The sequence below is a fragment of the Salvia miltiorrhiza genome, chromosome 5, assembly GCF_028751815.1.
Source record: "Salvia miltiorrhiza cultivar Shanhuang (shh) chromosome 5, IMPLAD_Smil_shh, whole genome shotgun sequence".
NCBI lineage: Eukaryota > Viridiplantae > Streptophyta > Magnoliopsida > Lamiales > Lamiaceae > Salvia > Salvia miltiorrhiza.
In genome coordinates, this window is record NC_080391.1 from 24980968 (window position 1) to 25050893 (window position 69926).

The 69926-nt window shown below is 36.6% G+C and overlaps 9 protein-coding genes across 12 annotated transcripts; 4 read left to right on the plus strand and 5 right to left on the minus strand.

Moving 5' to 3' along the window:
- Positions 1–4098: 4098 nt before the first annotated feature.
- Positions 4099–10005, minus strand: LOC131024220 (pentatricopeptide repeat-containing protein At1g06140, mitochondrial-like). 4 transcript variants are annotated; one of them, XM_057953728.1, is made up of 4 exons: positions 7930–10005; positions 7732–7845; positions 7316–7377; positions 4099–5852 (listed from the first exon to the last, which is right to left on the minus strand). In XM_057953728.1, the coding sequence occupies exon 1, from the start codon at positions 9905–9907 to the stop codon at positions 7985–7987; it is 1923 nt and encodes a 640-aa protein (XP_057809711.1). In that variant the 5' UTR covers positions 9908–10005; the 3' UTR covers positions 4099–5852; positions 7316–7377; positions 7732–7845; positions 7930–7984. The 4 variants fall into 4 exon arrangements, with proteins under 4 accessions (XP_057809711.1, XP_057809712.1, XP_057809713.1 ...); XM_057953729.1 differs by having other exon boundaries at positions 7316–7396; XM_057953730.1 differs by lacking the exon at positions 7316–7377 and having other exon boundaries at positions 4099–5848.
- Positions 4220–5887, plus strand: LOC131025703 (DELLA protein RGL1-like). Its single transcript, XM_057955494.1, has one exon. It carries the CDS (start codon positions 4220–4222, stop codon positions 5885–5887), a length of 1668 nt encoding a protein of 555 aa, XP_057811477.1.
- Positions 10006–10849: 844 nt separating the features above from the next.
- LOC131025704 (DELLA protein RGL2-like) lies at positions 10850–12307 on the minus strand. Its single transcript, XM_057955495.1, has one exon. The coding sequence runs from the start codon at positions 12305–12307 to the stop codon at positions 10850–10852; it is 1458 nt and encodes a 485-aa protein (XP_057811478.1).
- A 1240-nt stretch (positions 12308–13547) lies between these two features.
- Positions 13548–15656, minus strand: LOC131024222 (GRAS family protein RAM1-like). The gene has a single exon (XM_057953731.1). The coding sequence runs from the start codon at positions 15277–15279 to the stop codon at positions 13693–13695; it is 1587 nt and encodes a 528-aa protein (XP_057809714.1). The 5' UTR covers positions 15280–15656; the 3' UTR covers positions 13548–13692.
- Positions 15657–17495: 1839 nt separating this feature from the next.
- LOC131025705 (DELLA protein RGL1-like) lies at positions 17496–19202 on the minus strand. The gene has a single exon (XM_057955497.1). The coding sequence runs from the start codon at positions 19200–19202 to the stop codon at positions 17496–17498; it is 1707 nt and encodes a 568-aa protein (XP_057811480.1).
- A 7338-nt stretch (positions 19203–26540) lies between these two features.
- Positions 26541–28127, plus strand: LOC131024223 (UPF0481 protein At3g47200-like). The gene has a single exon (XM_057953732.1). The coding sequence runs from the start codon at positions 26700–26702 to the stop codon at positions 28011–28013; it is 1314 nt and encodes a 437-aa protein (XP_057809715.1). The 5' UTR covers positions 26541–26699; the 3' UTR covers positions 28014–28127.
- Positions 28128–41559: 13432 nt separating this feature from the next.
- LOC131024224 (universal stress protein PHOS32-like) lies at positions 41560–42988 on the plus strand. The gene is made up of 4 exons (XM_057953734.1): positions 41560–41867; positions 42009–42118; positions 42202–42320; positions 42735–42988. The coding sequence occupies exons 1-4, from the start codon at positions 41690–41692 to the stop codon at positions 42811–42813; spliced, it is 486 nt and encodes a 161-aa protein (XP_057809717.1). The 5' UTR covers positions 41560–41689; the 3' UTR covers positions 42814–42988.
- A 9567-nt stretch (positions 42989–52555) lies between these two features.
- Positions 52556–55642, plus strand: LOC131024226 (pectinesterase 3). Its single transcript, XM_057953736.1, has one exon. It carries the CDS (start codon positions 52779–52781, stop codon positions 53505–53507), a length of 729 nt encoding a protein of 242 aa, XP_057809719.1. The 5' UTR covers positions 52556–52778; the 3' UTR covers positions 53508–55642.
- LOC131024225 (F-box protein CPR1-like) lies at positions 54256–55647 on the minus strand. The gene is made up of 2 exons (XM_057953735.1): positions 55300–55647; positions 54256–54998 (listed from the first exon to the last, which is right to left on the minus strand). The coding sequence occupies exons 1-2, from the start codon at positions 55401–55403 to the stop codon at positions 54416–54418; spliced, it is 687 nt and encodes a 228-aa protein (XP_057809718.1). The 5' UTR covers positions 55404–55647; the 3' UTR covers positions 54256–54415.
- Positions 55648–69926: the final 14279 nt, after the last annotated feature.

Here is a 69926-nt window from a genome sequence, read left to right on the forward strand (position 1 = left end):
AACCGATCTTCAATATTCCTCTTTGATGTGCCTCGCTAATTAAGTGTTAAAATCTCAAAGGAAATTTTGTAATTATCTTCATCATGAATTCATGATATGTGTTAAATCCCTCGTACAATATTGAAATTAGTGTGGAGATAAAAGTATGATGTAATTTTTTAATTAATTGTCAAGTTAGCTTCCAGCGAGACACGCCACCTTCAGGTGGTCGGAATTTTGAATCGGGCTATAAACTGATCAAAGGAGATAAGTTTAGGCATATTTGCAATATTTGTAAATTCGGTTTAAAATGTTACAATGAGCTTAAAGTTCTTGATCTCTCTCTCTCTATTGCATGATCTTGTTTTTAGTCAGTAGTTTGGGATATGATTTAATTGCATGAGCTTGTGTTTATAATTATACCTTTGTAGTCATCTCGTACGTATTCATTTGTTTTCTTCTTTTTTGTCAGCATAGTTCCATTTTTTTCTTGTCTGAAAACAATGTTATTTTTGTTCTTGTAGGCTAACAGACATCAAGACAGTTGTAGGTAATTCAAAAGATATTATTGTCAGGGTTTCAATACTTTGTAGGAATCATCAGTTTAGGCTACGAACCTATTTATGACCTTTCTATGATGGCTAAAACTAGTAAACTACCATCATCATCTTCACTATCAGAACACCATTGCAGCAGCTTCTTGATTAAACTTTACCAATTCTCAATTCAAATATGCTAATCCACAGTTAGCATATAATCATGATTTGAATTTAATAGAACGAATGCACTTAAATGTATCTATTAATTAGCCCTCGTGACTATTAATTTGCACTGTTTTTTTGCATGATCTTGTGTTTACAGGTCAATATAATACATTTGTAATAATGCCAAAATTAATTTGTTTTCTTCTTTTGGTCAGCATAGTTTTCAATTACTTTCTTGTATGAAAACAAGGTGAGTTTTTGTTTTGTCGGATGAATGTCTCCAATATTTCATAACACCAGCCTTTTCTTGCTTGTTTATTTCCACCTATCATCAAATAGGTGATTCCATCAACTTTATAATACTCCCTCCGTCCACGAAATGAGTATCCATATTTCCTTTTTCGTCCGTCCACGAAATGAGTACTCATTTCCCTTTTTGGCAAGTGTACCCCACACATCTCTTTACTTAATACACTCAAAAAGTGGGACCCTTAAACTATTCACACTATACTCCATACATTTCTTAAAACCCGTGCCGTCCACAAATGAGTACTCATTTCGTGGACGGAGGGAGTATATATTTATTATAAAATCGTCTTATTTTATTTTGATACGTCCGTATATTTAATTTAAGAATAATAGTGTAATATGATATACTGTTATTATTATTATAGAACTATCCACTCTCACAAATTTTATCATTTTTTTTTTTTTTTTGATCGGTCAAAGTCATGTTAGATGTTAGTAGTTAGTTCCCCATCCACTCCAAGAACCACCTTATCTCTCCATTCACCAAACTCCACCTTATATCTCCAATCACCAATTCGTTCCCAAGAGGGATCGAACTCGAGTCACTTCACTTAAGTGAGGACCCGGTGGCCAGTGGGCTAAGCCCCCTGGTTCTCACAAATTTTATCATACCTATAAATAATATCCTTATTTTAATTTTTAATATATATATATATATATATATATATAGGGAGAGGTTCAAGAAAGAACCATAAATAAAAGAAGATCGGAGAACCATTTTCAGCCATTCGATCATCAAGATCTACGGTGGATGCATCATCTTGTTGGATGAATGCAGATTCTGGGTTCGAATCCTGAAGGGAGCATTTTTTTTAAAAAAATTTAGTGCATTAATTTTAACAACAAATGCATTAATTTTTACAGTAGATGCATTAGATTTGATGGTTCTCCCGTTCTCACAAATAATGTAGTTCTCTCTAGAACCACACCCTATATATATATATATATTTGATACTATAAAATAAGAATCATTTTCTATCTAAAATTCTTAAAAAATGTGCTAAGGTGTGTATTGTTTTTGGTGTGTGTGTGTTTTTTTTTAAATTACACAAGTAAATAAGAAAATATAATGACAGCAAGGTGGACTCAAATCCAAGACTTCAGGCCTTGGGCATTAATCACCTTCTGCTAGGCCAACACATGCACACATAGTTTCATTTGTTTAATTACTAGTAGGATGGTACGTGTGATCCACGTAAAAAAATATTACTACTAGTTTAAATAATAAATATATATGTAAAAATTGGTCAATTATAAATTTAGAGATAAAAAACTCTTATATTATATCAAGATTTATAATAAATAAATATATATATATATATATAAATAAAAAATTTGAATATTAAAAACTTTTATTTTATTTTTTAATTTTTTTTTCATTCGGTGGTCGCCTTCATTATACATATAATGCATATAATTAAATACAAATATATATAATATTGCAAACAAAAATATGCATTGCACTAAGTGATCCATCATGTACCTCTCGCCGCTGCTCACTGCTTGTTGTCTTAATTATGCATATAATTGACACAAATATGCATAAAGTTGCACACAAAAATGTATATAGTTAAACACAGATGTACATTGCACTAGATGATGTGGCAACATCATGCATATTTGGTTGCAAAGTTATGCATATTTGTGTTTATATATAAGCGTTTTTATTCTTATTTTACCTCTGTGTGTATTTTGACTTGGAGGCATCTGCCATGTATCGCGTTTTTAGTGCGTCACATAAATAATCCTAGAGAAATCGTATGTAAATGTATGAATTGCGAAAATTAAAATTTTTGCTACTTATGAGATTCAAACTTAGGACCATAAATTCATTAAACAGAGTGATGAATCAACCGTAGATCTTGATGATCTAAGGATTGAAAATAGTTCTTATTTTATATTGTAAAATGTATTTTTATTTTAACCTTCCTCTACGTGTATATATGAAATTAAAAAGATATCCTTCAAAAAATTAGAATGAGTAAGGATATTAAAAGTATAATCAATATATATATATATATATATAGGGGTGGGCTACCGTGAGAGCACATCTTAAAATAAGAAATAAGATCAATTTTTAATGTATGAATTTTATGTAGAACACGTATGAATTCGTTGTATAAATGTATGCATTGTGAAAAATAAATTTTTGCTATCTTTGAGATTCGAACTCAGGACCATAAATCCATCCAACAGGATTACGAATCAACCGTAGATCTTGATGATCTAAGGGCTGAAAATGATTCTTATTTTATATCTTAAGAAATGCTCTTATTTTAGCCATTCCCTATATATATATATATATATATATATATATATATACACTTTAATAATATTAATATTATAGATAAATAGATACGTATGATAAGGATATACTAATAGATAAATTAATGGTTCTTTTATAATAGATATAGATTTAAATCTAAAAAAAGTAATGTGCGTGATACGTACTAGGGATGGCAATGGGTTGAATTTGGATCAAATCTTATAAATATCATATCCAAATCCGTTTTATTTTCAGAGATTCGGATTCGCCCCAGATTCAACGGGTCTAAAAATTGAGATCCAAATCCATATCCTTTAGATCCGCGGGTCTACGGATCTACTGTTGTATTGATTTTTAATATTTATTTATGTTTTTTATATTTATATCTAATATTTATGTTCGATATTTATATTGTGTAAAGTGTTAGTATTGTGTATTGATTTTTAAAGTATGAGTATTGTGTATTGATTTTTAAAGTATTAGTATTGTGTATTGATTTTTAATATATATATTTATCTTTTATATTATTAAATAAGTAAATAAATAATATATATTAAAAATCGGGTCCACGGGTCGGATCTAGGGCGGATCCAGATCTAAAAATTCAAGATCCAGATCTAGATTCGTTTTATAAATTGAGATCCAGATCCGACGTAGATCTGTTGGGTCAAAATTTTTGAGATCCAGACCATAAAAAACGGTTCCGGATCCATAGATCTGGGCCGGATCCAATATCCATTGCCATACGCATACATACCATCCTGCTGGTGTGATGTCTCAAGTTGGATAAAATGACTATTCTTTTAGTTTGCAAACAGCAAACATAACACAGCTGTAGGGTAATTGGAGCATATTGTTGTCTTTAAATTGAAAGAGAAGTCTGTAAACTTACTTATAAAAAGAGATGTGTGTATTTTCAAAAACAATTCAAATATCTCAAACAGTTGTTCAAGTCACAAAAATGTCTAGTTCTAGCAAGGCTTTTGAGAGAGAAAATTATATGCAAGATTCAGTGGAAGACGTTCCTTACCAGTGTGAACTCGACTACTTTCAAGAAGACAAGAGCTTCTGTGAGTCTGATCTGCTCTTTTACGAAGAGCTACAAATCCTGGCTCATTTTGGAGCTCTTGATGATCTGTATCTTGACAAAGCTTCTCCACCATTTCAAGCTTGTAGGGATGGCTTTTTCGCGACGCCTTCCAGCAACAAGGCTCAAGATTGGCAGCCAAACGAAGAGAAGAGGCCGTATGCATTTCCTTCCGCGGCCATGGAGATTCTGAGACACTACAGAAGCAGAGCTGGTGCAGCAGATGGCGGATTAGAGAGAGATGAGGGAAAGAGACAAAGCCAACGGGCATCCCCTCCAACGTTGCTGTCGGTTAGTCAGCTGATCGAGCTGGCCGTGAGGAGCTTCATCCATTCCAATTCTGAAAATGGAAATGATTTCCATCTCTCTGCTGTCATCCATCAGGATAAAACCCCCTTTTCAAGCCTCTCCAGAGGCGAGTCTGAAGATATTCGGCTCGTGCAGGATCTCCTGTCGTGTGCTCGGGCAGTGTGCAATCACCGCTATGCTTGTGCAAGTGAACTCCTCAAGGAGTTCAGCAAGCTGAGCTCTGGCTCGACGAATGTGATGCAACGTCTGGTGTACTGCTTTGCTGAATCTCTTCGTGACAAGATCGAGATTGAGACACGAGGATCAGTGAATACTAGGCCACTACAACTCATACCTCCAATCTCAGCCACAGCTTCCTTCATCGAAAAATTACATTTCAACCAGGTTATGCAGTTTGCCGGTGTTCAAGCGGTACTAGATCACTTATCATCGCGTAGAAAAGTACATGTTGTCGATTTTGGACTCTACGGTGGTCTAAGACACTCCATCTTAATGCAAGCTCTAGCTACTAGCTCTGAACGTCCCCTTCAGCATCTCAAGATTACTGCTGTAGCAACTCAGTCGAATCTTCTGACCGAGGAGGAAGCAGGTGCTCGACTAGAAAACTTGGCCAAGTCCTTGAATCTGAGCTTCTCTTTCCACGTGATCAGCTTCGAGGATATCCTGAGTCTTCAGCAGAGTGTGCTTCGCCTAGATCCTGAAGAAACAGTCGTCGTTCAAGCAGCACACGCCTTGAGGTTTATGATTCCAAAGCTTGAAAACTTGATGACAGTCATCAGAAGCATCGACCCTCACGTGATGATCATCACTGAAGTCGAAGCTAATGTTGATTCTCCAGTTTTTGTCAACCGCTTCGTTGAAGCTCTCTTTTACTTCGGCGCTGGTTTTGACTACTTGCAGTATTGTCTGAAGGATGATCTCGCAGCGAGAGCGTACGTCGAATCCAAACTCTATAGCCCTTCGATAAGACACATTGTTGCAGCTGAGGAAGAGGAGAGGAAGTTCAGATTTGTAGGCATCAATTTCTGGAGGGAGACTTTTGCAAGGTTTGGCATGGAGGAGACAGAGCTGAGCAAACTAGCCCTCAATCATGCGAATTCTGTGCTTAACAAGTTCGACTGTCGCGATTCTTGCAAACTTGGCCTTAATGGGAACACCCTCATTGTTGGCTGGAAGGATACACCAATATTTTCACTATCTGCATGGAAGTTTCAGAAGATAAGAACAATATGAAAGATCAGCATATTGGTTTCTGTTTCTATCATCTTTTCTCACTTTTTTTTTACCGTTAATTTGCATGCTTCGAAGGGGCATATTACATATCATTTTGATCTGATGATTGTTTGATTTGAGCTGTTTTCATGAACCAAAACATGAGAATTTAAAGCTTAGAGATTCACTGTGAAGAACTTGCTCTAAGGATTACTAGAACTTCATTCAATGACTGTTGATCCTCTCTCTCTCTCCAATCTTACAAAAGAATTTCACTCATGAACAGACAAATCGGTATACGATTACAAGATATGAAAGTTCCAAAACATATGATCAATGTGAAAGTTCAGAAATTGGCTTCTATCCCCATGATCTTTTCTTTTCTTTTCTTTTCTTTTCTTTTTTAGTCGGTAAGTAAGACGCTTCATCTCCAACCAATAGGTCGGGATTCGAGTCACCTAGAGGGTATATGTGCGAGAGTGTGCGAGTCATTTTGTATTTATTCAAAAACATATTAGTAGTATTATTTTTTTGGGATAATTGCGTGAAAATACACAAACTTTGCCAAAAATTCATATTTAACGCGAAGTTAGGATTTTACATTTTAATACACCAACTTTCGTTGTTGTCCAAATTTAACACGACTTAATTCTTAAAAATTCAAAAAATAACCCCTTTTAGTAAATAATTATACAAAGACTCACTTATGTTATTATTTGAGACATTTAAACCAAAACAAGATATTTCCTTATGATGTTTTCTTTTAATCTTTGATCCGCGCCTAAAATGGTTTAAAAGAAAAAACATCATAAGGAAATATCTTGTTTTGGTTTAAATGTCCCAAATTATAACATAAGTGGGTCTTTGTATAATTATTTACAAAAATGGGTTGTTTTTTGAATTTTTAAGAATTAAGTCGTGTCAAATTTGGACAACAACGAAAGTTGGTGTATTAAAATGTAAAATCCTAACTTCGCGTCAAATATGAATTTTTGGCAAAGTTTGTGTATTTAGGTGCAATTTTCCCTATTTTTTTTCAATTTAGTGTAGCTTTGGAATTACTGTTTTTCTGAACGTCTTTTTACAGTCAGAATAACTAGCATGCTTCACAACGACATGATGATGAAATTGAGATTTATTTAAAAAGAAAAAGGAAAAAACATCCCTTGAAAGCACAAAAACACATACTAAGGGCACGGAACTCGAAAAGAGATCGTTAAACAAAAGGAACCAATCCTAGGAAACGCCTAAGACATCAAACACAACTACAAATAAACAGCATAGTCGTCCATTTCATCAAATAAACAGGATGCTTCACAACGACATGTTACATATTATTTTGATCTAAGTACTATTTCATGCTGCTGTTTTTAAGAGCCGAAACTTGAGAATTTTACAGCTTATAGAGATTCACACTGAATAACTTGCTCAGGGATTACTAAGTTTTACCTCATTCTGTTGTTGTTGATCCTCTCTCTCCTAGAAAAAAGTCCACTTATGTGCAGACAAATCTGTTTACAATAACTACATCTGTTGATATATAGAAAAAGAAAGCTGTTGATAGAAGTTTCTCTTGTTTTTGTAACTACTCTTTGTCCATTTCCATATATATAGCAAAATGGATTCTAGGAAATGTAAATGGTTACACAACTAACATCCTAAATCATCACAAATCAAATCTAATCTTCCAAAATAAGCAAACTAATCTACTGGCTAGCTATTTTTAGATTTTTCAGCATTTTAGAAATTTGAATACACCCAAAACAGCATAACAAGCTAAGAAATATAATTTTCAGCTTTTATATTTTTATAGTGTCTCACCATATTAGAGGGACAGAAGCAGTAATTACTTATATGGTACTCACCCTGTAAATCTCATGGTAAAGATGCGATTGCTTCAAGACTCTGATGCGTACAAGCGACAATATCGTTCGTGTATCCATATTTCTGTATATTTCTTTGATCATTGTAACATCTTCCTGTTCCAGAGCTCATCAATTTCAGATGCAACTATTTTAAAAACTAATAGTCGAAGTTTCGAAGATAAGAAAGAAATATGGAACCTGAAAATTTTCCGATGCATATCAGCTTTTCGCATAAGAGTCAGCATCATCCAAGCTATATCTCCATCAAATGCACAAAATCAAAATTATAATAAGTTAGCTTCATTGTTGAAACTAGTTCATCTAGCATCGCATAAATTGAGATCGAGCAAGGATGTGACTTGTCAGCAACGACGAAACTATGAGCTGCACCGTTCATGCTGATCCAGCTACATCCAGGAACTTTTCTCAACCCTCTTCTTCTCATGACCTGCCTAACTTCAGCCACGACGTCCCACCTCTTTGAAGATGCGTATAAATTAGAAAGTGAGACATAATTCGAGGAGTTGTCCGGTTCCATCATGATGAGGGACTTGTAGGCCAGTTCCTGCATTTCAGAGTTTCCATGGAGTGCAGAAGCACTTAAAAGAGCACCCCAAATGCTAGGACTCGGTTCAACAAGCATGTTCTTGATGAAATCCAGTGCTTTATCAAGTTGCCCTGATTTACCAAACATATCAACCATACAAGCACAGATCTCGACTGTAGGCTTGATCTTGTAATCGGTAACAACAGAATCGTATATTCTTAGCCCATCGCGTATCAATCCTGACTTTGAGCACGCAGAAAGAACTCCAACAACTACTGTTGTGTCGGGTTTGATTCCATCTTGAAGCATCTTATCAAACAAAATGACCGCGTTCTGACCTTGGCCGTGTAATCCGCACCCACAGATGATTGAACTCCAGGAAATTGCATCCTTTTGAGTGCATTCATGTTCGAACACTTGAGCTGCATAACTCAAACTCCCACATTTGGAATACATATCGATCAAAGCGTTGCAGAGAGAGAGGTCGCGATTCAACTCCCTCCTAACTGCAAAGCCATGAATCTGCTTACCTCCCATCAAACCAGCAATGGAACTACAAGCGGGCAAAATAGCAACAAGAGACACCTTGTTTGGCCCGTCATCATCTCTACACTGCATTTTGCGGAAAAGAAACAATGCATCATCAAATCTCCCACAATGTGCATAGCCATTGATTATTGCAGTCCAAGCATACACATTCATCCACTTCATTCTATCAAAAACTCTTCTTCCCACATCAACTTTACCATTCTTTGAGTACATATCAATCAAACAGCATCCAAGATGAACGTCGCCACCCGGCGCAGAACTCGAATCCAACTCGTTTCTAACGATGTAACAATGCAGCTCCCTTCCGTGATCACCGTTGCCACCACATGATGAAAGGAGCGTGGAGACGGTAAATGCGTCGAATTTCAAGCCTTCCATCTGCATTTCTCTCACGATGTCCCATAGTCCCAATCTACAGACAGAGCTATTCCAACTTCCCTTCGCATAACCAGATATCAACGCATTCCAAGAAGACACATTCTTCAGAGGCATTTCGTCGAACACTTTCAAGGAATCATCAAAACATCCACATTTCTCGTACATAGACATCAATGAATTCCCCGCCACAGTATCCAACACCAACCCACTCTTCAAGCTCATCCCATGAACCATTTTCCCAAGCAAAATCTCCCCAAATTCCCCAACAATCTTGAACATCACAGAGAAGGTGAAGTCATCCACCACGCCAAAATCAGAATTGTCGCACATTTTCCTGAAAACATCCAAACTTTCTCGAAACATCTTGTTTTTCCCATAACCACTAAGCAGAGTGTTGCAGACATGCGTGTTCTTGAACAAGAGCGAGTCGAAAACCGATTGCCCATCAAATGGGCGTCTGAATTGACAATACGAGAAGATGAGCTTCTGCGCGATGAGGGAATGCTGCGTGAGGCCCAGGCGCTGAGTTCTGGCGTGGGATTGAGAGGTGAGTTTCAGCGATTGGGTTTCGATTGAGAGTTCAAGCAGTTTGAGGAGAGAGATTGAGGGATCAATTTCTGTGGCGGTAGCATGAAAGAGTGAACTGGTCTGGGTCGATCTGAAGCAACCCCTCAGCGCTGGGATCATAGGGATATTGATCATATGAATTGGTGCTCAATTGTTGCCTGAGATAAGCAGAGAAGAGACGTATTTTCTTCGTTGCTGCTGCTTATCATCTATTGGCGGGAACGATTGATTCAGTTCTATTTTGTATTTTCATGAATTACAAGCATATATATACGCTTCTTTCTCTCTCCTCCAACAAAATAATCTCTCAGATCACAATCACAAAATATTTATCGTATTATGAAATACATGAATTTTAATAAAATATGAATGAAGTTATTAATAGAGTAATTGTGCGGACCGTACTACTATAAATAAAAATGACAAATTTTTTATGGACGGATTAAAAAAATGTGATAAACTTTTAGTAGAGTTTAGATTATTGCAATTGAAAGTTCGTTCAAACATTCAAGGAGATATTACTCCAATCTCTATCTCTCACTACCTATTTAGATCTTTATTAGATTAAAGCTTGTTTGAGCTGGTTTGTAAAGCTTGTTAGTTAAACGAACCAAGTTTTGGCTAGTTGATGAACAAATTCTTTAAGTGATTTAGTTTAAAAATATAAAATAATTATTAGTATAATTTATATATCTATATTAAAATTAGTAATAATTGTATTAAATTTCTAATTTAATTATATAATTGTAGATAAAATAATCTAATTTTGAAAGAAAATTATTATTATTTTAAATATATATCTAAACTTAAAAAGCTCGTTCAAACTTAAATGAATAAGCTCACGAGTAGCCGATGGTATTCGACTCGTTTTGGTTACACCCTTCAAAATCCAAGCATATATTAGTTCCCCAATACCAAGCGAGAATATCATGTTTTTACTTTCTAGCCTCTAATTCTCGAGGCAACATATGCAGATTACAAGCTATCAGCATTTTAGCATTCTTCCACACAAATGAAGAAACAAGAAATAATGCAGATAGTCATTCAAATACAACAGAAAACAAAGCATGCATCATCTCAAAATGTCCATGCAGAGACAGAACTGAGAGGAGTCCCCTTCCAACCAATAGTCAAGCACTTACCATCCCTATACAAGGTGCAGAACCTCCCACACGCCAAGCTCTGCAGCCCGATACACGCCTGATCCACAGACGACGAGCTCAGCTCCACCTCCTCCAATCCATAGCGCGCGAAAAACGCCCTCCACACCTTAATGCTCACATGCCTAAACTTCCTCTCTTCTCCATCGGCCGCCAGGATGTTCTTGATGGATGATCCGAACCAGCACGACTCCACCTCCACTCTTCTGGCCTCGTCGTGCTTGAAACAGCACTCCAACGAGTCGAAGAACACCCCGAAGAAGAAGAGGCTCTCCACAAAGCGCTCTACAAAAGTGGGAGAATTGCAGTTGGCCTCAAGTTCAGTAAGGATCATTACACATGGATTGAGAGTCCTCATCACTGTCATCAGATGATCCAGCTGCTCCACCCTCCCAACGTGATTCGCAAGAACATAGGGCGCGTACACAACAACAGGTTCATCAGCATGAGCATGAAACAGGGCGTGGTTGAGGTCCGAGAAATCAGCCACCATCAGTGTCTCGAATGTGAATTCCAAGTTGAGAGAACGAGCAAAGCCCGCGAGCTGCCTGCCCGTCTCTTGGATGATCGACCTCCATTTGGTCCCCACAGCTGTGATCCTGAGGCTCTGAACAGGGTGCTCTGTTCGGGATGCAAGATCCTGCATCAGGATGATCCACTGCACTCCACTTCTGATCTCGAGGTCGATTATTTGTATCGTTCCATTCCTTTCCACGTGATCCAAAATGGCTTGAACTCCCACCAGTTTGGTCACCTGAGCAAGAGGGTGCTCTTTCTGAAACGAAAGAAACAGATTGATGTTCGGAAACATCACAGATTCCACAGGATTTGGAAGATTAATGTCCTCAACATTTTTCACTATGATTCTCCCGGTTTCATTAGCAATCTTCTCAAAGAGTGCTCTTGAGAAGTAGAAAGCCAACCTCTGTATAGGAGTGCCGGTGGAGAAACTCTCTACGTCACACTCCTTCAAGAACTTGAGTGCGCGTTCATACTGGTTATCGGCCACTTTCTCTGCACATGAGAGCAGACTCTGGATTAGGCGAACCCCTTGAGAGTTTTGGCCACAATGGGCTAAGGAGTGGCTAGGATACGGATGCTTGATGGAGTGGATGAACCTCTCTGCAGCCACTCTAATAGTTTCTTCAGTTGATGAGGTCTGATCATCAGCAGATTCCATCTCGTACCCATGTTTCATGGGGACCTCAAAATATTCTGTTGAGAACGCGTAGTTTTGTCGGCTCTTGGGCTCAATATCAGTCACCCCTCTCGTCTCATCATCGTGCAGTTCACAAGGGAGGGAGACAATATCCTCGTACACACATTGTTGGTGGTTCTGAGATATGGCAAAATCAGATTTCTCAGCATCAAACATTGTGTTCAGAGCCTCAAAACTGTGGAAACTTTAGATGTAATACAATAACTTTTGTTACAATTGTTTTCGAATGCTGCCGTCTTTTGTTCTATGATTATAACAATGCACAATGATCTAATACATGGATAGATTATGAGAGAGAGCGAGATCCTTAAAAAGTTTCTGAATGCGGCAGGCAAAACACCAAAATGAAGACAAAAGTTGATGAAAATAATGCAGTCAGATATTAAAGAGTGAGTGATGAAACCAAAGTGGCCCTCAATATTCCTAAGATGCAATTTCACCATTGTAGTAAGTATGCCAATTTTTTTACAAATGTAATCTATTGTTAACTCTTGTTTAGCAAGAATCTGTTTTATTGCTTCCGAACTGTTCTCTTGTAGCAGCATATGCTAAATCTTTGTCCTTTTAGGCTACGATTACTCTAATTTATCATGGAAAAGAATGGATAACAAAAATTTATGCCTTTAAATGTCCTATTTCTTTTCCAACATTTGACACAAAAGCATTTTTTTTTTTTGAAGCGACACAAAATAAGGATGAATAATATATTCATCATTGAAGTAAAAATAAGGAAGGAAAAATGCTTTTGTGTCAAATGTTGGGAAAGAAATAAGATATTTAAAGACATAAATTTTTGTTATCCATCATTTTCCATGGATAAATTAAAGTAAACGCAGCCTTAATTGTTAATGATCTAGCTGTTATATACAAACACATTTGACTGTTAGAGTTTGACAATATCTTGATATATGGAAATCCATTTTCTAGTGTACCAGTTGTTTATATATGATTTACCCACAGCATGAACATGTACTGCTCTTTTTTGAAATGGAGAAAATACTCTAAAAGATGAAGATTGTTCAATGATATCCAAAATAATCTATTGTAACAACAGTACATCAAAATAAAAAGGGTTAATAGTGTTTTATGTTCCGAACTTTCAGCGTTTTCCACAAAATATCCCGAATTTTCATTTTTCCCTAAAAAATCCCGAATTTTCAATTTTTTTCATAAAATATCTCGCTTAATGAAATGTTTTGGGGACCGTCATTGTTGAAAAACCATATTAGCAACCAACATTTTTGAAAAACGCTGAAAGTTCGGGTTTTTTGTCATCAATCCGTCATTGAATTTTGTATAGCGGGATATTTCATGGAATAAACTGAAAACTCAGAATTTTTTAAGAGAAAATGAAAGTTCGGGACATTTTATGAAAAACGCTGAAAGTTTGGGACATAAAACAGTATTAACCCAAAGAAAAGTAACCATATCTTTTCACAATTAGAAACAGAGGGAGGAAAATAAAATAAAAACTCCATCTGAATAGAGGAAGACAAAAAATAAACAAAGTTGTAACAGCAACACAACAGGGGTCTGAAAGGTCAGTGTTTGGGAAGCTTCCAAGCAGATAGTGAAGTAAGCGGCGTCCCCTTCCAACCAACGGTTAGGCATCCACCGTTCCTGCACAATGTGATGGAGCTCCCATACGAGAAATCTCGGAGCAGCAAATTCGCTTGCTCCAGAGACGAGAAGCTCAGTTCCGTCTCCAGCACTCCAAAACCATCAAAAGAAGCCCTCCAAACATGTATAGGAACATGCCTCAGCATCATCTCATCTCCTTCAGCTGCCAACACATTGTTTATGGATGACCTAAACAACGTGGACTCGATATCCATTCTACTCGTCTCTTCACCCTTCAAACACTCTGCCAGAGAATCGAACAATGCACCAAACATAAACAAGCTCTCAACAAAACGCTCTGTGAAGCTCGGAGAGTTACAGTTGGCCTCCATTTCCGTGACCACCATGATACAAGGCCTCAGGCTTTTGATGACCTCCATCACATGATTAAGACGGTCAGCCCTTCCAACCATCGTCACCAGACTGTAGGCTGCATAAACAACGACAGCTTCATCAGCATCGAGCTCAAACAGGTCTTGATTCAGCTCTAAAACATCCTCCACCACCACTACCCCAAAAGTGAACTTCAAGCTCACAGACTCAGCAAAGCTTGCCAGTTGCCTACCCGTCTCCTCCAGAATCGACTTTTTTGAGCTGGTCCCAACAGCAGTGATCTTGAGATGCTGGATAGGATGCTCACTTGGCGCAGAAGCATCCTGCATAAACTGCACCCACTGCACTCCACTCCTGATCTCAAGATCAACGATGTGGATCCTTCTCGCCTTATCCAGATAATGTAGAATGGTGTGGCTTCCGACTAGATTGGTAATCTGAGTGACAGGAAACTGCTTGAAATAAATAGGAATCGAATTCACACACTTTGTTGGCTCTAAATGCCTGACCACCAGTTTCTTCTTCTCGTGTTGCTTCTTTTCTCTATCTTCATTAGCAATCTTCAAACTGAGTGCTTCAGAGAGATAGAAAGCTAATCTCTGAATAGGAGTGCCAGTAGCAGAACTCATCTCCCCACACGCATTCAAGAATCTGATTGCACGTTCGTGCTGCTTCTTTGCTACATTCTCAGCACAAGACAGAAGATTTTGGACGAGTTGAACTTCTTTAGAGGATTCCTCATTATAGAGCTCATTGCTTCCTTCAGAAACGGCGCAGATGAGCTTTCCTGCAGCCAGTTTGATGGTTTTTTCAATGGAAAACGAGGCACGAGCCATATCTGATATTTTGTCACTATCATCTCTCAGGTGCCTCCTCCTACTGTATTTCCTCAGAACTTGGAAGGATTCAGAAGGGGACGCGCCTGCTCGACTCTTCTTAGGCTCAATCACCTCTGTGTCCTTGCACTTGATTCCAATGAGCCTCATCATCTCGTCCTCGCATGATTGGAAGGGAGGAGACAAGACATCCAGGTACAGATCATCCAACTCCTGCAGATGCTGTTGTCGTTCGTAGATTTGATGTTTAACCATCTCATCATCCGCAAGATCAAAGCTGTTCATCCAGGCTTCAACTCCATCAGTTTCACTTTTTTCTGATGATTTCTTGTGTTCCATTTCTGATCAGTTAGATACTGTGGTTACAGTCAAATTTCTCAGCATGAAACATTCTGATTTGCTAAACTGACTTCTCGTATGAAAAATCTATTATATATGTAGAATCCAACAAGTTTACCATATTTATATTCAACATAGTAAAATGAAAACAGGGATCTGTAATAACTCAAGCAAATTCCTTGTTGAAAGCAAAATATGTGAAGGGGTTTAATATTTTCTAATAGTGAAGGGCAATGATCAAAACTGATACATCCAACTGTACTTTTCAGCAAAACATAGGATGTTATTCTGTCACATTATATGCAAGTTAAACATAAGAAAAACAGGCAGATCAACAACGACAAAAACAATGCAGGCGAAATGAATCATTGATATAACCAAAGTGATTCTGAATTTCCTAAGATATGTCTGGGACAGCTCTGATCAATTCCTTTACAAGATTCACAAGGCCAAAACCTCTGGCAATTGGCTCCAAGACATCATCTTTTCCAGGAGCAAACTCTAGCAGCAGCTTCATCCATTCTCCTGTCCAGGACCTGTCTACTCCTAAAGTAACAACTCATGATCATTGATTCCCAATATGGCAAAGTCACTATATACTTTATGGAAGGGGCAGCAAATGCAATACCACATTGTTCAACACCAACTGAATGGTTAGGAACTGTAGGAAACCAAGGGAGAAAGAATTGCTGCTTTGTTGTGGGATTCGTCATGCAAGACCATTACAGCTAGTCAATAATCTTCTTCCTCGGTTTGGCCTTGTGTTTCAGTCATGAGAACTGAATGATAACGGGAGAGAACAAGTCCATGAAAGCATCAGAATGGATTATTTAGTGCCACCTGCGGCACACGAGCCTTGCTCTGTTGAAAATAGAATCATCTGGCACATGTACGAGGATCTCTCATAGCAGCTCGTCTCTATGTGAGTTCTCGAGTTCAGATCTAAGCATTTATCGCCAACCATCTGCATATCAAAAGAAGCTTTGTACCCAAAATGTACTCTGCTTTCAAAGAAATATTATGTAGTATTATGGTGATCACTGATATGTAGAAATTTCCACCATTTGAATAAGCATAGCTTAGATATCTTACAAAATCATCTCTCCTAGTCATTATAGGTTGATTGGTTTAGCAAATTAATAATTTCTATATGAATGTAGGAATACAATGGAAAGATTTAACTTAGATGTCTTACACCATCAACATGTAGACTGTAAGCTTACTTTCAGAACCAAATCTTGTGTATTAGTATAACAAAATTAATGTCTAGTACATAAATGTAGGAATAAATGTGATTGACAAGACCTGTATCTGCAGCACTTGTACATCTACAAGTAGCCCAAACTTAAATTAGAAATATCTATGTATTGATTTGTGTGTGTGCAAATGCTCTCTCTCTCTCCCTCATTTGGAAAAAAAGAACATGTTGTAACACAAGCAATGAAACAACACACATAATTCAATTTGCAGATATAAAGAAGGCTGCTCACTGATGCATTTGAGTTTCCTTCTTCTTTACTAAGCGTGTTTGAAACGCTTCCATCAAATAAAATAACACTGATTACACGTACAATGTATGCTCTTTGCAAGTCTATATAAAACCAGTCTTCGTATAAACTCTTTCTGTCACTCTCCTTCGAGGTCGGGTTCATACTGGTTATCGGCTACTTTCTCTTCACAAAACAGAAGATTCTGGACTAGAGCTCGGATATGGATGGTCGAGCTCATTGCAAAACTGGATCAACATCTCTGCAGCCACTCTGAGTTGATCAGATTGCATCTCGTGGGTCCTTTAAGGCTTCATCACATGATTGAAAAGGATACAAGATGGATTTATTCTATGGTACCGAATGATTAGAACAATGTATGGCGACTAAGACATGGATAGATTATGCCAGAAAGATATAGCAGATCATACAACATTAAAAGTTTCAAATTAAGACAAAGACTGACAAAGCAATGCAGTCAGATAACGAGTGAGTGATAAAACCAAAGTGGCCTCAAATTTCCTAAGATGAAAGCACATGAAAATTTCTATAGGTTCAAACGTAAGAAAAGACATAATTGATTAAACTTCACCAAGAATACACAACAATATGCATAGATTCTACTTCATTTGACTAAATCATTCAACAAATAAATGTACACTAAAATCAAGAACAATTGGCATATACAAGCTGCTGCCAAAGTTCTTCTCACAAACTGACTAACAGAAACTACATAGGATTATCATAGTTATCGGGCACACTAAACCTCCATGCAGAGATAGAACTCATTGGTGTCCCTTTCCACCCAATGATCAAGCTCTTCCCATCGATACCGAAAGTGAAGAAGCTTCCAGAAGCAAAGTTCTTCACCACGAGGTTCGCCTGATACACCGAGGACATACTCAACTCCGTCTCCTCAAACCCAAAACGCGAAAAAAAGGACCTCCAAACACTCATCCTCACATGCCGGATCTTCCTCTCCCTCCCCTCAGTCGCAACCACATTCCTTATCGATGAACCAAAGCATGTGGCTTCAGCAATGCATCTCTGCTCCACATTCCTCACACAATCCGCCATGGACTCAAAGTAAGCGCCGTAGAAGAAGAGAGCTTCCACAAATCTGTCCACAAAAATTGGAGAGTTGCAATTCGTCTCCACTTCAGCAACCACCATCACACGAAAGCTAAGGCTTCTCATCACCTTCATCACGTGTTCCAGCCTATCTGGCCGTCCGATCATGTGGGTCAGAGTGTACTCCGCGTAGACTGAAACAACTTCCTCTCTGTCTATCTGAAAACATTTTTCATTGAGCTCTAACAAATCCTCCACCATGACTACATCAAAAGAGAACGACAAGCCCAACGACTGAGCAGAACTGACCAGTCGCCTGCCTGTTGCCTCAACACTCGCCCTCATCTCCCCCCCAACACATACAGCGCTAATCCTGAGACACTCTATTGGAACCCCACATCTATCCACAAGAGCTTGCATCAAAATAATGCAATGTATACCTTTCCTAATCTCAAAATCAATGAAATGTACCTTCCTTGCTTCACCTACATTATCCACCACAGCTTGAATCCCTGCAAATTTGGTGATCTGAGAGATAGGCAGCTCTTTGTGAAACGCCATCGTGGTCTCATCCGGGCTCCTCACGGCAATCAGAGGATCCTCGACCTTCTTCCCCAAACCTTTTGGCGTGATTTGCCCCGTTTCCCTATCAATCTTCTCATACAAACCTTCAGCGAAATAGAACACCAATCTTTGGATCACACTGCCTGTAGCAGAGCTCATTCTATCACACTCGAGCAGAAGCTCGCACGCCTCCTCGTACTGCTTCTTGTCCACTTTCTCCGCGCATGATAGCAGGGTCTCCACGAGGCGAACTCCTTCACAATCCTCTCCAGAGTGGCACAGAATCGAGCTCGGATATGGGTGGCAGAGCACAGAGAGTTCATCACTCACTTTGGAGGATGATTTGATGAACTTCTCAGCACCTAACTGAATCAAAGTCTCAACAGATGGGCTGAAAATCATTTGACTTTCTCTTTCATAACTTGCGAAAGTCATATTCTCACCATTTAATCTTCTGCACCTGCTTGCATACTTCTTAAGAATCTGAAATGGTTTTTGGGGGGATTTGACAGAAACAACTCTTTTCAACTCATCACCACATGAACAAAATTGTGGTGTATTATCATGATACAAGTTATCTAAACTCGTATATTCGACCTCGCTCCCATATGCAACATAGTCTGCATGAGCAGTATCATCAGCAGAAGAACTCTTCCCGCGGCCATAAGAATCGATATCCATATCCATAGCTACCTCTACCGCCTCTTCATCTCCATATTGCTTCACTAAATTCTCCAAGCTGTGATCATCTACAGTCCCATAGCTATAGAATCTCTCGTTTTGGAAAATACTACTCAACATTTTCAATATCTACAACGAAATTTAGAATTCAAACTATACTTAATTGAACAATATATGTTACCATGAAATTTCTCTAATCTTCTTGTTGACAGTGAACTTTTTAACATTAATATCAAGAGTTTTGACACATTCTATAATGCAATATTAAACTACATTTTCAGCACAGCCAGCAATTTGTGGTTGTGTATTTAACTCCGCCAACTATTTCTTGACATCATTAATTAAACATTAACCACTGTGTAACAGGAAAAATCCGAAGAAATCACGACAAAAAACATAATATTTGTAAAGATAAGTTTCTCAGCAGGCTAAGACACAAGAAATGATTAAAAATAAAACTGCTAATTGCATCAATCACGCATAATTTTTAGGTATTAGATATACTCTAAATTCTCAAATGGGAAAATTTGCATCCCCTTTTGTCCTTTTGATCTCATACTATTTCATTTGGATCCAAACAAGAAAGATGAACACGTAGCAATTATAAAAATATTAAGCTAAACAAACATTAACAAGCACGTTACGAATAGCCAAAAATCAATAGAAGAACAAATGAATCTATACAAAATTAAGGCTGTTTTCCAACTATACGATGAGAAATAAACAGTTTGGCAGTGATCTCACCAAGAAAATAAAAACTTAGAAGACCTTGAGCCAATTCAAAATTGAGAAATAAACAGTTGCCATAATTCGATTTTAGAAAATACTACTAATAGCTTGACTAGAGGGTGTTTGGCTAAGCTTATTTCTAATACTACTATCTTATAAGCTCCAATAATTTATATACTTTATTCCTATTGTAAAAGAGTATCACATCTAGAATGTCACGAATTTAAAAAAAAAAAAAATTGGTACATCACGTGTTAAACAAAAACTAGTTTGTTGCCCGGTTGAAATTCGACGGAAATTAATTATTATATATAAATTTGTTAATAATTGTAAATATAAATTTGATAATTATACAATCTCCAGATTAAGAACTTCGTTTATATAGTTGTATTCATTTTAAACTCAATTAAAAATAATTTTACTATTCATTTTCATTCTAAATTCATAATAGTAATATCTGCTAATTATCTAAATATACTTAAATTTATTAAATATCTAAATAATCAAACATAATAAATTGTTACAATAATTGATTGTTCATCTCAATAAAATTTTGACATTTCAAAGTAAATATTAATAAATCTATATGTATATATATATATATATATATATATATTAAAGCAAAATAAATCTTATCCTACGTGGCATCCTATAATTACTCCATTCTAATTTTCCTCAATTCTCATTCATTCTTATTTTTTTCTAAATTTTAATCAATGTCTATATTTAAGAATCATTAAAAATCTAAAAATTATGATATATTTAAAAACTAAATATCTAAAAAATCATTATATAAATATTCAAATAAATTATATCCTACGTGGCATCCTATAATCACTCCATTTTAATTTTCCTCAATTCTCATTCATTCTTATTTTTTTCTAAATTTTAATCAATTTCTATATTTAAGAATCATTAAAAATCTAAAAATCATGATATATTTAAAAACTAAATATCTAAAAAATCATTATATAAATATTCATCACTTCATTCTAATTTTCCTCAATTCTCATTCATTCTTATTTTTTTTTTCTAAATTCTAGTAATCAATTTCTATATTTACGAATCATTAAAAATCTAAAAACCATGATATATTTAAAACTAAATATCTAAAAAATTATTATATAAATATTCCAACAAAATAAATTGTATCCTATGTAGCGTCGTACAATCACTCTATTCTAATTTTCTTCAATCTCTCTCTATATATATATATATATATATATATATATATATAAATATATTAAAGCAAAATAATGTCTATCCTACGTGGCATCCTATAATCACTCTATTCTAATTTTCCTCAATTCTCATCCATTCTTTTTTTTTTTTTCTAAATTTTAATCAAATTCTATATCTAAAAATCATTAAAAATCTAAAAATCATGATATATTTAAAAACTAAATATCTAAAAAAACCATTATATAAATATTCCAACAAAATAAATTCTATCCCACGTGGCGTCGTACAATCACTCCATTCTAATTTTCCTCAATTCTCATTCATTTTTATCTTTTATTTTTTATTTTTTATTTTTTAATTAATTTCCATGTCCAAAAACCATTAAATATCTAAAAATTATTATATATCCGAAAACTATTAAATATCTAAAAATCTTTATATTAGTATTCCACTGATCAATAAAATTTTTATTTATATCCATACACGGAAAATAGAAAATACATATATTTGTAATTTTGAGGTTGTAATGATTATTGTAACATTATACATATCCAACTCTCCAATTTCAATTTAAAAACGTACTTAATTTACTTTAATATATATGACTTCGATGTTATTAATTCAACTTATATTCCCTAAAAAATTATCTTCGACCTCATGGGCAGACCAATTCAGGTTCCAACGTATATAATACTTTAATTGGGTTAAAATAAAAACCACCCTTAAGATAAGAATGTAGAACTAATCTATGCCCTTAATCAATAATACTTTAATGGGCACGATTTAAAATTTATTATATTTTAATTTGCCTCTAATACCTACTGTATATTAGGGGGGGGGGGAAAACTACAATCACTCCATTTTAATTTCCTCAATTCTCATTCATTTTTATTTTTTATTTTGTAATCAATTTTTATATCCAAAAATCATTAAATATCTAAAAACTATTAAATATCTAAAAAACTTTATATTAGAATTCAACTGATCAATAAAATTTAATTTATATCCATACACAAAAAATAGAAAATACATAAATCATTATATTAGCAAAATAAATCCTATCCTAAATCGGAAAATAGAAAATACATCATTATATTAATATTTTACAAATCAAGAATAGGGCATTTTGATACAAAAATGTTTAAGAATAGAGCTATCTTAGCATCTAATGAGATGGTTGATACGATAAATGATTACGTCATGTCTCTAATGTCTACCAAAGAAAAAGTTTACCTAAGTTCAGACAATATTTGCAAAGAAGATGGACAAATTGACATCGATGAACATGTATTCTCAGCTGAATATCTCGACACGATCAGGTGTTCAGAATTATCGAGTCATGAGATTAAATTGAAAGAGAAATTTATAATCACGCTTCTCAAAAATATGATCAATCTAATGAGCTTTGCAATGGGACCAGGCTGATATTAACTCAACTTGGGGAACGCGTAAGTGAAGGCAAACTCATTTCAGGAAAAAAATGTGTGCAAGAAGTTTTCTATAGTTAGAATGATTACAATTTTATAGCAACTCACTAAATTTCCACTTCGGCTCCAGAGAAGACAATTATCTATGAGTGTTTGTTTTGATATGTCGACAATAAAAAAAAGTCATTGATAATCTCTTTCAAATGTAGGATTACACCTGTTGAAACGTATTTTTAGTTATGGACAACTCTACGCGACAATCTCAAAAGTCACTAGAAAAAAGGTCATACGCAAGACGCAACAACTAACATGGTGTATGATGAAATTTTCGATAGATTATGAGGTAATTGCAAATTTAATAATTTATTCAAACTTTTAAAAAGTTTAAGTCATTAGTGATATTATATAATTTATTATTTTCTTATTTTTTTTATTACTGGTTCCAACTATAATATAGTTACGTTTCAAATAATTGTTTCAATTTCTCTTTTTATATTTTTTTGAATCGAAACTCTGCTTACATATAAATTTTATAAGATATTTAAATTAGGTCGGTCAATTTCAAATAAATATTATAATTTTTTACTTTAAAATAATTTCATTAAATTCTTTATTTTAGTGAAAAAAAATTATGAAACAAAAAATACATTAATAATTTTTATAAATTTATATTTTAATAGATCCCGTCGAATTTCAACGGGTCACTTACTAGTTGTTTAAATAATACAAAAAATTAAAATGGATAAAATACGCTCTTTGTCATCTTCTAGGAAACCATTGTGTAGCATGCTTCCTTATACTTCATTCGTCCTATTACAAATGTCTCATTCTTTTTTTGGCAACATATTCTGTCTCTATACCTAATATTTAAATATTTAAATATTTTTCACCAACCCACTTTATCTATAAATTATACATTTCTTAATCTTTGTGCCCAAAAGTAATGAGATATTTGTAATGGGAAGGAGGGAGTAACTGTCTTTCAAGTCGTCGTTCACCTTTCTAATTAATTGGTCAAATTTAATTATTGGTGAATATATATAAGAAGATGTACATGATTAACCAAATATCCCATAGGTGTAGAATACTAACATAATGATTTTTAGACATTTAATGGTTTTTAGATATGGAAATTGATTAAAAATTTAGAAAAGAATAAGAATGAATGAGAATTGAGGAAAATTTGAATGGAGTGATTGTACGAAGCCATGTAGGATAGGCTACTCAACACACTATCAATTAAACATTTCTTAAAATTCGTATCATCCAATTTCCTAAATTTGGAAATTATGCAATTTACGAAGCATGTTTAGATGTCCATGTTAATAGGTTTGTTGAATTATCCGAGTTTAAACTTAATATAGATATATATATATATATAGGGGTGGGCTACCGTGAGAGCACATCTTAAAATAAAAAATAAGAGCAATTTTTAATGTATGAATTTTATGTAGAACACATATGAATTCGCTGTATAAAGGTATGAATTGTGAAAAATATTTTTTTGCTACCTTTGGGATTCGAACTGATCAGGACCATAAATCCATCCAACATGATTACGAATCAACCGTAGATCTTGATGATCTAAGGGCTGAAAATGATTCTTATTTTATATCTTGAGAAATGCTCTTTTTTTAGCTCTTCCCTATATATATATATATGTATGTGTGTGTGTGTGCGCGCGCGCGTTGAAACTTGATGTTAATCAAGAGGAGCTGTGCTTCAAATATAGATTAAAATCAAGAGAAAGAGAACATCATGATAGGTTCAAATAATTAAGTTATACCATGTTAATGTTAATAGGTTGATGTTAATTATTTATTTTAATAGGTTAGTGTCCATGTTAATAGGTTCGTTGAATTATCCTCATTTGTTTAGAGTTAATTTAAAATAAAAAGGAGTTGTGTTTAATATATATGTACGTTGAAACCTGGAGTTGTAATGTTAGTCAAGAGGAGTTGTGCATTAAAAATATATGATTAAAATCAAAAGAAAGAGGACATCGTAATAGATTCGAATAAGTTATACCATGTTAATAGGTTGATAGATATTTAATGGGTTTTAGATATCGAAATTGATTAAAAATTTAGAAAAAAATAAGAATGAATGAGAATTAAGGAAAATTAAAATATAGTGATTATATAACGCCACGTAGGATATGATTTATTTTGCTATTATATATATATATATATATATATATATATATATATATATATATATATATACAGATAGATAGATAAGTGGTTATGGTTGAATTGATTGTGGAGTTATGTATAAATAATTAGTGGTTGTGGTTAAAAAGAGAAAATGAGGTTATACCTTAAAACGAAAGTGATTTTTTTATGGAATGGACCAAAATGAAAAATATGATACTTTCTTATGAGACGAAGAGAGTACGATGTTTCAAAAGCTTGTTAGAAAGAGAAAATTAAAGAGACGAAGTTAAAATAGTACTCCCTCTATCCATAAAAATAGGTTATAATTTGTCATTCGCGTCCGTCCACGAAAACATATCATAATCTTTTTTTATGATCCATGGATCCACCACTTTTTAATTTGTGGGGCCCTTTCTTTGATTAACTCACTCTATTTTTTTGTTATCGAGTTTTTTCTCCACTCACTGAATAAATAATTAACTTTTCTTAAAGCTCGTGTTACTATTCCTTAATGCCTATTTTCGTTGGCGGAGGGAGTATATCATAAAAATAACAAATAATGGTTAAATAATATTTATAAAATAATTGTTGTATACTCCATGAATAATATTATAAGCTCTAGGAGCTCGATTATAAGATTATAAAAAAAATGGGATAGAAGAACTTATTTTTTGGAGAGCTTATAGTTATAGGAGCTTATTTTTACATCTTATAAACTGTTTATGAACTTATTTTATCAAACACTCTTAAGAAGCTTATAAGCTTCTACACAATTTATTAGTTTTTTTTTTTTTTTTAAGTTTATAAGCTCCAAACAACCTCTTAGTCTAGTGATTGTGAATGAATTTTCACCTTATTACTTTTATTCTATGAGTGTGTTTCTTTTGATAGAATAAGATGAAAAATAGTCCATCAGTCTTACAAAAACATGAACATTTGTAAGTAACACGAGTTTTAAAAAATATTAGATAAAATATATTGTGAATGGAAAAAAGGTTCCACTTTATGAAAAGTAGGAATAAAAAGTAAAAGGATTATGATGGGGTAGTGTACCAAAATAGAAATATTCATATTTTTTATGAGACGGCCCAAAATGACAAAGTGTTCATGTTTTTGTGATACGGATGGAGTATATATTTTTACCATTTCTTTTAATCTTTTCATATGTTTTTTAGAGCGAATTATTTGTTTTTAGCAGCATGAAAAAAATAAATAAAAATCGAGTAGCCCTTTCTCCTTATTTTTACTCCATTAACTCATAATAATATTATCACGAGGTATTAGTTTGATAATTTTTTTCATATATTCCATTCTACATAACATGAGATTAAAAAAAATAATGATATGATAGCGATAATTTTTTTTTCTTCATATTTCCTTCTTCCTTAGTTTTTATATTATATTTAAAATAAAATAGAATGCACCCACCCTATAGGGTTTAGTTATGTCTTACCTTTTTTTTATGTTGAAGAATAGGACACCAAATGAGTAAATTCGCTATAGGGTTTATCTATGTCTTAATATATGGTAACCTTTTTTTAGTTGAAGAATGGGGCACTAAATGAGTAAATTCGCATTTGGGTTTCTCAGAGATTCGATTTCAAGTAAACTCTCAAACCCACAAATTAGGACCAATTTCCATGTCTAATATTAACCTTTTTTTTCAGAGCAAATGTCTAAAATTAACTTATTAACTCCTTTTGCACTAAGTTTAGAGGCTCATGTTAGACATTTATCACAAACTCTCTTTAGTGAAGCTAAATTTGGCTAATGAATATATACCCCTCTCTTAGTATACATTAAAGCTCTCATGTTAAATAAACTATTGCCAGTAATTCCTTAATTGCCATTGAAGCAAATCCTTTATTAACTTTGTTGTTCTCCTCTACGTCAAGCAATCTTTGATTCTCAAACACACCTTCTCCCTTTAAAACTTGCCAAACACCACAAGATCCAATGCATACACACCTCTTTCTACTTCTACATTATGACAGTTTTTCCGGTTATGCGAATTTGCATTAATTTCTTTTCTTGATCTCATTATTCTACTCTGTTTTGATAAGAGTCATTCAAGCTTCTTAGTCAGTTTCAAGAATCTTTATCAGGCCTCTCTCTCTCTCAAAATGGAGATAGAGGGAGAAAGTCCAAAACATGTAACACTTGACATCATGCATGAGGATGCTCTCCTAACCTCAATCAAAGAAAAAATGGAACACATTTCTCTTTCAAAATGTGTATGCAGAGTTCCAGAAGAGCTCTACAAAACCAATGAAGAGAAATACTTTCCAACCTCACTCTCAATAGGCCCCCTCCACCACAGCAACCACAGTCTCAAGCCCATGGAGGATCAAAAATGGCGTTACCTCAACGCGCTCATCACTCGAAAACCCAATGCAGAGGCCACACTGGACACCTGCATCAATTCCCTTAGGCAGGTGGAGCAAAAGGCAAGAAAATTCTATGGCCAACCAATCCCAATGGAGAGCGACCGCCTCGTTGAGCTGCTCCTGCTAGACGGCTGCTTCATAATCGAGCTCTTTCTAGAGTACGCCTTCAAGAATCTGAGGCGAAGAGACGACCTCTGCTTCAGCTCAAGCGACAGCCTCTCCCACTTGAGGTGTGACCTAATCTTGTATGAAAATCAGATCCCATTTTTCATTCTTGATCAGATTTTCCACTTAGTGCCTGTCCCAAAACACTGCCATCTCTCCCTCATTGATCTTGCATTGTTCTTTTTCAAGAAACTGATCCCAGACTGTGGAAACCATCATCAGAAGACGAGAGAAATCTTCACACCTCAAACACATCACTTGCTAGACCTAATTAGGCAGCATTATCTCCCAACACATTCAACACAAGTAGTCACACTGCCTAATGTAGGCCACACCTACATACCTCAGGTTTCACGCCTCGTCTCTCTAGGCATAAGCGTGGAGAGGGCTACAACAGAGAGCACAACTAACATACAGTTCTTCAATGGGAAACTGAATATCCCTTCTCTAGAAATCCATAGCTACACAGAAGTCTTGCTAAGAAACCTCATTGCAATGGAGCACTGCAGCCATGGATGCAGCAAGCATGTTACATCCTACGTTGTACTAATGGAAGGCCTGATCCGGTCTGAAAGGGACGTGAGGGTGCTGCAGGAGAGAGAGATTCTGATTGATGGTCATGGGAGAGAGAAGGAGATTGTGTTCCTACTGCAGAGGCTGCATGTGGATGTAAAGAGAGATGATTTTTACTATAGAGGTTTGTGTGAAGAAATTAGTAAGCATCAAACAAGGAGAAGAGATGTTTGTTGGGTGGGAATGGGTAATGTTTATCATAGAACTCAGTTTGGGATTGCTGGTTTTAGTTTGGCAGTTGTGTTGTTGGTTTTCCTTTTCACCGGAGCTTTTTTCTCCACGGTTTATTTTCTGTTGCACCATTTTCAGTAGGCCTCGCTTTCGTCGTTTTTAACACGATTGTGTAATAGGGGATCAAGAGCGAGTGTTGTGGTGTGGTTTGAATGTTCCAAGTATGGGCATATATATTGATGTCTTTTATTCTAATCAAGACTGTAATTTTTAATGGCATTATGATTATGATTCGATTTTTTAAATACACGAGAAAAGTTGCAAATAGCCCCCGATAATTGCCTAACATATTTACCTCCTCATTTTTTGATTCTGAACGATTAGCACTTCAACATCTCCTAAGGAATGCAAAATCTCCTCTATTTTTAGAGTTAATATATAAATATGGCCACTTTCATATAGTAAAATTAAAATTTGGCCTATGAAATAAAAACATTAAAAATTGGCCAGTTTTTATGTAAAAGTACAAAATTACCCCTTACTTTAAAATATAAAAAATTAGCCACCCATAATCTTCTCACCCCTAAACTTCTCTCCATCAGAAACGCTCCCCTCTCTCTCTCGATCGAGAGTAGCTACGCGGCGGTGGCGGCGCCGGAGCTGACAGCGGCTCGCGGTCCCAGGCTTCGGCGGGAGATGGCGTCGTCGGCGACGCTGACCTTGGCGGTGGCTGCTGCTGCAATTTCCCGTGCTTCAGATCCGAGAATTGGGAGCGGATTCCGCCGTCGGCCGGAGAGGGCGAGGCGATTGGCTGGGAGGAAGCGGCGGCGGAGATGGCGATGGTGTGGCATCTACGGCAAGGAGACGAGATAGAGAGATCTAGGGGAAGGCAGGTTGGGCGCTGATCGTCGTCGCGTCACCCCTCCGCCGCAGGATGGATGATGCCGGCAGTGAGATGCCGTGCAGATCTGCAGATCTCGTCGACAATGATCGACAGATCTGGACATTTTGGAGCTCGATTTTGCGTCAGACGATCGGCAAATGGTCTTGGCAGGCTCCGCGCCAAGTTCCGAATCCTCTCTCTCTCTTTGTTGCGCCGCCTCCTCCAACTTCGAATCGCCGTAGCGCCACCTTCTCCGACGATAGATCTGCTCGAACTCTCTCTCCCTCTACGCTGCAACAGTCGCCGCCAGCTTCCTTCGATTTCAGCCAACACCGTTGTGGCTTCAGCCTCCGCCCGCGGCGAGGTCACCGACGGAGCTGTTGCTGCTCCGCACCAACCGCAAACAAAACTTGTAAATATTGAACTATTTAAAACCACATATTGCTTCACAATGTTTGATTTTAAGGTTTAACCTTTTGAATTAGAAACCAGCACCGTGTGGTTTGGAGGTGTGCTTCACAATGTTTGATTTTGAGGATTAAAATTTTGAATTAAAAATCAGTAACGTCTGGTTCAGAGATTTGCTGTATAATGTTTGATTTTGAGTTTAGAATTTTGAATTAGAAACCAGCAACATCTGGTATGGAGGTTTTAAATTTTGAATCATTTAAAATCACAGTGAAGTTCGAGCTTGTAAAATTTGCATTTAATCAAGTTTGTATATTTAATGATTTTGTAAATTTCTGTATTTCTATTTTTCTCGTTTGTAAATTTTTGGCATGGAAATATCAAATTATGAAGCTATGAATATGGAGGTGAGTTTGAGTAGTTGTTAATGTTCTTCAATTCACAACTAATTTGATGAATTCACAATTTAATGTTTTTGAATTCACGACCACATCTATAAATTCACAATTTAATATTCTTGAATTCACAACCAGATTTATGAATTCCCAACTAAAACTCGAATTCACAACCAAAATAAATTCTAGTTTTAGTTGTGAATTCAAACTTTAAAAACTCAAATTCACAACCAAAATAAATTGTGGTTGTGAATTAAATTTTGGTTGTGAATTCGTTTGTTGTGAATTCACAAACAAAAAATTCTAGTCGTGAATTAAATTTTGGTTGTGAATTAAATTTTGGCTGTGAATTCACAAACAAAAAATTCTGGCAGTGTGAATTCACAACCAAAAATTTTTGGTTGTGAATTCACACTGGTTGTGAATTGCGGGATTTTTTAAAGGGGTGATGTAAAGTGGACATTTTTTTAATTTTTAATGTGGAAGGGTATTTTGGTAACAGTGGCCATTTTTTAATATTTTTATCTTAGTGGACAATTTTTAATTTTACAATATGAAAGTGGCCATTTTAAAAATTCACTCCTATTTTTACGGACTCTTAACTTCGTCCAATATTTTTTATTTTTTTTATTTTTCATTTTTCAAGCGGGTCTTACTCTATTTATCAATGTATTAGGAAGATTGAACTTCCTTTATTTAATATTTTTAATGAATTTTCGTTTTGTTTGATATAATCCTAAAAATATTGTCTCAAACTTTGTAGAAGCAGACAAGTTTTGTGTCTTCGTTTTTTATTGCTTCATTTAATTTTTTTTTCCATCGGATTTCACTTAATGTTGCTATGTTAAAGAAAAAAAAAATTAATTTTTTTTTACTTTAATTTATTTCTACGTGCATTTGATTAATATATGAATGTTAATAATTTGAGCAGTTAATATCTCCAAGATTCATGTGTGTTATTTCGTAAATTCAATCCTGGGTTATAAAATATTTTGCTTATATAATGGCTATTAGTAAGAATATAATCTCTCAATTGAAATTTTAAGAAGAGGTAATTGCCCATAAATACATTACATTTCCCCATTTTCTGGAATTGCACATGACCTTTAAAATTCATCTCATAATACATAACCTTTCTTTTTCTTCTGGAATTGCACATGGTCAACCAATCACCAACCGAAAAAATGACGTGGATGCCGGAAACGTCACATATACACGCCGAAAAAAAATTAATTGATGTGGCAGCCATGTAGGAAATTATAATTTTTTTTGCTATTAAATTTGAATTTTCAGAATATAGAATTAAGGTATTAATTTCCCAAATCTCCAATTTTCCCCTAAATTCCCTAATTTTACAATTTCCCCCATTTTACAATTGCCCTAGCGTTCAGACTTGAATTTCGATCTGCTCCACAATTGCCCTAGCATCCAGCGATCTGCTCCACATTGCTCTAGCTCCAGCGATTACGCCAACACCAAGAGAGGCTCCAGCTCCGGCGATTACACCAACACGAACTGGCGGCGAAGGCTCCGGCGCAAGCGACGAACCGGCGACCAAGACTCTGGCTCACGGGACGAACCAGGCAGGGAGACGAACGTGTCGCTGTTGATTTAACCTAGATTGTGATCTTTCCCCTAACATCAGCTGCTAATTTGGATAGATTTCACGAACTCAATTAAAGCGAACAAGCCGGCAATTTGAATTATTCATTGTGCATTTGGCATGGGTTGCTTTCTTTATCCAGGGCCTACTGTGCTGAAAACTTAGTTGATATAATCATTTTTTGGCTGGTTTAAATGCATTTATCGTTGTCGTGTTGTTGATTATGGTAGAACTGCAGGACTGATGGGAAATTGTTGTTTTCGTGGGATCTAGTGATGGAAGGTTGCGATCAGCGATGTCAGGAGGCCAACCATCGGGTTCGGCGCAAGCCGATAAAGATCTGTCCGTTCGACAATTTGTTGCAAATGGGGAAATTGTAAAACTAGGGGATTTAGGGAAAAATTGGGAATTTGAGAAATTAATGCCTTAATTCTATATTCTTGAAATTCGAATTTAATAGCAAAAAAAAAATTATAATTTCCTACATAGCTGCCACATCAATTATTCTTATTTTTTCTGGCATGTATATGTGGCGTTTCCGGCATCCACGTCATTTTTTCGGTTGGTGATTGGCTGACCATGTGCAATTCCAGAAAGAAAAAAAAAAGATTATGTATTATGAGGCGGATTTTAAAGGTAATGTGCAATTTCAGAAAATGGGGAAATGTAATGTATTTAGGGGCAATTACCCCTTTTAAGAACTATGGATCTTAAGCATATGTTACTCTTCTTATCCCTCAATTGGCAGTTTATACCCATAGAGTGGGATCCGCTAGAGAAATACTCCCTTCGTCCCATCACAAATGTCCCAATTTCCCTAATGAGATGTCTCATTACAAATGTCTCATTCTTTTTTTGGTAAATAATTAATAGACTAATTACTAATGGGCTCACCACTTACTCTCTTTTTATACCTACTTTTACAAATTCCAATATATTTTTCTCTCTCTACCAATTCCCTTTTATCTACTAATTACACATTCCTTAGTGTTCGTGCCCAAAAGCAATGAGACATTTGTAATGGGACGGAGGTAATAGAAAATTAAAATAAAAATAAAAATATTGGACGAAGTTAAGTGTCTGTAAAGAATGGGGGGGGGTTGCTTTTCCTAGGAGATGTTGAGGGGCTGACAGCCCAAAATCAGAAGATGAAAAGGTAAATGTGTTAGGGGGTTATATGATAGGGGGCTATTTCTCGCTAAATATATTTCTTGTAACATTGAAAGGGCATAAATTAAATAATACTCCCTCCCTCTCTCGAACATCTTCTTAAGGAAAGATGACACAAATTTTAATAAAAATTAATGAAAATCGAATGAATTCCACAAAAAGTGAAGATTGTTAGAGTAATAGTTAGTGAAATTTATGATATGAGAAGTTAGATAACTAGTCTCATTTACAATTTCTTTAAACAATGAAATTTCGATCAAATTTTCTCAAATGAAAATTAAAAGATTAACGGAAAAAAATAGTCTATTATTTGCCCTTTTAATAGATGTTGGCCCATTTTGATATTATAAACCCAATAATATGGTCTTAGAGAAGTAGCATTGTGGCTCGTTGGAGGGCCTCGAGCTGTGCTCATAGAGCATCCACAATGGGGGCTCAATAGCCAGTGCGAGCCCCCATTTATTGCACCCGCTCCCGTTGCCGCACCGACGGTGCAAAGGGCCGAAGCGCCCCAGCGCTCCGGGTGCAAGCCGCCGCACGTGTTGCCACCTCCCTCTTTTATCCCTATTTTAGTGTTTTACATAAAAAAAAATAATAATAAATTAGAGAGTCAAGGGTGGGCTCTCTCACTGTGGAAAGTGGGTGCAATAGTAGTGGGGACCATCATTTGCACCCACTTGGGGCTCACCATTGTGGATGCTCTAACGAGCTCAGCTCATTCACAAAAAACATTGGCGTGTGTTTGCCACACAAAAAAAAAAAGAGAAAAAAAAATTGAATTTAAAATGGACCCATAATCTACTATCTAAAATGGGAAATGAAATGGGGATTTGTGTTTATTTAATTTAATTTTTTCAAATTTTATTTATATTTTTTAATTTCAAGTTTTTGAATTGTTTTATTTTAGAATTCTAAATTTTTTCAATTCTTTTAATTTTTTTAACCTATTATTTAATTTCTAATATAATTTTTTATTTTAATTATTGTAATTCTCAAATTTAAATTAATGAAATGTTAGATGTTAAAATTCAATATTTATTTAATTTTAACATGCTTTTAAATATAAAATGAGAAATGAAATTTTTAGAACCTTTTTATAGACCCCACAAAACAGAGATAACAAGAAGCAAGGAAAATGGTTCCTACTTTCTGACCACATTGAACATTTTCTCAATATTCTGATGGCAGTGATCGTCAGGGAGATTGTCAAAGGGAAATTGTCAACTATCACAGTTCGTAGTTGCAAACGCAAATTGCACGTTACAATATCCATGACGATGATGTATAATTAAATATGTATACCTAGAGCGGTATTACCATGAATGAAACTGAAATTCAAGTAGGACAATATAAGTCACAATGTCTGGAATGATGCCTTTATCTTTCATGGTATGCAACACTGAAAATGCATCAACAATACGATGAGTTCCGCACAAACCATCCAGCAAGACAATGTAAGTCTTTATATTCGGAGACACTTGTAGAGCTTCCATCTCATTAAAAAGCTTCAAGTTGTTTTCACATTTGCCTTCACGAAATAAGGCCTCTAGCATTATGGTATAAGAAACTACATCGCACTTTAACCTTTTGTAGGAAATTATGGTAAAAAGACGTGAAACTTCATCGACTTATCCCTTTTTATGATACCCGTGCATCAAGCTAGTGTAGCTAATGATATTAATTGGGTTTGATTCCAAAATTTACTGCCAATTGAAAAATGCGTTCGGCTTCGTCCATTTTCCCTTGCAAACAATATTCATTCATCAATAAATCATCAATAATTATTTTAGAAATTCGTGGAGGGTTGTTATAATATTATTCTAAAAATTCTTACAATTTCTTCAATCTTCAAGTGTATGTGTGTGTGAGAGAGAGAGGCAAGTTGAGACTTTTCTTGAGGAAAGTGGAAAATGGAAAAAGGGACACCAGTCCAACCCAAGTCTGCGAGCTAAAAAGAAACGAATAAATCATATTTTTACAGAAGCTAAAAGAAACGCGAATAAGAAAAAGATAAGATTTTTACTGCGAATTCGGTGAGAGAGTAAAGGAAGGAAGATATATATTTTCCAAGGAAGTACTCCTTCTGTCACCCCCCCCCCCCATTACTAATAGCTTCATTTACATTTTTTTTTTTAATTTTCATGTTCAAAATAGAGTCATACTTAGTTCGACAGAAAAAATAATAAATATTATTCAAAAAAAAATCAGCCTGCACCCGAATCTATTGCTACATGAATAAAAAGACTTGTACATTTGTGTGCATGTGTTGATCTAACGATAGATTGTTAATGCTCAAGACTTGAGGTCTTGAATTCAAGTTCACCGTGCGATTTTAAATTTCGTAATTTATATTAAAATAAAAACTTGTATATTTTGGACGTTAAGATGCGTAATTTACTTTCTTTGTTTCCTGGAGTCCAAATTTTTAAACCACTCCTAGAGTCAAAATTGGTATAGCAACAAAAAGGGTGGGGATAATCGTAAATGAAAAGTACTTAAATACTCCCATTCCATCCTTCACAAAAATTATAGAGTAATTTGGGGAATGAAGTTTAATAAATAATTCAAAAATATGTATAAATTGAAAATTAGATTTTTAAAATTGAATGGAGAAATAAATCATCAATAATTAATGATTTGTTGAACTTTAATTTATAATGCGTGAATCTAACATAATTAGTTCAACAAGAAATTTGCAACATTATTTATCATTATGCATGCCAGAAATAGTTTTGAGTTAGATTATAAAATCAATGTATCAATTAATAATTTGATCCACAAAATATTGTCATTAGACGAATACATTTAAAAATTTCTAGAGCCCATATAGACGTTCAAATGGTGATAAAAGACTTAGTATATATAAGAAATCATCTTCAAGAAATATTTTAATCACGCATTAATTGTAATGTAGACGACTCAAATACTCAAATTTTAAATAATTTTGAAATTCATCATAACATGATTATTGAATAAAATAATAAATCATGTATTATTATTCGATACACATGGGGAGAATAATGAAGCTCTTATGCGGCCCACACAAAAATATTTACCCCTATTCCCAATAATTCAAAAATAATTGAATTGAGAAGAACAATTTCTCTATAATATTTTAAATTGTCGTATTTTTTTCATCAAGAATAAACATATATCAAGTAAAATATTAATTGCTCTTCAAGAACATGTGATATTCTTCAAGAATATATATATATATTTTTTAATTTGTTACAAAGAAAGGAAAAAACTCACTCACACTCTAGCTCCTAGGGTGATTCGAACCCCCGACCTATTGGTTGGAGGGGAAGAGTCTTACCAACAGACTGTGCTACTTCGGGAGTAACAATATAAATCAAATATTCACTTTTATAACTATTCAATAAGAAATGTGAATTTATTAATTATAACTGAATTAAAAAAATATTTGTGATTTTGCTTCATTTTTTCTATTAATAACTTATTAATATATTATGAAATTTAACACAAATTATAATAATTTATGATTATAAAATTCATGGATTGTCTGCAATATAATGCACACTCTCTGTTAGAATAAAATAATAACATGCACAATCGTTGTTTAGTAAATATAAAAGGAGAGGTAGATTGTTGGTGGCAGACAAAAGTTTCTGCTTTTACTTTTTGCTTTTCCTTTGTTGACTTCTTTTCCGTAGTGAAAGTTGTAAGGAGAGAGAGAGAGCATTATTCTGTAGCTTCTTCATTTTCGATAGAAGAGAGCAGAGAGAGCTGTGAGAGAAAAACTCTTGCAGAAGAATTGGGGTGTGATATACACGAGTGATTGTGAGGTATTTGAAGAGGGTTTTTCCAGCGTGGGTTTGAGAGTGTACGAGAGTGAGAGGTTGATCTCATCTTGGGTGTAATTCTCGATTCATTGTGTGACGAGTTCGCGGGTTGTGCGAATCGTCGGAGTTCTTCAATATTACGATTGGTGTTGCTCCCGTGGACGTAGGCATTTGCCGAACCACGTAAATCTCTTGTCTCATTTATCGTCTTGCATATGATCTTGATTACTTATGGAGATTTTCTTGTTTGCTAAAGATTGGGGACGTTTCTCGGTTGTATGTGCGTTATAAATTGTTTCCGCTGCATTGGTATTATTGTATGATACCAACAATTGGTATCAGAGCTTGATATCAAATTTGGGTGGTTGAGCTCACATTTGAGGGGTATTGAGCTGGTCCTTGCAGAGGCGCATACCAGGTGTTCGACGAAATTCCTGAGAGAAACGAAAATCTGAAACAAGCTGAAAAATGACGTCTACGAGTGGTGCGGTCAAGATAAGAAAGTATGAGATAGCAAGGTTCAATGGGAAGAATGATTTTTCCTATTGGAGGATGCAAATGAAGAATTTGCTAATTTCACAAAAGCTACACAAAGCTTTGGCGGGTAAAGAAAAGAAGCACGAAGACATGTCTAATGAGGATTGGGAAGAGTTAGATCTTGAAGCACGAGCGTCGATCATTCTCTGCCTAGAGAGGAATGTTGCTTTCTTGGTGGACAATGAGGTAACCGCCGCGGGAGTATGGTTGAAGTTAGAGGCGAACTTCATGACGAAGACTCTAACGAATCGGATCTACTTGAAATCCAAATTGTACACTTGCAAGATGGAGGAAGGTACACCTATCCAGGAACATTTAAACAAGTTTGATAGGTGCATATCGGACTTGAAGGATATTGATGTGAAGGTGGAAGATGAGGATCAAGCTCTCATGCTATTACTCTCATTGCCAAAATCGTATGAAAATCTTGTACAAACCTTGATTCTCATGGGCGACACTCTGACGATGGATGAAACTAGGACTTCACTCCTGGCGGATGATCTTCGAAAGATTGCAACTAGTGGCATGGCTACTAGTGGGAGCAAAGAGCAGGCACAGGGATTGTATACGAGGGGCAAGACAAGTGATCGAGAGAAAGGCAAGGGAGTAAAGGCTAGATCTAGTTCAAAACCTCTTGCAGAGAGACCATGTTTTAAGTGCGGGGAACTTGGGCATTTCAAAGCAAATTGCCCCAGCAAGAAGACAACTTGGAAGAAGAACAAGAACAAGTACAACAACAGCGAGAAGGTACAAGGGACACAAGAAGCTGGTTTTGCTTCGCAGGAAGGGGATATCGGTGAGTGTTTCAATGCCACGGGTAACGAGGAAAGCTCCGGTAAGTGGATACTTGATTCGGGATGCTCTTATCATATGTCTCCGAATAGGAAGTGGTTTACTACCTATGAGGAAATAGATGGTGGAACTGTTTTGATGGGAAACAACCATTCCTGCAAAACAGTGGGGGTCGGTTCGATCAGAATTAGGATGCATGATGGGGTTATCAGAACCTTAAAGGATGTGAGACATATCCCGGAACTATGTAAGAACCTTATTTCTGCTGGCGTTTTGGACTCCGGTGGATGCAAAATTATCACTTGGAATGGAGTCATGGAGGTTGTTCGGGGTTCTTTAGTTGTGATGAAGGGTATCCGTCAAAGAAATTTGTATACGCTTTTGGGCACAACAGTGACGGGAAGTGCGGCAGTTGGAGCAGTTGGAACTAGTAGAAATCCAGGGGACTACACCCGGTTATGGCACAGGAGACTCGGACACATGTCAGAGAAGGGCCTGCATCTACTTTGTCAAGAAGGTTTGCTGAAGAACTTGAAGAAGCCTTGCATGGAATTTTGCGAGCATTGCGTGTACGGGAAAACACACCGAGTTTAGTTCAGGGCCAGCAAACACAGGAGCAAAGGCATCTTAGATTATGTGCACACTGATGTCTGGGGGCCAGCTACAGTTACCACCAAGGAAGGCTCCAGGTACTATGTCACGTTTATTGATGATTATTCTAGATATGCTTGGATTTATTTCTTGAAGCATAAGAATGAGGTGTTTGACACATTCAAGAAGTGGAAAGCAATGGTTGAAAACAGGACAGGAAAGAAATTGAAGACATTGAGATCTGATAACGGTACAGAGTATACAGATGGTGACTTCAAGAAGTTCTGTGACCAGGAGGGAATTGCTAGGCACTGGACTGTCAGGAATACACCGCAGCAGAATGGGGTCGCGGAGAGACTGAATCGCACGCTGCGAGAGCGAGCAATGTCCATGCGGTCTCATGCAGGGTTAGGCAGAGAATGGTGGGCAGAATCGATGTTTACAGCACTTCATGTCATAAATCGATCTCCACATTCGAGCTTAGGTGGAGATACTCCATACAGGCTATGGTCTGGGGAACATGCAGATTATGAGAGACTCAGAACTTTTGGATGCACAGCATACTATCACGTCAGCGAGGGAAAGCTTGAGGCGAGGGCCAAGAAGGTAATATTCTTGGGGTATGCAACTGGAGTGAAGGGTTATCGCTTGTGGTGTTTAGAAAATTCAAAGTTCATAATCAGCAGGGATGTTATCTTTGATGAGTATTCCATGGCAGCTAAGTTTAAAGCTACAATGCCCGGTGAAGATGAAAATGAGACGGTCAAGTCTCAGGTGATCGAGATAGAACCTAAGGATCAACCAGGTTCTAGTCGTGTTCAAGAAGTAGGTCATGGAGACACTCGAGAACAGAGTGATGAGGAGTCTGAGCTCGAGGCTCTTGATCAAGAGAATGTAGATGTTTTACACCAACAGCGGCTCGCGGATGATTTGGCTTCCACTAGGCCAAAGCGAGCATACAAGAGAGTTCAAAAGCTGGGGTCAGATCAGCCTTTGAAGCATTATGGGCAGGCAAACTTGGTCAGGTGCGCACTACCAGAGGATGATGCGGTACCAGCATCATACCAGGAAGCTATTCGGGATAAGAATAGCGCAAGCTGGTTGGCTGCGAATGAAGAAGAGATGGAGTCTTTTCGGAAGAATCAAGTTTTGGAAGGGGTTCTACCTTTGCCCAAAGGAAAGAAGGCTATTGGTTGTAAGTGGATCTACAAGAAGAAAGAGGATAATTCTGAGCTCGGTGGGATCAGGTACAAGGCGAGGTTAGCAAAGGGATATGCACAGAAGGAGGGAGTGGACTACAATGAGATTTTCTCTCCAGTAGTGAAGCACACTTCTATTCGGGTGTTGTTGAGTGTTGTGGCTCATAGTGATCTTGAGCTGGAACAACTCGATGTCAAAACCGCTTTCCTGCACGGAGACTTGGAGGAGGAGATTTATATGCGTCAACCTGAGGGCTACAAGGTTGAGGGTAAAGAGGATCATGTTTATCGCTTGAGGAAATCCATGTATGGATTGAAGCAATCTCCTCGACAGTGGTACAAGCGGTTTGATTCTTTCATGCTGAAGCATGGTTATTCCAGAAGTGATTATGACTGTTGTGTCTATATTCGGAGACTTCCTGGAGGTGAGTATATCTATCTTTTGTTGTATGTGGATGACATGCTTATTGCCTCGAAGAGCAAGGTGGAGATAGATAGACTGAAATCTCAACTTGGTAAAGAGTTTGAGATGAAGGATTTGGGCACTGCTAAGAAAATACTGGGTATGGAGATTAGAAGAGAGAGGACAAACTGTGTTTTGTTCCTGAGCCAGAAAAGCTACATTGAGCGGGTTGTGCAGAGATTTGGGATGCAGGATGCAAAATCGGTGGCAACTCCGTTGGCTCCTCATTTCAGGCTCTCTAGAAAGCTATCTCCCACTTCACCTAAAGAGAAAAAATTGATGGAGAAAGTGCCTTACACTAGTGCAGTTGGCAGTTTGATGTATGCTATGGTGTGTACACGTCCGGACATTTCACAAGCAGTTAGTGTTGTGAGCAGGTTTATGGCTAATCTTGGAAAGACACACTGGGAAGCTGTGAAGTGGATCCTTAGGTACTTGAAGGGTACCAGCGACACAGGATTGTGTTTTAGTGGAAATACATGTCAGGTTAATGAGTTTGTGGACTCGGATTATGCGGGTGATCTAGACAGACGACGATCTACTACGGGATATGTGTTCTGTGTACACGGTGCCCCCGTTAGTTGGAGATCGATGTTGCAGGCTACAGTGGCTCTTTCCACTATCGAGGCTGAGTACATGGCTTTGGCAGAGGGGGTTAAGGAAGCTTTGTGGCTGTGGAGTCTTCTGGGTGATTTTGGGATTAAGCAGGATCGCGTGGACCTGTGGTGTGATAGCCAGAGTGCTATACATTTGGCAAAGAATCAGGTTCATCATGCTCGTACCAAGCATATTGATATCAGGTATCATTTTGTGCGGGATGTCATAGAGGAAGGTGATATTTCTCTTATGAAAGTGCACACAGATGAAAATCCAGCAGACATGTTAACCAAGGTGGTGACGGGTGGTAAGTTTAAACACTGTTTGGACTTGCTACATATCAACCCGTGTTGATAATCAAACGGGGCAGCCTTTCGGGGCGGTGTTGGGGTGAGGTGGAGCTTATCCTTTTGTGTTCGAACTACAGGAGCTTGATCCCTGGATTGGGTATGTAGGCAACCATGGATTGGTGCAGCTTGTACGGGTGTCCATGTTCGTGGGCGGTGCTCGTATTCGTCCTACATTTGAGGTTTATCAAATGAAGTACGAGGTGGAGAATTGTTGGTGGCAGACAAAAGTTTCTGCTTTTACTTTTTGCTTTTCCTTTGTTGACTTCTTTTCCGTAGTGAAAGTTGTAAGGAGAGAGAGAGAGCATTATTCTGTAGCTTCTTCATTTTCGATAGAAGAGAGCAGAGAGAGCTGTGAGAGAAAAACTCTTGCAGAAGAATTGGGGTGTGATATACACGAGTGATTGTGAGGTATTTGAAGAGGGTTTTTCCAGCGTGGGTTTGAGAGTGTACGAGAGTGAGAGGTTGATCTCATCTTGGGTGTAATTCTCGATTCATTGTGTGACGAGTTCGCGGGTTGTGCGAATCGTCGGAGTTCTTCAATATTACGATTGGTGTTGCTCCCGTGGACGTAGGCATTTGCCGAACCACGTAAATCTCTTGTCTCATTTATCGTCTTGCATATAATCTTGATTACTTGTGGAGATTTTCTTGTTTGCTAAAGATTGGGGACGTTTCTCGGTTGTATGTGCGTTATAAATTGTTTCCGCTGCATTGGTATTATTGTATGGATTTGCATATGATACCAACATAGATAGATTGGATGTGGATTTTAGTAGGTTTGAATTCTTTGACAGAATTAACCAAACCACTCTAGTGCATGTTGGTTGGTGATATATTGTTAACGTATGCATTTTTGTGGATATATATGAGAGCATTTTGTAAGTATAAATTCTGAAAATGGATGGTGCAAAAGCAAGGGCGCAAATAAATTCTGATCCATGACTAATTCAAAAGTGGCATCTCTCTCCTATAACTATAAACATGCGTAATGTGTGAATAAACATAGGTAGTAGTTTTAGAGAGAGAATGGGAGACACGAGGAGAGTAGGCGTGGCTGTAGATTTCTCGCCGTGCAGCAGAAAAGCTCTGCGATGGGCCGTCGATAATCTGTCGAGGAAGGGTGACCACCTGATTATGGTGGTCGTGCGCCCAGACTGTCATTATGAATCGGGCGAGATGCAGCTCTGGGAAGCCACCGGCTCACGTACGTCCCTTTCTTTCTTTCCTTTTCTTTTTCTTCAATGTCACAGCGTTTCAACTTTCATTTTCCACGCTACCTTATTAGTGCCTACATACTCTTACTATAACCAAAATGTTTGTTTGTTTGCTTAATTATCATTGTTAGCCCTTATTCCGTTGAGCGATTTCACAAACTCCGTCATCATGAAGAAGTACGGCATTAGCCCTGATACTGAATCATTAGACATCGTCACCACTGCATCAAAGCAAAAAGAGGTACTTTATTTTTTGTATTTCAATTTTAAAAATCAAGGTTTTTATAAAATTGACTATATGTATATTGTGGTTGAAAATATCAGATAGTTGTGCTCTTGAAAATCTACTGGGGCGATGCTCGTGAAAAGTTATGTGAATCAGTTGACAACATTCCTCTTGACTCCCTTGTCATTGGCAATAGAGGCCTTGGCAAGATCCAAAGGTTCGATTCTTACTCTATATTCGACATGATAACAATACAAATATATTTATGATTTCCTCATCAACTACACAGACTACTAGCTAATCAATTTATATCCAAGTTTTAGCATTGTATATCACTATATTTCCCATCTGTCAGACATTTTTTTTTTGTCATTATTTCGTGACGGGGAGAAATATGCAAAGATTAGTACCACGAACCATGACAAAAATTTCCCACTAAAAGAATAACTAATTAACACAATTTATGTCCAAATTACTTCACTTGTCGCTCGAGATACACGAGTTTTGGGTTTGAATTGTTATCAATAAATTTCCATGTGCCTGCCAACTTTTTTTTTTTTTTTTTTCCTATGATGAGAACGTGCAATAGTAATATATGTATTAACTAAATTTGTTTGTGTAAACTTTACAGGGTGCTAATGGGCAGTGTTAGCAACTATGTGGTGAACAATGCTCCTTGTCCGGTTACCGTTGTGAAAAGTAGTGACTAATAAATTAGCTCACGATTTCCCGATGCTATTGTCGATGCAATGTGAGCAATAATGGTGGTCGTAGAGTACCCAATTTTCATTATATAGCATTCAATTATCAAATAAAATGATTATATGTATGCTAAACCAATTCATTCTTTTCTATGATATATGATCGCGATGTATTTAGATTTTATTTCTTACTTTTGCTATATTTATTAATTTAGTTTGGGTTATCGGCGGTTAAATCGTTTTTTATTTTTCTCACAAATTTTGAAAATTATTAAAAAATAAATAAATTTAAGAATTGTTGTAATTTTTTCATATATAAAAATTAGTCAAAATTAAAATTGACATGACAAAATCAATCAAAATGACGTGGTTTGCATTTTCAAAATCTTAAAAAGAAATTAAAATTAAAATTTTAATTCCACCTCACCCTCTATTTCTCTCTCAAATTCTCAATCCAACGACACTTTCGATCAGCAAAATCATCACCAGCACCAATAACCCACCTCCACCACCGACTGCCCCACCGCCTACGTCGCCGCCGAAGAATCAGCTGCAGCGGCGCCACCACTAAGCTACAAATGGAGTCAGCGCAAATCGGTCTCGCGGGTTAAGCCGTGATGGGGCAGAACCTAGCCCTCAATATATATCGCCGAGAAAGGCTTCCTGATCTCCATCTACAACCGCACCACCTCCAAAGTCGACAAAACTCTAGATCGCCATCCACCGCGAGGGCCAGCTACTCGCAGAAGCCCCGCTCCGTCATTATCCTCGGCAAGGCTGGGGATTGCCGCGCTCTCCGCCTACATGGAGCCCGGCGACACCATAATCGAGCGGCAACGAGAACACCGAGAGATGCATGGTCGACGCCTCCGCTAACCCGCCTACTCTACCTGGGCATGGGCGTCTCCAGCGGTAAAGATGGCGCTCGAAACGGCCCCTCTCTGATGCCCGGCGGCCAGGGCGAGCGAGCCCAGGCGACGGCCCAGGGCTCCCAAAATTTGAGGGCCCAATTTTTTTTAATATATCCTATTGAAAGTTTCGTCTATCCATAAACATATAAACTCGCACACACAGAAGTTAAAACTGACAGAGAGACTGAAGCAGCAACTCGTGCAGAAGTTATAACTCACAGAGAGACTCTAACTGAAACTCGTGTAGAAAATATGAAGAACACAAGAACACCAACAATGACTACCCAGTTCGGTGATAACACACCTACGTCTGGGGGGCGACACCCAGTTCAATCAGTTCACTAGTGATGATAAGAAATACAAAGGACTTACACGCGAAGACTCGATCTTCTTAGCCTCTATTTCTTCCCAAACCTTCACCTATGTGAACAACGAAGAGCAAGATAGAACTTACTCTTTACGAACGTAATTGCTGCATAATCCACGCTCAACACCAACCAACAATATCACTCCAACACGCTGGAGCAATCGACAACACGAAAGAACTAACCCACGAACCACGCTTACTAAAGAAATAAGCAATAAACTAGAACATACTCAACACTAACTGTATGCTCTCAATATGAACGAAATTATTCTCTCTAAGAAGTAGAATATCAGTAATAGCAGCAGCCAAAAACGAATCCTCTTCCATTCCAATATATATGTAAACCCGAAGAAGAGATAGATTGAGATAGGACTCGTGACGGGCTCTAGACTGCGGCCCATAAGAAGGTCTTCTTGCGGCTGCACAAAATAGGGTTCTCTGAAACCCTGGGTAGAAGAATTCTCATGCTAAAAGGATTCTCATGCCAAAAGGAGATCCAAGAGAAACGAATCGCCCAAGTATATCTCTAAACTTATCTTCAAAACTTGCAGGAAAAAGACAGCAGAGTGTCTCAACAGCGGAAGCAACTGATGAAGCAACAGTCACTTATTGTCTACACAATGACAATTAATTAGAGTATGAAAATGCTCTAACACCTATTAATTACATGTTTTATTATAGTAAAATAAATATTTGGTTTATTGATTTTCGATCGAACATAATTTATTGTTAAATACCATTAAATCATCAACTATTTAAATAGATAAGATCTCGCCTCCTTTAACGTATCTTTTGAAAAAAAAAACTCTTCTTCTTCTCCAAATCGTTGGCCAGTTTCTCAAAAAAATAAGAATGGAGAATGTAGTCTCTCTCTTGAATTTACTTTTCTAAATCATTTTGGAACTCCCCAAAAACATTCACCAAAACTTAAAATTGCTGAAAATGTATTTGAGATCGTCAATCTCTCAAGAAAGATTGAATGGTTTGACAATATTATGTATCGAAAAAGAGATTTTAAATAGCATAGATTTGAACGATATTATAGATGATTTTACAAGTAAAAAAATTAGAAAAGCCATTTTTTTATAAATAATGGATATTTTTTTTTAATATATTGAAAAGGATAATATATTAGGGGCCCATTTTTATAATTTCGCCCAAGACCTCATTTTTATCAAGATCAGCCCTGTCGGCGGCTCGCACCGCGCCTACTTGAATATTCACAATATTCACAACGGTAATTTGGCAAGGGGCATTTGGTGGATAAGACTACGGGAATATGAATCGTGCAGCAGGCTGCCGAGCTCTCCATTGCAACCTCACGATTGCTGCGTCGTTGGACAATAGGTATATGAGCGAGTTCAAGGACGATAGAAGGGCGGCCTCATAAATTTTCAGCAAGGAAGGGTTGTAGGAGGAATTTAAAATTTAATTTTAATTTTATCTAATACTTATTTCGTTCCATAAGAGTCTGCCCTTATTTCTATTTTAGGACGTCCCATAAGAGTGTGCAGTTGTCATTTTTGGACACTACCCCACTACTAACTCCTTATTTCTTACTCTTATTTTGTAATAAAGTGAATCACTTTTTCAACTCTCAATACACTTATCTAACATTTTTTTTTTAAACTCGTGCCACCAAAAGTGATACATAATCTTGTAGGATGGAGGGAGTATTTTAGAAATATAAAATGACGTTATTTTGATTGAATTAGTGCCACGTCAATTGCCATGTCAATTTTAACTTTGACTAATTTTTATTGGTGGGAAAATTGCAACAAACCTTAAGTTAATGTATTTTTTTTACAATTTTCAAAATTAACAATGTAAGTCTTAATATAGAGAATTTTATTTTCGATTTGTATATTACAAGGCCCGAGAGTTGTAGTACCTCAGCCCACTAATAGTATAATTTTTGGTGGGCACGAGTTTTAAGGAAATACTTGATAGATGTATGTTAAGTATAAATGAATGATTGTGATTGAACTGAATGTGGAGTCATATAAAAATAAATGATTACAGTTAAAAACAGAAAGTGATGTCATATCCAAAAAAAAAAATTAAAATAGTATACTCTTTGTGGATATAAATCAAATAATTGTTGTATATATACTCTTAATGGACAAAAGTAATACTTTACTATTTTTATCTCGACTCTTTGATTGACCATGAAGCTTAAGATTCAACTTGCAGAGGAAAAGATCATATAAATCCCTCAATTTCTCGTAGTATCATAATTTTTTTTAATAATGTATAATGTTGAACACACAAATGTATATAACTAAATGAATTTAAAAGTGCATAAATGTATTAATCAAAAACATATTACTGCATATCTATCTATACTAATATGAAAAGTATTTTGGGCACAAAATATTGCCTATTAGTATATTCTTATTTACCTTAGGGATAATTTTGTAATGAAATATTATATATTTATAATAATATATTAATTCATGATATTACGCTAAATCTATTTTATATATATTTGTAGCTATTTGATAAGGCTTATAAATAAATCTCTTTCCAATAAAATTATATTTAGAAGAATATATTTATTGATTCATTAGAATTACATTAAAATTCTATGTGATTTCATCTTCTATATTGCTATGTATTTAAAAGAATTTATTAATTTTTCATAATTTTTTTTAAAAAAAATTACATGAAAATATCAATTATTAGATTTACATAAAAATTCTATCCAATTTCACCTTCCATCACTACATTAAAAATATATTTATGATTTTGTTTCACTTTTCTACTATAAGAAGAAGATTTGGTTCCAAAGAGATAATAAAAAAAGAGATAATAAAAAATTCACCATTTAAATTCCTACTTTCTTTTTCCTCATTTCCTATAAAAGAGAATTTTACCCTTTCTCATTTATCATTTTCACTTTAAATAAAAAATGCAAGGGTAACCTCTTTGGAGTGAAAAGAATGAATGAGTAACGATGAAATTCTCTTTATAGAGAATGAGGGAGAAAAGGGCATTAAAAGAGAATTTTTATTATCCCTCATTTTTCTATGATAAATTTACCAATCAAAAGAACATACCGTTGTGTAAATTTACAAAATACCGTCTGTCTATATGAATTATGAAACTTATAAATAGAGTCCATATAATAACTTGCGATTGCGGATTCTGAGAAAACCATATGACCCCTTTTTCTTTTGAAGAATGGTTTACTACACATTTGTTAAGCTTTTATGAAACACAAATAATTATTTTAGAAACAGAAAGATGAAGAGAATTAAGATTCGTGTTTTAATTAATATCTCAATCTTACAATGGGGAGTAAACAACGTTCACATGTTATCAAGGGCATTTTGTTCTTCAGTCATACTCATACCCCATATGAAATCCACCTTTATTTTACGTAGAAGCCTAATAATTCAACTCTATACTTTTTAGTAATTGTAACCTCTAGTTCTTGTGATATTCTAGTTTTGCATTTTACTTCGCATGCATTTTATATGTACAATATATATTGTTATGAATAGTAATAAGTATCCCACATTGGTTTAGTGTTCCTAGTTGTGATAGTTCTCTTACATATAAATATGTACTCTTTTCTCCAATATAAATACACCTTCCTACTTCTTCTCCTTCAATATGTTTTATATCTTTATTCTCTACATGGTATCAGAGCATGTTAGATACCTGATAATTTTTTTCTACTGTACGTATTTATGAATAGTATTGTACGTATTTATGAATAGTACTTTACGTATTTATGAATAGTTTTTTTTTTCTATTCCTATAAGTATGCTCTGTGGTTGCAGCATTGTCTGATCTTCCACATCAGAAAATTTTGTTCTTATTTGTTTTCCTTCATCTCTCCGGCCGTCCTTCTCTCCGGCTGGCACTACTATTGCTGCTCGGGTCTCCCCGTCGCACAGCCTCCCTCTCTAGCTTTTGTTCTCAGCCACCGCTGCTGTCTATTCTCTATATAGGGTTTCAGTTTTCTAATCCTTTTACATCATGTCTGATTCAAAATCCGCTGCCCTAGGAACCACCATAAAATTGAATGGTTCCAATTATCTTCTCTGGTCTCGTGCCTTTCTATTGTTCTTAGGCTCTCAGAAAAAGAAAACACATGTTCTAAGTGATCCAGTTGCTTCTACGGATCTCAAATATGATGCCTGGAGTGCCGACGATTGTGCTGTCATGACTTGGCTTTTGAATAGTCTTGAAGACTCTGTTAGTAAGAATATCATGTTCTTAGAAACTGCTAAGGACATGTGGGATACATTGCGGCAGATGTATTCCAATGACAAGAACGTATCTCGTGTCTTCGAGTTATATGAGAAACTTTTCTCTCATACTCAGTCTGGTCAATCAGTTAATGACTATTTCTCTACACTCAAGGGACTTGCTGATGAAATTCTTGTTTATCATCCACTATCCTGTTCTGTCACTCAGCGGGCCACACAGTGGGAAGAGTTCATGGTTGCCAAATTCTTATCAGGTTTGGATGCTGATCTCCGACCAGTTCGTGACAGCCTGTTATCAAGTGATAATGTTCCATCATTATCCAATGCCTTATCTCGTGTGTTGCGGGTTTCCACTGGTCGTACCGATGATGCTACTTCACCTAATTCTTCTGCCATGGCTGCTCGCGGTCAGAATTCTCATGTTAATGCCTCTTTTTCGCCCTCCAGCCAGGCTGTTCAGAATCAAAATTATGCTCACGGTCAAAATTCTTACGGTGGTCGTGGTCGTGGCCGTAGTGGTGAACGAGGTCGTGGCCGAGGTCGCGGTTCTGATCGTTATTGTGAGTATTGCCACCGAACCAACCACACTTCTGAAAATTGTTGGAAAACCTTTGGCAAACCAGGTCGGGCTCATACAGTTGTTCCTGATCCTCAGTCTTCCTCCAGTGATGATACGGTCTCGCTCTCACGGGCTCAATACGACAAACTGATCCAATCCATCAATTTGTCATCTGGTACTGCTCCATCTACTAGTGCAGCCTTTCCTATAGTTGCTTCTGCAGGTGCGTTTGCAGTGTCTCATGGTAAGTCTTGGTTGGTAGATTCTGGTGCCTCTGTCCATATTACTGGTACTAAATCTCTTTTGACATCTTTTACTCCTTCATCCTTACCTTCTGTCCGTGTCGCTGATGGCACCTATTCTTCGGTGACGGGGAGTTGTGTTGTCCGTCCTACTCCTCAATTAACTCTTAACAATGTCATGTTTGCTTCTAAATTTCCCGTTAGCTTATTATCGGTTAGTCAACTTACCAAAACTCACAATTGCTCTGTCACTTTTTTTCCTACCTTTGTTACCTTTCAGGACCTGCAGACGAAGAAGACGATTGGTGGAGGACATGAGCGTGACGGGGTTTACTACTTGGATTATGGTATTCCGGCACCTTTGCGTGCTCTCTCTGCTACCGTGACTCCATATCAGTGGCATTGTCGCCTTGGTCATCCGTCGCCGTCTAGTCTTCACAGTTTAATTCATACTTCGTCTGTTGAATTTCAATGTGAGTCTTGTGAGTTGGGCAAGCACCATCGCACATCTTTTCCTTCTAGAATTGATAAACGTAGTTCTTTTGCTTTTGAGCTTGTTCATTGTGATGTTTGGGGTCAGAGTCGAGTTGAGTCTAGAGGGGGTTTCAGATATTTTATGGTCTTGGTTGATGATTATTCGCGTATGACATGGGTGTATTTGCTCAAACAGAGAACTGGAGTCCCTGCTATACTAAACTCTTTTTATCATGAAATAAAAACTCAATATTCTGTCGATTTGCGTATTCTTCGCACTGATAATGCTCTTGAATTCACTCAAAAATCTATTTCATCTTTTTGTGATTCTCGTGGCATAATTCATCAAACTTCTTGCTCACATACTTCCCAACAAAATGGAGTTGCAGAACGAAAACACCGTCATATTTTGGATGTTGCTCGTACTCTTATGTCTCATATGTGGGTTCCTAAGTGGTTATGGGGTGATGCTGTTCTTACGGCATGTTTTCTCATTAATAGAATGCCTTCTAGTGTGCTTCATGGAGATATTCCTTTTTCGTATCTTCATCCTGACAAACCTCTTTACCCTGTCCCTCCTCGCATTTTTGGGTTTGTTTGTTTTGTTCATGATCTAAGTCCTGGGTTAGATAAGTTATCTCCTCGTTCTATTAAGTGTGTTTTTCTCGGGTATTCTAGAACACAGAAAGGGTATAGATGTCTTGACCCTCTTACCAAACGTCACTATGTCTGTGCCGATGTCACCTTCTTTGAATCTCTTCCTTTTTTTCCTCATACTAGCACTACTTCTCAAAATAAGTTACAATCTGCTCCTTTGCCTATACCGGCGATAGTTTCTCCTCCTACTCAACCCTTACAAGTGTATACCCGTCGTCCTCGTCCCGCACCAGTTCCAGAGACTGTTGTTGAACCGGCCTCATGTTCTCCACCCGAGTTATCTTCTTCTGCAGATTCTGAGGATGACCAACCTGCCAACACAGATGACTTACCTATCACTATACGCAAAGGTAAACGTACTTGTACCACTCGCCATCCAATGTCTAACTATGTCTCTTTTGCCTGTTTGAGTCTTTCTTTTCGGTCTTTTGCTCTTTCCCTTTTCTCTACAGATATTCCAACTTCTTACCTTGAGGCACTCAAACATCCGCATTGGAAGGCTGCTATGGATGAGGAGATGTGTGCCCTTTTATCTCGTGGCACTTGGGTTCTAGCAACTGCTCCTGTTTCTGCTGTTATTGTTTCTTGTCGTTGGGTGTTCACTATCAAGTTTCTTGCTGATGGTACCATTGATCGGTACAAAGCCCGCCTTGTAGCAAAAGGTTTTACACAGACTTATGGTGTGGATTACTTTGAGACATTCTCTCCCACCGCTCGTTTGAACTCCATTCGCATCTTGTTCTCCTTGGCTGTTAATCTTTCTTGGCCTATGTATCAGCTTGATGTGAAGAATGCTTTTCTCTATGGCGATATATCTCCAACTGTTTATATGGAGCAACCTCCTGGGTATGTTGCTCAGGGGGAGGATTCTACTAAGGTGTGTTGTCTTAAGAAGGCTATTTATGGTCTTAAGCAAAGTCCGAAGGCATGGTTTGACAAGTTTAGTAGTGTTCTCAGCAAAATTGGGTTTAAGCAATGCAAGTCTGACCACTCTGTTTTTGTGCGCCATCAAGCCTCTGGAATTGTCATTCTCGTTGTCTATGTCGATGACATCCTTATATCTGGGAGTGATGTACAAGGAATTGCTGATACAAAGGCATACTTGCAAGAACAATTCGTTATTAAGGATTTGGGACGTCCCAAGTACTTCTTGGGAATTGAAATTGCTCACAGCAAGTATGGAATTTCTCTGTCTCAGCAGAAGTATGCTACTGATTTACTTAAAGAAACCGGGTTGTTGGGAACGAAGCCGGTTGATACTCCTATGGATATTGACCCGAATGTCTGGGATGAGAGTGAAGATTTCTTGGAGGACAAAGCTAAGTACAGACGTCTTGTTGGGAAACTTATCTACTTGACAGTGACACGGCCTGATATTTCTTTTGCGGTTGGTTTGGTTAGTCGTTTCTTGGATAAGCCTAAACAAGTTCATTGGGAAGCTGCTATTCGAATTCTTCGATATATCAAGAAATCTCCGGGAAAAGGATTGTTCTTTAAAAAAAATGGTCATCTAAAAATTGAAGGGTACTCTGATGCTGATTATGCTGGCTCTAAAATTGATCGAAAATCGACATCTGGATACTGTACTTACTTGGGTGGAAATTTGATAACTTGGAGGAGCAAGAAACAACAAACAGTTGCTAGATCTTCAGCCGAGGCTGAGTATAGAGCTATGGCTCATACTGCAACTGAGATGATTGGTGTGAAGAATCTGCTTGGGGAATTAGGATTCACTTTCAATGAACCATTACCCATGCACTGTGATAACCAAGCAGCTATTTACATTGCTAACAATCCAGTTTTTCATGAACGGACTAAACATATTGAGGTTGACTGCCATTTCATTCGTGAGTGTGTATTGAACCAAACTATTTCTACTCCGTTCACTTCTTCGTCAGATCAAATTGCTGATATCTTCACTAAACCGTTGGGAGGCAAGCGTTACTCTGAGTTGTGTATCAAGCTGGATATGATTAACATATATGCTCCAGCTTGAGGGGGAGTGTTATGAATAGTAATAAGTATCCCACATTGGTTTAGTGTTCCTAGTTGTGATAGTTCTCTTACATATAAATATGTACTCTTTTCTCCAATATAAATACACCTTCCTACTTCTTCTCCTTCAATATGTTTTATATCTTTATTCTCTACATATATGATACTCACATTTAGATCAAACTAATAGAATAGAATACAATAAATAAAAAGTCAAAAAAGTGAGCGGTATTCAAATCAAATGTACGACGGTCGAAAAAAATATAGATCACCAAAATGTAGCATATCTTATACACTATTACTAATTAAATCAAAATAATGTAGATCACCAAATGTAGCATATCGTATACCGTTTAAGCGCGCAAAATAAGCAAAAACCAAATTGCTAAAAACAAATTGTGGTTAAAAAAAAAAATCATTCAAAACTGCACCTTTGAATTCTAACTAATCAATTTCCCCTCTCAAGCTGAATCTTTGTCCTACCACCAAAACTCCAACTTCATTGTTTTCATCTATCAAAAAACAGAACAACAAAGAAATTCATAATAGATGGCGCTACACAACAATCTGAAGCTGTTCTATCTCCTCTTCTTCTCCTCTCTCGTCCTCCCCCACCATTTAGCACAACCCGAGGTGTCCCCGAGCCCGGCGCCCGACTCCTCAGGTTCATCACCGGGGCCGGCCCCATCGCCATTTGATTACGCAGATGATGAAATAGAAACTCAAGAGTTTTCCATCTCACTACCTCCATCATCCTCAGAAACCCCATCCATCGCTCCGAGTGCAGATGGCTCCATCGAATTCGATTTCTCACCAGCCCTCGCCCCATCAGGTGATGCCGATCCAGCGTTGGAGAACATCTGCGACTCCACGGACTATCCTTCCCTTTGTCTGTCCACAGTCGCTCCCTACTTAGACGGGGAGACCGACATTCAATCTGTCCTCGACGTGGCCATCCAGGCCGGAGCTCAATTCTCAAAATACGGGCAGGCCACAGCACAGAAACTCGCTGGAAACCCGGGGAACCCACCTCAGCACGCTTCCGTCCTCAACGACTGCAAGGACGGTTTTGAAAACGCGGCGGACAACTATGCCAAGGCCGGTGACGCCCTCGCCGAGCAAGACAAAGGCACCGTGAATAGCATGCTGAGTGCCGTCATAACATACATTGGAGACTGTCAGGAGACGATCTCAAAGGATTCCCCATTGTACAGCCTTACTGATAGGCTGATCAACATGACGAGTAACTGCCTCGCTATCAGCTCTCTCATCAATTGAAACTCATAGCCATAGAGCAGCTTCAAGCATAGATATCATGTGCATTGCAACATCTCTGAGTTCTTGTTGCGCCAGAGCAAGTAAAGATGTAGAAAGAACTAGCAAGACTCAAACTATAGTCAACCATTTTTTCTGGTGATTCTACAGGTTTTGTTTTCAGAGACAGCCCTGTTGAACAAGAATAGCTGCAACTATTTAACATTCTTACAAATTCTTCTCCCGTTCTTCGTGTAAAAATCACCCTTTGTTAAAGTTCTTGAACTTTTATTCTAGCAGCAACATGGTTCTAAATTTCTAATATACTAGACAACAATATCTCCATCACAAGTGAGCAAATAATAGGTCAATACAACAATAAGCTTATTTGACAAACAGGAAAGGTAATCAACTTCATAATCAACTCCAAGAGCTTATAAGCTCTTTAAAATAAGCTTAGCCAAACACCCTCTAAGTAGATTTCGTGCAAAGTTGAGGTTACCAAGCCAATCGAAACTAAAAGATGAGTAATGCTTGGGTAAATGGATTTGTCGGTGTCTACATATCCTAATGAATATTAAGCACGAGTATACTCTTTCCTGTATCACCGTTGCAAAGTGAAGATGTAGCAACAGGTAGCAAAGCTCAAGCTATAAAATCATTCTTCCTGGTGAATCCGCAGGTTTTCAGATGCAAACATGTTGAATAAGAATAGCTGCTGCAAGTATCTAACTTCTCTTCTTCTTCTTCTTCTTCTTCATGTAAAAGTCAGTAAATCACCAATTCTTGACCTTTTATTTAAACACCAAAATGTGTACAATATACTGGCAAACAATATCTTCATCATATAATTGAGCAGATAAACAGACAGTAAAATAATAAGCTAAGATGACAAACGAAAAGCAAAAGTTCCACCATTGGAAATCATCAATCTAAAACAGAGATGCAGCCTTGATTGAGTATGATGGTGAAACTAAAGTTTCAACATAAGCACCGACCGCAATGAATTCAGCCGCGTCCCTAACCTTGGGATACCTAAACGAGGAATCCCTTGCATCAAATATGACAAAAGTTGAACCACAAAGCAACAGGACCCGACCATCCTTGAGCACATACGATGCCCTCTTATAGGTATACTTGAGGAAATCATCAATGTAAGGAATTGTAAGCAGCTTGGTCCAATCCTGGCCTCCCATGATCCACACATCCGCACCAGTCAGGTGACTGCACAGCACGTACAACGAGCCCTCAGGCTCACACACTCCCAACCTCGAGTAATACCCACTCTTCACATAGCTCGGCATTTGCAGTATCTCATACTCGTCCTTCTCCAAATCAAGGAACACAATATCCAAACCGGAGTCTAACTCGTAACCTTGGCTTGCAATCCAATACAGCTTTCCATTCGTAAACGCCCCCGGAGCATCCATCAACCAACGCCCCTCAAAATTCTTGATCCTCTTCCACTCATCATTCCTCAAACTATAAACTTTCACGATCACCTCAGGCAAATCCCTATTGTTATTGAAAAAACCCACCACTTTATAATCATCACTCGATTTATCATAACCGAAACCAAAAGCAAAATAACCACCAATATTTATTTTCATATCGAACTCGGGCAGCTTTTTGCTGATTCTCGTGGATGGGTTCCACAAAATCATTTCTTTTCTATCTATCAACAGACAAACTAAACCATTACATGAACCCACCACCCAAAATGAATTTATTTCGGATTGAGCTGTGTAACTCAAATCGAATGCTTCAGAAAGAGGTTCATACAGCATCGAATTAACTGAACATTGCTTGAGTTTACCTCGACAGTTGAGAATGAGTCTGTGGGTGGTGAAATTTAGGTCTAATTTTGAGTTTTCGAGATGGGTTGCGACGAATTGTTGGCTGGAAATTAGGGCTCGCCATGATCTGCAGACGCACTTGAATTTCAAGAGTGGTTTTAGTGGTAGCCTCGTGAGAATTTCGATTATGACGTCGTTTGGGAGCTTGGGAATTGCAATGGTAGGATCCTCCATGGCTGAAGAGATTTATTTTGCGTAGGATCTGATTTTAGAAAATTGAGTAGTGAGGAGAGGAATACCGAGTGGTAGGATCAACCATTTTATGGATTGATTGAAGAAGACTTTGCTAAGTCCACGTTCAGTGTGTAGCAGTCAATTACAGAGAGGCCATATATGTGTGGTTGGTTAGCTTACATGCATGCTTTATTATTGCGAATGTGTTCGTGGATATTATGGTACTTAGGGGGTGTATTAGTTTAAGACTTATCTAGATTTTAAAAGTTCATGAATTTTAAAAGTCTATAGAATTCTCATGGATTCTTCATGATTTTGAATGAATTCTTGATCGGATTTTAAATGAATTAGCAAGAATCTATCGTGATTTTCTCGGAGTTGAATTCCACAAAGCCAGCGGGCGTGGAGACCTCGCGAGTGCTGCAGGGCCCGCGAGCGCTGGGTTCACGCGAGCGCTTGAGGCCCAGCGCTCGCTGAAGGCCAGCGACCGCTGGCTTCAAGGAGAGGAGACGCGCCCCAGCGACCGCTGGCATCCGGTTCACGCGAGCGCTGGGTCCAGCGGCCGCGGGCGCTGGCACCCAGGGAGCGCGGGGAGTTTGCAAGATTTGTGAATTCTCGTGGTCCGAGCTCGGATTTGTTCATGTGTATTTTTTGAGTGAAATCCATGGAAATCAGTCCAATGTTAAAATCCGTAGATTTTTAAATACACTCAGATTTTCATGGACTTTTAAAAGTCTTGAACGAATACACCCGGATTTTTATAGACTTTTAAAAGTCTTGAACGAATACATCCAGATTTTCATAGACTTTTAAAAGTCTTGAACTAAAACACCCAGACTTTAAAAGTCTGCAGAAATCTATTAAAGTCTTGAACTAATACACTCCCTTAGATTTGCTAAGTGTCGGTGGAGCATATACAAATAGGGTGTGCATCCCAATTTTTAGTTCGATTTTTATTAAAATTAAATTAATTAAATTTATACTATTTAATTTTTTTCAAAAAAATTGAACTAAATCAAATTAGTCGAATAAATCGAACCAAAAAATCAAACAAAGAATTGAAAAATAAGAAGAAAAATATATTATATTATATTATATTTAATATCAAATATATATATATATATATATAGGGAGAGGTTCAAGAAAGAACCATAAATAAAAAAAGACCGGAGAACCATTTTCAGCCATTCGATCATCAAGATCTACGGTGGATGCATCATCTTGTTGGATGAATGCAGATCCTGGGTTCGAATCCTGAAGGGAGCATTTTTTTTTATATTTTTTTAGTGCATTAATTTTAACAGCGAATGCATTAATTTTTACAGTGGATGCATTAGATTTGATAGTTCTCTCGTTCTCACAAATAATGTAATTCTCTCTAGAACCACACCCTATATATATATATATATATATATATATAGGGAGAAGATCCGTAGAGAATGCTAAATATTTTGAGAAATAGAGAATGCGTGAAAAAATAACGAATAAGTCTATAATTTCGATGAATAAAACAATGTAGCGTATGAATAAGATTTTGGCCTGGGTTCGAATCCTGGGAGGGGCGAGATTTTTACTATATTTACTGAGTATATCTGTTCATTAATTATGCTGATTTGTTCGTAAAATTTATAGATTTATTCGTTATTCTTCATTCTCTACGAAAATATAATTCTCTATGGATCCTCCCCCTATATATATATATATATATATATATATATATATATATATATATATATATATATATATATAGTGGTGCGCTTCAATGAGACCCTTATTTTTCGTGAGACATTGAGACCCTTATTTTCAATGAATAAGACATATATACTGATGAACAAGGCAGTATATACTGATGAATAACGAAATTTAAAAAATTGGCAATGAATAAAACATATACTGATGAACAATGCAGTATATACTGATGAATAACGAAATTTAAAATATTTCGCTCCCTCCATAATTCGAACCCTAAGAAAAAAATTCGCCCTCTCTAAGATCTCACTAAAAATATCGGATATAGAAATAATGATTAAAAAAAACAAAAAAGACTTTTTATTATTATATTCAATTCAATATAAAATATTCAAGCAACAACAAAAAGAAAAAAAAATACTATTTCAATTATTTTCTTGTTAGATTTTACCCGAACTAAAAAAAACTATCGATTCTTCTACAATACTTTTTTGTGTTATGATTTTAATGTTTTTTTTTATCCGTATCTAACTTCTTCAGCGAAAACTTTAGTTTTATCAGCAGCCAAAATCAAAGGTAATAGTGATAGGCAAATTGCTCAAGCTATTATCACTGGATTTATCGGTCAATTACAAGGCTGGTGGGATTTTTATATCTCAAAAGAAGCTAAGAATAAAATTCTTAGTGCCAGTACTAGTGATCCTATCTCTAATAAAGAAGAATCAGATGTTGTAAATACCCTAATTTATACTATCTTGTCTAATTTTGTTGGAACTAATGAGTTACAACTAGACAGATCTCAGAAACAACTGATGAATCTCAGATGTTTAACTATTTCTGATTTTAGATGGTATAAAGATGTTTTTATGTCTAAAGTTTTAACCCGAAATGATTGCGGAATGAATTTTTGGAAGGAAAAATATATTTAAGGGCTTCCTCCACTTTTTGCTGAACAGGTTTCGAATAGACTTAAAACAAAATTTTCTAGTGGAAAAATAGAGTGGGAAAAACTCACTTATGGTGATTTATCAGCAGAAATTACTGCAGAATGAATCATTCTTTGTAATGATATCAAGCTAAAACGGCAGCTTGAATTACAAAAGAATGAGAATAAAAACATTATTGGAAATTTCTGTGAACAGATTGGATTACAATCTAAACAGTATTCTAAAAAGATAAAGAGAAAACATAAATTTAAAAATAACCAAAAATTTTATTCTAAAGATCCTCTAAAACCAAAATCTGTTATTTATTTATATATACATACATATATATATATATATATATAGGAGAAGGCTAAAATAAGAACGCTTCTTAAAATATAAATTAGGAACCATTTTCAGCCCTTAGATCATCAAGATCTACGGTTAATTCATCACCTTGTTGGATAAATTCATGGTCCTGAGTTCGAATCCCAAAGGTAGCAAAAAATTATTTTTCGCAATTCGTACCTTTATACAGTTTATTCATGCATGTTATGCATAAAATTCATGCATTTTTGCTGGTTCGCAATTCTTAAAATAAGAGTGGTTTATTGAATAACCGCTCCCTATATATATATATATATATATATATATATATATATATATATATATTATTAATTAAATATGATTCACCTTTTGATTTTATTCGATTTTTACAAAACTCAACCGAACCGAACTGAAACATCGAATTCTTTTGAAAAATCGAACTGCATCAAATCGAAAAAATCGAACCACATTTTAAAATTTTAGTTTGAATCAGTTCAGTTATTTGATTTCGGTTATGTTGCTCATCCTTATGTACAATGCAGAGAGCCTTCTTGAGACTTCTACAGAGATGGGCCCTTTGTTAGAACCACCCTCTCTACAATGGAGGCTTTATAGAGGGGTGTATAAATGTTAATATTATTTTGTAAAAATTGAATCTTGGATAAATACTATTAAATTTTAAATTATTTTTTATTAAATTAAAATTCAAAAATCATAGTAATTAAATAAAAAAATAGAAATTACAATAAACAATAATTAAAATAAATAAAAAAAATAGTAAAAATTATTTGTTGGGTCCCGGAAGGTCACTGAACTGGTGTATGCAAGGGGAGGGGGGAGAATACACCAGTGGACTATTTTTAAAAAAATTTGCAAAACTGAAGTGATATTGAAAGAGTATAGACTGAAGTCAACAATCAAAGATATTTTAGTTTAGAAAGAGGTTTAGACTGATACTGAAATTTGATTTCAATTTAGGACAGAGCACAAATTGATAATCCACATAAGGTTTCAGTCTAGAATTTGAAATCAGATGAGTGCTATAAATCTTACTGACTATCCAAGGATTTGTCAGTTAGACTGATAACACCAACAGCGGAAATAAACTTTAGAAATAGCCTTTGTGATTAACATTTTGTCAGCTTATAAGTTTCACTTTCCAGTTAACCAGTTTCAGTTAGATTAGCAGTTTGAACACAACAGAAGAAAAGAATTAACTAAAAGCGATAAACAACACATCAATTTTTACGTGGTTCGGAAAACAAGTTCCTACGTCCACGGCTAGCTGATCAAATTGACAATCACTCTCAGCTTGGGCTTACTGGTGCACAACAAACCTTAAACTGAAACAGCAGGGCTTCAGTGCCAATACACTGGATTGGACTTCTCGTCTCCTTCTCAGCTCGCAGTTGCAAAGTTAACAGACGTCTTGCTTGCGGGGGCTAAGAACTCTTAAGTTCAGACAACAGTCTAGAACTCTCTCTCTCACAAACTCTCTTTTCGCTCATTTGAAAAGGGTTCGAATACCAACTAGATTACTGAGAACAGGCTCTCAGTTATCGAAACTTAGGCTAAGGGTTTATAATGAAATTGCCTAAGAATGTAAGAGAATTTAGGTAATCAGTGAACTGATTTGGGCTTTAGATATTCTCTTCTTCGATTCAAACTTTGAAAAGCAGTGAGTAGGCTGAGTCGCAAATTTGGCAGAGTTTCAACATAAGTGTTTGAATCGGTGAAGATTGAAGATGGTCCTCGAGCTCTATTTATAGGCGAAGTCTTGAATAGATCCGTTTGTGAGATGGTCTTCACGAATTCGGCCGTTGTGAGACAGATTTGAATCTTCGGTTGAGGCTTCAATCTTCAAGGCTCCTGATAGGTTGAGGAATGGGCGTCCTTAGCAGTAGGAGCATGGTGCTTTTGAAAAGTTAGCACGAAATAGGAAAGCTCTGCACAAGCGAGGACAATCTTCATATCCTTTGCATTAAATGCAGCTGTACTTGGCGTGAAGACATGACTTGATTTAAACTTAAGTCTTCAGTCCGCTATTTCTACGTGGCTAGCATTAGTTATTTAGTCATAACTAAATCTTCAGTGAAAGTTCGTCTTTCAAAGTATTTTGTTCTTCAACCTTTTCAATTCCAATTTTCAATTAAGCGTCTTCAGTTCTTCGATCTTCAGTCCAGCAGTGTTCAGTCTTCATCCTTCAGTCTAGCTAGTAAACTGAACTCTAACACTTGAGTTCAAAAAGTTCTAGTCTAGTGAAAGAAACTCTAAGGGTTTTGGTATCATCAAAACAAGGACAAAGATATTTCATTAATTTCCCAACATTATCATTAAAACTATTTGGAAACACATACTTTGAGTCACACATCGAAGAGTGTAGACTTCTCTATAATGTACAATGCACTATAAAAAGAGAAGTATATTTATTTGATTTTGTATTGAATCTCATATTGAAGAATGTAGGCTTTTCTACAATGTGTATTACACTATAAAAAAAAGCTACATTAATTTGATTTTGTATTGAGTCTACTCACTCTACAATATACAATACACTATACAAAGAGAAGCTACATTAAATTTAATTTTGTATTAAGTCTCACATCGAAATGAAGGACGGTGATTTTTTGCGAAAAATTGTTTGGGATTGAGATGGAGAGAGGAGAGAGTGAGTGTTGGTGTGAGGGAAATAAAAAGGAGGAACTATATACTATAGGTGACGCGTCATTTCATTGTAGCATTTCGAACGTGTCAGATTTTTTTTGAATAGTGCTAATTGGATTAAATTTGTTCAGACAAAAAAATATTAAATATTTTTAAAAATTGATTGATTTGAAAGTTTTAGTTTAAATTTAAAAAGAATTTAATTAATTTTATTGTTTTCTGTATAAAAATTAAAAAGATTATTAAAAAATTACAAAAAATTGCAATGTGGCGAATATTTATTTGGTGTTTACTGCATTTAGTAGTTACGGTTTGAACTAAAGGCACGCATCAACTTTGATCATTTTTTTACTTCAACGAGTTAATAGCACTGCTGGCAATGTCGTACGGTTCAGTGCGGTTGCTTATGAGTGATATTTCGTCCCTCAGACATCTTCTTAAGGGAGGGTAGCACGAGTTTTAATAAAACATAGTTGTGTATTTGATGAGTGGAAAATAGATTTCGCATATAGGTTGTTTTAAAAAATATGTTAGAAATATGTTTTAGAGACAGATCAAAATGAAAAAAAATGAAGATTGTTCGCTATTATTTTCACCACGCCGCAAGTATACGGTGTAGTTGCAACATAGGGAAGCAAGGTCGTATCCCACAAGGATTGGTGAATTCAAACTTCTAAATATTATTAATAAGTTGTTTTCAATCTATTTAGACAAACCAAAGATGAAGAGATATTGAGACTAAAACAAAGCTAAATAAAGCAAGTAAAGTAAATAACAATAACATAAACTTAGTTAATAAATTGGGGAATGACTCGAAGGAAAGTTATCCTAGGGACTAGATTTCGATGGATCGTAATGAACTTCAATCTAAATCAATATAAATCTTGATATGGCCTACTTATCTAGGGCGATCTCCCCACTAGTTTTAGCCCCCTCCCGGACGACTAAAACAGTAGATTACGGGTCATAATTGCCGTCCCCGGTCAATTTCTAACCTATAACTCCCAATAGCACAAAAGATCAATAAGCCCTCACCCACCTCTCAACCTCCCGGTTTATTGAGATGATATGTATCAAACTCCTAATCTATTGTAATTATCCTCTCCCGATTCAAATCACAAATTAGAAATGCACAAAAGGTGGCCAACCAATCATATAAGAGATAAATCTAGGACTTGAAAAGATAACAATAAGCACAATCAAGATATATATTGAACAAAGAAATCAATCCATTACAAATCCATCTAATCTAATCCCTAAGATAAGAGATTTTAGCCAAGCATATTCATAATAAAAGCAAATCTCAAGTCATAAGAAAACATAAATAAAGATATAGAGAGATAGAGATTCATAGACAAATCCTATAATCTTGATCTTCAATCATGTAGTCTTGATGAGCTCCTTTCCAAGTCTTCCCCTTCTTTATTTGATTTTGGTGTTGTTTTTGTGTGTGGAAGAGAGAAAAAATGGTAGAGAATGGAGGCTAGGGTTTGGAATTGGAGAGTTGGGGAAGATGAAGTGGGTGTGTGTGTTGAATGAATGGGGAAAAGAAGAGAAAAATGGAGTTTTGAGGCTAAAATCGCGTTTGGGGTCCATTTGGGGGAGCCCCGCCCTTTTCCCGCGGTCACGGCCCGCGTCCGCGGCCTTCAAACGTGGGGGATGCTCAGGGGACCCGCGGTCCCGCCCCGCGGCCGCGGGTGGTGACCGCGGGTGTCTCCTGAGTCGGGAACAGCTGACCCGCGGTCTTACCCCGCGGCCGCGGGTGGTGACCGCGGGGGTACTGGGCGTTTTGCACAGTCCGCTCGTTTTGCTCCGTTCTCCCTCGTCCGGACTCGGATTTGGTCGCCGTTTGCGCTCACGGATTCCTCTCGAGACGTACTTCGATCTCATGTCTTCAAAATCCTCCAATTAATTCTTGATTTTCCCTGAAATCACTCCAAAACTACACCAAGGAATTAAAACTCAACAAAACTCAAAATTGGGATACAAACACATATTAGCAATCAATTCATGGGGGAAAATGACAACAATTCATGCGATATTGAGGTACGAAAACCATGTTTGTCAACCCCCCCAAACTTAAAGCGTTGTTTGTCCCCAAACAACAAAGAGAAGAGAAATAAAAGATAACAAACATGTGAGAATGAATTGGTGTCATTTCAAGGGCTTCAATTTTTTCAAAATATTTCACTAGTGTATCACAAGTAGATATGCATTTCAAGAAGTCACAAGTGATAGTAAGTTCAACATTATAGCCTCCAAGCTTGAATCCTCACAAGGTGAATGTTTCAATGATGCACTCGACTCTCAAGTGTTTAGAATGGACGTGTTTACACTCAATTCGAAACAATGCATGCAATCTACCATAGTCTTGCCATTTGTCCTAACTCTCTATGCTTCAATGTGTTATAAATAGAGATCAAAAAGGGCTTTCATTGGGTTGTAATGAGGGCTCTTTGGTAAGGTGAGTAGTTTTTTTAGGCAAAGTGACTCATCCCACAATCCATCAATCACAATGAACAAATCAACTTCACCATTTCTCTTATCAATCAAAAACCAAAATCCCTACATTTCATCTTTTCATCCTTAGTGAGATCTATCATGGCTATGATTCAAAAGGCAAATCACTCCCCTTTATGCTATTTTATTCACATTCATTTTCATTTCTTTTTCTTTTTGAGCTCATAGGGGATTAGTGATTTTCACACAATCAAAGCTTGATAAGCAATTTCAATCATTTCCCAAACTTTTTTCTTCATCAAAGCAACCACTAACACTCTAAGTTCTACCCCTTTATCATTGGTTCATTCAAAGAAAGGCTACAAGGCACAAAAGGGGTAAACTAGGATCATATGAGAATTTGGCACAATTGGGGTCAAGTGGCTAACAAAGGTGGCCTTAAATCACTTCAATATTAACAACACATCTACTTTTATTTTCAAGAGAGGACTCATGGCAAGTTCTAGAGACCAACATACATGCTCAATCGATTTACACTCAAGAACAAAATGAGATTGTGATAATATGACAATCAATGGCTCAAATCTTACAAGCTCATTATCAAGTTCTTGGAGGCAAAACATTTAACTCACTTGTCACAAGTTCAAACTTTTCATGCATAATCCACAAGTGATACACACAATTTCTTTTCAAAAGCAACATTCATATCATAAGCCCAACACACATTTCATCCAACGCATGTTTTTCAACAATCAAGCTCAAAAACAAAAGACAAGGAAAAGCTCAAAAACAGAGACAAAATCTCATTATTCGAAAACTAAACTAACTAAATAAATAAACAACGGATAAACGAGATAAGTAACCCATCTTCACCCTCCCCCCAAACTTATTTCACACAAAGGAGAAATAAGTTTGGATGAAGGAGAAAATGGTTACTTGTCTCGTACTCACAAACGAGGTGGAGGCTTAGGCGGTGGCCATTTCTCATCAAATTTGCATGCTCCATCCACCGCGACCCAAAAATATGGTGGCTTTGCAATTCTTGAGACATCCCGGGCGTCATGGTAATCTCGTTCACCATCTAGAGTACCACCACACTCAAACAATTCCTTATTAGACAAATCAAAGTGAAAATCAAAAGATGAAGATAAATAAAAGTGAAAGAAGCAAGCCTTCATAGAATCGCCTGTGGCGAGGTAAGGATCGACAAAATTTTTGACTTTGCTTTCTTTAAAGCTTGTGAAATCTTCATCTTTTTGAAATTGTAGAGGTTGTGTCGGAAAAGTTGGGCTCTCGACTTCAAGGGGTTTGGAGAATTGATCCTCATCTTCTTCATACTCTTCTTCAACTTCTTGAGGCTCTTCACTTAGCATTGGCATTGGTTCCTCATACAAGGTTCCATTTTGAAGGCTAATGGCCATGCACAAATCATCAATTCGCTTTTGATTTTCCATAGTGGTAGCCAAAGACCTCCTTTGCTCATCTAGCATAACCTCCGATTTTGCTAGACTTTTTTCTATCCAAGCTTGTGTAGTTATGAAGCATTGTAGGAGATCGTCTTTCGAATTCGATTTCTCCTCTTGATAGTATCGATTTCCCCCTTGGAAGCCTTCTTGAGTGGAATAAGAATTTTCATAATTCCAACTATTGAAATGGTCCTCATACTCCAATGGTGATTGCCACTCCATGGCATTGCACCCCATGTCATAATACTCACCATAGGAAGGTGTTGGTTGGAAGGCTTTTTGGATCATTGGTTGCCTACAATTTCTTTTGGCTTCCAAAACACGCAACTTAAGTTGCATCAACGCCAATTGTAGTTGGAGTTGCTCAACCAACTCATTCCTTCCATCATCCATTTTTGGTGCCGCTTTTACGGTTGTGGAGCAATTTTCTCTAACAAAAATAAATAAACATATAAATAAACAAACATAAAAACAATATCTAAATTAGATAAAAACAACTTTTCACAATATCAAAAGTAAAAACTCAACCAATCCCCGGCAACGGCGCCAAAAACTTGTTCGCTATTATTTTCACCACGCCGCAAGTATACGGTGTAGTTGCAACATAGGGAAGTAAGGTCGTATCCCACAAGGATTGGTGAATTCAAACTTCTAAATATTATTAATAAGTTGTTTTCAATCTATTTAGACAAACCAAAGATGAAGAGATATTGAGACTAAAACAAAGCTAAATAAAGCAAGTAAAGTAAATAACAATAACATAAACTTAGTTAATAAATTGGGGAATGACTCGAAGGAAAGTTATCCTAGGGACTAGATTTCGATGGATCGTAATGAACTTCAATCTAAATCAATATAAATCTTGATATGGCCTACTTATCTAGGGCGATCTCCCCACTAGTTTTAGCCCCCTCCCGGACGACTAAAACAGTAGATTACGGGTCATAATTGCCGTCCCCGGTCAATTTCTAACCTATAACTCCCAATAGCACAAAAGATCAATAAGCCCTCACCCACCTCTCAACCTCCCGGTTTATTGAGATGATATGTATCAAACTCCTAATCTATTGTAATTATCCTCTCCCGATTCAAATCACAAATTAGAAATGCACAAAAGGTGGCCAACCAATCATATAAGAGATAAATCTAGGACTTGAAAAGATAACAATAAGCACAATCAAGATATATATTGAACAAAGAAATCAATCCATTACAAATCCATCTAATCTAATCCCTAAGATAAGAGATTTTAGCCAAGCATATTCATAATAAAAGCAAATCTCAAGTCATAAGAAAACATAAATAAAGATATAGAGAGATAGAGATTCATAGACAAATCCTATAATCTTGATCTTCAATCATGTAGTCTTGATGAGCTCCTTTCCAAGTCTTCCCCTTCTTTATTTGATTTTGGTGTTGTTTTTGTGTGTGGAAGAGAGAAAAAATGGTAGAGAATGGAGGCTAGGGTTTGGAATTGGAGAGTTGGGGAAGATGAAGTGGGTGTGTGTGTTGAATGAATGGGGAAAAGAAGAGAAAAATGGAGTTTTGAGGCTAAAATCGCGTTTGGGGTCCATTTGGGGGAGCCCCGCCCTTTTCCCGCGGTCACGGCCCGCGTCCGCGGCCTTCAAACGTGGGGGATGCTCAGGGGACCCGCGGTCCCGCCCCGCGGCCGCGGGTGGTGACCGCGGGTGTCTCCTGAGTCGGGAACAGCTGACCCGCGGTCTTACCCCGCGGCCGCGGGTGGTGACCGCGGGGTACTGGGCGTTTTGCACAGTCCGCTCGTTTTGCTCCGTTCTCCCTCGTCCGGACTCGGATTTGGTCGCCGTTTGCGCTCACGGATTCCTCTCGAGACGTACTTCGATCTCATGTCTTCAAAATCCTCCAATTAATTCTTGATTTTCCCTGAAATCACTCCAAAACTACACCAAGGAATTAAAACTCAACAAAACTCAAAATTGGGATACAAACACATATTAGCAATCAATTCATGGGGGAAAATGACAACAATTCATGCGATATTGAGGTACGAAAACCATGTTTGTCAAAGATGTTTAAGGGACGGGAGTGTATTGGATATTAGAGAGTAATCCGTAATAAGGGTTACTTGTGTGGGCCTTTATTCGCATTACCCGACCCATCTCGCGGTCGTATGCATGCTCATCGGTAAACTGATACACACCTCAAATGGGTTCATTTTGAGACGGTACACTGGGCTTAAATGAGCACTTATTTGAATGCTAAGTAAATACATTTATGGTCAAATTTGGTGACGAAAGATTCATTGCCCTGCTTCATGTTCCATAGCCCGACAACAACAATTCGTTCATCTTTGTTGTTATAATACGAATTCTTGGACAACTTCGTCACTCTTGATGGGTAATTTTTAATATTCACATGTGACGCTGCAACATCCAACAGAATAAACGAAACTAATCAATTTGTTATTTGTTCTATTCCGTCCAACCATTTATCGTCATCTTCATCTTCAATCTTCTCTGAGTTAACCCAACTTGCGAATTCAACCCCCGTGAATCTTACATTCTCTTGCTCCAACAAGTCTTCACATGTGCTTGCCTCAGTTTTTGTTTCAGACGAGGGAACATATTCTTCTTCATCACTAACCGCAGACTCAGGCATGTCTATATTTTGATGATCCCATAGATCCCAAGTGTGCTTTGTGGCTTGTTGCACGTAAATGTTAGGATTTGGGTAATTCCATGAAGGTTAATCCACTAATTGGCGATTACCCCAAGTGTGCACAATTGCATGTTGCACGTAAACGCTGGAATTTGGGTCATCCCATGAAGGCCAATTTCCTAAGTGGCGACTACCCCAAGTGTGTGCGGGTTCAACTGTTTCTTAGACGGGAGTGACTGTATTTTGCTAATCCTAAGCGGGTGAATCTCCAGTTGAGATGTATAAGTAAGCATATATTTAGATTGCTTCCAACTCATCCTCCTGTTTGGATGGTGTGTCATATCCACCTCCATATGCAGAAGATTGAGGTGGAAAAAAAAGGGAGATAGAGACATCCACTAACCTCGTCATGAACAACAAAAATCTCGAGATAATATGGCTGAGACTCCAACAACCCAAGCAAATCATTATCCTCGGTAAGACGACTTTTACTTACAACCCTACCATTTAACTCATTCGTCAAATAATATAGGCTATAAGTAGCGCTTAATGAATTCTGCAACATCAAGTGTTTTATCATGTACAACGTGGTAGTCATGGTGTCTCCGAAAATATGCAAGAGCTGAGAAGAGCCGCTGATATATCATTACCATTGAAGGCACCTCTATAATTAACCGTAAAGTATCTAGTATTGTTAAGTTTATAAATGGAGATCTAAAATAATTCGGTGAGATCGACAACAAATCATCATTTGTTGACAAATTCTCAAAAAGTAGCAGAAATGGATGAAGAACAAAATAATCAGTTGCTCGAATATATTGCATGTAATAGAATAACGTTACACACCACAAAGACGAGTTATTTATACTATTTTACCTACTGAGGGCATTCATGTCTTTTCCTAGGTTTCACGGAGATTACATGCATTCGTGAGTATGATTCTTATAGTCAGGTGCACACCTTGTGTTATACTGAATCATGTAAGATACTCCACCGTTATAGAAGGTCCTTTATAGGGAAGACTTTAACTTTGTCACGGCTCTATCCCTATAAAAATATTTAATTCCGTAGAGCATTCCAACCATGTAGATATTTTATAATATATTCGGCTAGTCGCTAGACCAATGTACTGACCCTTTGATCATCTTCGACTAATTGCATACATGTCATCATCAGAACTGTCACATATATTACTCATCATCACGTATATTGATCCATCTACAAAAAATATAATAACTAAATAAATATATGAGCTAAAGAGAATTAAATGTCAAAATCCAAGAGCTAACATGTTATATTAATTGAAAACCTATTTGGCCGGTCGAAAAATTCGCTGGAAAAATGTGGTCGGTCATTGCCTACATTATCGGCGATGACTACCGACCAACTACATTTTTCCTGACTAATTTTTGGATCAGCTCATTTTAACATGTATTCTCAACGAATTTATGTCTATTCCTAATATATATAATAATAATATACCATTTGTCCCTACTAGAATAGACTCGTTTTCCATTTTGAGAGATTAATAATGTATTTTGAATATTTAATTGGTGTGTATGATCACACCACTTTTCCCTTAAAAGTAAGTTTCTTAATCTCCGTGCTCAAAAGAATTGAGCATATTTTAGTGGGACGGAGGAAATAATTACTAATGCATTCCTTAAAACATGTCCTACTTTACGTCTATTCTTGAAACAAAGTTTTAAATGATAAAACATGTTTGAACATGTTAAGAATTCACGTCTATAATATGCTCTATTCATCAATGTTAATTTAAATGATAAAATATACTACAACATGCTAATTTATTCATTAAAACATATCTTTAACAAAATAATAAGAATAATGATTACTAATTTATTTATTAATATATGCTCTATTCATTCAAAAAAAATTAATGTTTAATAAACATCATAACATCAAACAAAATATTTAAATAAACAATAAACCTCTTGGAACTTCAGTAAATTGTCTATTAAATATCATTTCATTACATTTTAAACATAAAAATGACATTACTTTTTTATATTGAAGGTGAGAATTCACGTGAAATAGCTGCACCACTTGAAAAAAATTACTTATTTGTGTTTATGTTTAAGTGTTTTGAGTATTTTGAATTTGTGATGGTGAGTGGTCGTCGGTTCTCATATATATATATATAGAATTATTATTTCAAATTCTTCATTTAAGATCGATTTCAAGGAAATTAATTGCATTTCATGTGAATACTTTATATATATTGAT

Coding starts and splice junctions, on each gene's coding strand:
- LOC131024223 (XM_057953732.1), top strand. CDS start 26,700: ATGGAGATAGAGGGAGAAAGTCCAAAACATGTAACACTTGACATCATG.
- LOC131024225 (XM_057953735.1), bottom strand. CDS start 55,403: ATGGCGAGCCCTAATTTCCAGCCAACAATTCGTCGCAACCCATCTCGA. Junction 54,999..55,299: donor ACTCATTCTCAACTGTCGAG/GTAAACTCAAGC, acceptor CAATAACAATAG/GGATTTGCCTGAGGTGATCG.
- LOC131025703 (XM_057955494.1), top strand. CDS start 4,220: ATGTCTAGTTCTAGCAAGGCTTTTGAGAGAGAAAATTATATGCAAGAT.
- LOC131025705 (XM_057955497.1), bottom strand. CDS start 19,202: ATGTTGAGTAGTATTTTCCAAAACGAGAGATTCTATAGCTATGGGACT.
- LOC131024226 (XM_057953736.1), top strand. CDS start 52,779: ATGGCGCTACACAACAATCTGAAGCTGTTCTATCTCCTCTTCTTCTCC.
- LOC131025704 (XM_057955495.1), bottom strand. CDS start 12,307: ATGTTTGATGCTGAGAAATCTGATTTTGCCATATCTCAGAACCACCAA.
- LOC131024222 (XM_057953731.1), bottom strand. CDS start 15,279: ATGGAACACAAGAAATCATCAGAAAAAAGTGAAACTGATGGAGTTGAA.
- LOC131024224 (XM_057953734.1), top strand. CDS start 41,690: ATGGGAGACACGAGGAGAGTAGGCGTGGCTGTAGATTTCTCGCCGTGC. Junction 42,119..42,201: donor CTGCATCAAAGCAAAAAGAG/GTACTTTATTTT, acceptor TGAAAATATCAG/ATAGTTGTGCTCTTGAAAAT. Junction 42,321..42,734: donor GGCCTTGGCAAGATCCAAAG/GTTCGATTCTTA, acceptor TAAACTTTACAG/GGTGCTAATGGGCAGTGTTA.
- LOC131024220 (XM_057953730.1), bottom strand. CDS start 9,907: ATGATCAATATCCCTATGATCCCAGCGCTGAGGGGTTGCTTCAGATCG.